Source organism: Poecilia formosa, unplaced genomic scaffold (assembly GCF_000485575.1).
Source record: "Poecilia formosa unplaced genomic scaffold, Poecilia_formosa-5.1.2 Scaffold125, whole genome shotgun sequence".
Classification (NCBI taxonomy): Eukaryota; Metazoa; Chordata; class Actinopteri; order Cyprinodontiformes; family Poeciliidae; genus Poecilia; species Poecilia formosa.
This window is the reverse complement of record NW_006800064.1, coordinates 624,878-695,788: the sequence shown is the minus strand read 5'-3', so window position 1 is coordinate 695,788 and position 70,911 is coordinate 624,878. Positions and strand designations below refer to the sequence as shown.

The 70,911-nt window shown below is 40.5% G+C and overlaps 4 protein-coding genes across 10 annotated transcripts in view; all 4 read left to right on the top strand.

Annotated features, from left to right (window-relative positions):
* The window catches only part of trabd (TraB domain containing), a 9,825-nt gene extending 4,454 nt beyond the window's left edge, over positions 1-5,371 (top strand). Inside the window, exons 6-10 of the mRNA XM_007561346.2 lie at positions 1,228-1,338; positions 1,583-1,722; positions 2,537-2,709; positions 3,152-3,248; positions 3,348-5,371. Coding sequence (XP_007561408.2) covers positions 1,228-1,338; positions 1,583-1,722; positions 2,537-2,709; positions 3,152-3,248; positions 3,348-3,537 — 711 coding nt within the window. The 3' untranslated portion in view covers positions 3,538-5,371. The remainder of the gene's footprint in view (positions 1-1,227; positions 1,339-1,582; positions 1,723-2,536; positions 2,710-3,151; positions 3,249-3,347) is intronic.
* A 782-nt stretch (positions 5,372-6,153) lies between these two features.
* selenoo1 (selenoprotein O1) lies at positions 6,154-12,436 on the top strand. Its single transcript, XM_007561344.2, has 9 exons — positions 6,154-6,860; positions 7,447-7,650; positions 7,737-7,914; positions 8,234-8,364; positions 9,215-9,492; positions 9,570-9,738; positions 10,650-10,835; positions 11,074-11,230; positions 11,320-12,436. The coding sequence occupies exons 1-9, from the start codon at positions 6,307-6,309 to the stop codon at positions 11,557-11,559; spliced, it is 2,097 nt and encodes a 698-aa protein (XP_007561406.2). The 5' UTR covers positions 6,154-6,306; the 3' UTR covers positions 11,560-12,436.
* Positions 12,437-14,224: 1,788 nt separating this feature from the next.
* Positions 14,225-21,376, top strand: mapk12a (mitogen-activated protein kinase 12a). Its single transcript, XM_007561343.2, has 12 exons — positions 14,225-14,505; positions 15,230-15,359; positions 16,091-16,149; positions 16,271-16,382; positions 16,459-16,488; positions 16,569-16,616; positions 18,013-18,127; positions 18,685-18,756; positions 18,884-18,963; positions 19,234-19,312; positions 19,422-19,595; positions 19,741-21,376. The coding sequence occupies exons 1-12, from the start codon at positions 14,387-14,389 to the stop codon at positions 19,806-19,808; spliced, it is 1,086 nt and encodes a 361-aa protein (XP_007561405.1). The 5' UTR covers positions 14,225-14,386; the 3' UTR covers positions 19,809-21,376.
* Positions 21,377-32,605: 11,229 nt separating this feature from the next.
* On the top strand, positions 32,606-67,705 carry mtss1la (MTSS I-BAR domain containing 2a). 7 transcript variants are annotated; one of them, XM_007561338.2, is made up of 16 exons: positions 32,606-33,169; positions 37,100-37,161; positions 37,275-37,348; positions 55,063-55,147; positions 55,276-55,367; positions 55,468-55,542; positions 55,957-55,965; positions 58,919-59,076; positions 59,186-59,293; positions 60,426-60,523; positions 62,607-62,739; positions 63,707-63,781; positions 63,994-64,149; positions 64,514-64,681; positions 64,822-64,987; positions 66,333-67,705. In XM_007561338.2, the coding sequence occupies exons 1-16, from the start codon at positions 33,101-33,103 to the stop codon at positions 67,157-67,159; spliced, it is 2,355 nt and encodes a 784-aa protein (XP_007561400.1). In that variant the 5' UTR covers positions 32,606-33,100; the 3' UTR covers positions 67,160-67,705. The 7 variants fall into 7 exon arrangements, with proteins under 7 accessions (XP_007561400.1, XP_007561399.1, XP_007561401.1 ...); XM_007561337.2 differs by having other exon boundaries at positions 64,511-64,681; XM_016676050.1 differs by lacking the exon at positions 32,606-33,169 and adding an exon at positions 41,694-41,700 and having other exon boundaries at positions 64,511-64,681.
* Positions 67,706-70,911: the final 3,206 nt, after the last annotated feature.

Sequence of the window (70,911 nt, the reverse complement as noted above, 5' to 3'; positions counted from 1 at the left end):
AAGTATTTTGCAGCCTCGATCTAGAGCTGCTTTCACACAAATCAGAATTTTTTTTTTTTTTCCCCCAATAAGCAACCCATATCTGACTTTTTCACGGCAGTCTGAATGGTCTACTTCTGATCTTTTATCTTCCAAAAAATAAATAAATAAATAAATAAATCCTATATGTGCCACTTCCATATGTGGAACTGAATCGGGTACATTTAGTTTTATAGTTTCCAAAGAGTCCACAGCCAGAACGGTCATGTCGCATTTTATCTGGTTTTTACGTTACTGATATGAGACGCGTGTCGAAATTCTGCACCAGAAGAAGCCAGATGAGGTAAATCTGGACGTAAACACTGGGGGAAAATTCTAAAAGAAGTTTATAATTATGCCTTCCATTCTTATGATATCCTGGCAATACTGTCGGCTCCCATCGCTCAATAACTTTAAAATCCATAGATGGCGGCATCTGGTGTTACTTCAGGTATAAAGTGGCATGCTGCTGTGGGACAACACAGAAGTCTCATTGGGGTCACATTGAATTAGTAGAATGAACTAACGACCACGCAAAAGAAAAGGCTAAATTGAGCTGAGCATCAAGACCTGCTGTGTGGATATAACTTGTATGTAGTGTTTTAAATTGATGAAGTATGATTTCTGATGTCAGGCTCCTGCGACAAAATAATAGTATCTGTCTGTTTATCCGTCCAATTAAATATTATATTATTTAAAACAAATTTCAAACTTTAACGTGAGCAATAAAATGTAAAAAATAAATTCTAAGACAAAAAGGAAGCTAATAAGGACATTTTAAGACTGAAGTTTTACCTTTTATGCTTCTTTGTGCTGGTTAAAAGATGAGCTGCAGTGTTTTGAACGTTTTGCACTCGCAAATAGTTCAAAACGGTTGTGTATATGAAGTAATAAAAACGTGGACAACCTTCTCAGGGTCCTTTTAAAAGACAGAGATGACTTCACTTCAGCAATGAGTCATAGTTTGGGGGAAAAAAAGGCTCGAGTTAATGACTGTACTTACCTGTTTACCCAATTTGAGATTGCTGTCTGGAATAACACCCGGATTCCCAGAAGTATTTATTCAAACAAGAACCTCAGCTGCGCAAGCGAGTCAGGATACGATTTGTCAAACCACAACTTCTGACTGCGCTTTAGCTCACCAGCCAGTTTTTGTCTTTATGAAAGGTATTGCAGTTGAAATATTTACTCCGTGTCTCTGTCTCTCAGAATGGGCTCATGTCTGGCCTGATGCAGATTCTCCTGCTCAAAGTTTCTGCTCACATCACGGAGCAGCTGGGAATGGCACCCGGAGGAGAATTTCGAGAGGCTTATATTGAGGCAAGTCACTCAGAAACTTGTGTTGCGCAAATGAGTGTTGTGCCAAATCTTTGCCAAACACAATTTAGTCATTTCTGACTTGGAGGTGTGTCGTCTAGAGCTGCATTTCCTCCTCCTTGTCTCACACAGAGCAGTTACCTTAAACAGGCTTTCATAATAGGCCTGTTGGAAATAGAGGACTAGTTGTTTTAATTATGTACTCTCGATGTATTTTGGTGATCTGAAAGTATTTCTTTCCTCACAGGCGGGACGAGTCCCATTCTGTAAATTTCACCTTGGGGACAGGCCAATCCCAGTGACCTTAAAGAGGACCATAGCTGCTCTCAGTTTATGGCAGAAGGCCCGTCTGGCCTGGGGACTTTGCTTTTTGTCAGATCCAATCAGGTACAAATTCCCCCAATTAACCTTTTTTTTTTTATATATATATATTTTTTTAATCTACAATGAAATTGGATGCTTGGTTGAAAACTGCATTAAACTGCAGCTTAAAAAGTGAACAAAAAATCCTATCTTTACTTAGACGATGGATCGACCAGATCCATTGCCATCGTCATGACGATGGCAATGGATCTAGTGGGCAAAAGCTAAACGTTGAGGGAACATTAAATTATGACACCTGCTGAATTTGGTGCAATTCACAGGATCGGTTATTAATTAGAAAGATTGCAGTGAACATTTAAGAACCTTTGATATCCGTTTGTGTTTAGATGAGAACTTCCAGTAAATCTGTTAGTGTTTTGAAAAAGCCCATGTATGGTGTATTTGATTGAAAGCTCATTACTCAAAGTGCCAATTTAAAGTGATTTTGTTTCTAATGTTAAGCTTCTGATAGTTAGGTTATCCTCTCCTAGAAGGATAAAATTAAGTAATATTTAAAAGCATGTCTTTCATAATTTGGCTGAGGCATGTTTTGGTCTCCCAATTAAAATGTTTTGAGACAAAACAAGTTTGTGCAAAACATACAAAAAATGAAATAAAAGTTTGTCTCAAAGAAGCAAACTGTAAAACCTTTTAATGAGCGTTTACGGTTTTTCTTTTTCTTCTTTTTTTTTTTTTTTTGCTTCAAGTCATTTTCACAAAGTTTATCCACTGTAGAATACCCTCTAAAACATTACATTTGTACTTAAAACACTTTTTTTTTTTTTTTTTTACTTCATTGTCTCCATCTAAGCGTTACATATTGTGTGTGATGTTTCAGTAAAGAGGACGTAGAGAAGTGTAAGCAGAAGGACCTGCTGGAGCAAACCATGTCTGAGATGATCGGCGAGTTTCCTGCTCTCCATCAAACCATTGTGGCTGAAAGAGATATCTACCTCACACACAAACTCCGCCAGGCAACACGCTGTGTGGAGTCGCCATCTGATGGCCAGAGTGTGTATTGCATGTTTTTCTTCAGTTGCCATTGCAGATATCTGTCATCATTAATGTATTAAGTGAACTAATCATGTCATGTAATTGCATAAACTGAATATATGGAGAGTTTAGGCTCACTCCTCTTTCCAAAAGAGCTCCTGCTCAGTCAGATTGGACAACACCACATTTGCGAATTTCCAGAGTTCTCAACTCGGTTAATATCTTTGTTGTACATGTTAAAAATTTGAGATTTTAAAGGGGCAGGATTATGTAAAATAGACAGGAGCTTTATAAAGAGACACACATTTTAAGTCAGTAAATTGCAACGTCAAACTTCTTTTAAGTCATGTTTTTAGAACATTTTATAACACAATCATAATTACTTGATTGTGTTATAAAATGGCGCTATGTTTCCTTAAGCTGTATAAATACCAAAATGTGACTTTTTTTTCCCCAATAGAAGTGCCTGCTGTGGTTGTTGGAGTTGTAGGAATGGGTCATGTCCCTGGCATTGAACGAAACTGGGATATGGAGCTCAACGTTCAAGAAATCATGACGTAGGTTTTCTGCCCGGTAACTGAATACTAAAAAAAAAAAAAAAAGTCGTCGCGGGACGAAACAAATATTTTTGTTTCTGCTTTATCTCTCTCCTTCAGTGTCGCACCGCCCTCAAAACTCAGCTGGATGCTACGCACTGTTGTGAAGGGCGTCTTGATGGGAATGCTGGGATATGCCTGTTATCGAGTCGGAGGAGGTTTAGGTCGAACCCTGCTGACGTTACCAGCAGTCCAGTCTTTGATTGAGACTCTTCGGCACCAGCCGCCTGACCCCGCTGGACCTCTCTAAGCCGTCTTTCACTCAAGATTTGATTTGTTTAAAAAAAAAAAAGATGCATTTATCACCGATGGCCTTAAAAGCAGGAGGTGAGGCTGGACGAATGGGTGCACCAGCTCACACCTGGGAACTGATGAGGACCTCTCTGGGGTCAAGAACCTTTCACCTCCTATCGATGTCCCTAACGGCACAGTGGGACTGTACTGCCAAAGAAACCACAACTGTACTCTAATCCTGCATTTCTGGCAATTATATTCTACATAAATTTGCTCCAATTAGAGTAACATTTCCCTGTTGTTTCTGAAATGTATTTACACACGGCTTTATTTTGCTAATGCTCCAAGGAATCAAATTGAATAATTTTCCTGGACATAATAGGACACTCTTTTTTTTTCTTTTTCTTTTTTGTTGTTGTTGAAAGAAGCCATTTTCTGACTACCGGGCAGATTCTTGGTAATTGGTCCAGCACTTTATAAGAGGACGTAACTTGTAGTGTTATTTAAATATAAGCGGATTAGATTAATTTCACTGTGTGTCTGAACTAGAAAGTCGATCATGATTTTTGACAAAGTAATGTCAAAGATATTTGCATGGTGCTCATTCCTCACATTCAGGATTAGCAGAAGAAACTCTGGTGATTGCTCTTTGCTACAAACTTTACAGCCAAGTGCCTCATGTTTCAGCTGGAAGGGCTACTGTGAAATCCACTTTTTGTTAGCTTCATCTGACGAATGATTAGTGCAATTATCAACAGTTTGAACATCTTACTATTTTGTAATGAGAGGACATGAAGTTTATGATGACTTTGAAATTTTACCCAATTTTACTGCAACATTTTTCGTGGGCTCTCACACTTACATCTTACAGGAACACTGATGCTCAGGAGGCCTCGCGGTGCCTCACAAAACAGTGGGGTGAGAACATTTTATGTTTTGTTTTACCCTTTAATGTGATGGACCTAACCTTTGTGTTAAGTGTACCGTATTTTTAATCAGCTGACAGTCGGTGCGTTAGCTGTCCAAATATATGCATTCTTATTTATTGTGACATTGTGGAACTAGATAGAAATGAAAGTTGCTTTGTTTCCCCTCAGAGTAAAGTGGGACCATAATGGTTTGTGCATTTATAAATCTGTTTTATTTGGACTGCTGAACAAAATCTGTAATCTGGAAAATTTAGCCTTACTTTTATCACTGCTGCCTTTGACCCTCTGATTGCCTCCTCTGCTAAAGCCTCCCACCAACACATGTGTATTCATATTATGTTCTGTTACTGCATGTATAACAAAAAAAAGACAACCCTAGATAAAAAAAGGAGGGTGTCAAAGTATAGTACAGTAAGTACTGTCAACATAAATGCATGATTTTAAATCTATTGTTGATATCCAGGTAATTTAAGTGACTTCTAAGTATTTTTATTATTAACTGTAAATCAAAATGAGGGATGTGAAATGAGTTACCGTACATCATTTATTATAACATGTCAATGGGTCCAATGAAATGATGAAGAGTGTAATGTTCATTTATTTTTAAAAAGTAGAATTAAAACCAGTGCCAGCTATTTACCGTCTGAGCTTATTCAGGTAACCAGTCTTCCGAATGATTAAAACATTTTGAAGAAATGCGTTAAAGATTGAAGTTGCCGCAGGTTGTTTTCATATTTGTATCCGAGTACCTTCAACCAAAATATGTAATTTACTGTATGCCTGAGAACTCAAGAAGAGACTATGAATGGCTGTGTTGGTCGTATTAACTGATTAGCCTGCACCCTTTACTTGTTTTGTCACTGTAAACGTATCAAACACTGACTCTTCTATAATAGTAAAAGTAAACTATATTTGCTTTCAGTGCCTGTCTTGTTCTGTGATTGGTATGTGTCTTTACTTTATAGGATAATGACAATCTTTAATATCAAATAATGAACTAAACTCGGCTTACAATTTGGTGATTTTAGACCTGTGTCTCAAACTTTTCCCATGTGTCTGTTTGTCTGTCATGTGTTTTCATCCACTGGTTCTCCTTAGAGCTGCGTTCTCTCTCCGTGGTCTTCAGACCCACCAGCCCTGCACGTTTTGGATACGTCTGTGTTTCAGCACATCTGATTTAAATGATTGCATGACCTCTTCTGCATCCTGCAGTGCTACTGAAGCCTGTTGATCAGTTATTTAGGTGTGTGGCAGCAAGGAGACACCTAAAACATGCAGGGCACCAGGTTTTGAGGACAAAAAAAACCAGACTATTTTTTCTACAGTTGCTATGGATGGTTTAAAAATAGTTTATACATGTACAAAAGGGGGTTTCTGTGTTTCTCAAGTATTTTTTTTCTTTTTGTTTTCAGTCTATCCTCATCTTATTTATCTATCTGGAACAATTAAAACATGTTTCGGTACACTGAATTAACACCGTATGTGATGGGGAAACGCGGATTGACGTAACACAGTAATCACACAACGAGTTTTCCGAAAATGCGGTACAGTAAAATCGGTCGTTTAAAAATGTCATTCTCACGAATGAAAATCGATCATTTACAGCTTTAAGACATGTATTATGTTAAATAATAAGCACCTTTAATAATAGCCCACCAGATTGACGCCCGTCCCCTGTTGTTATTCTCCCCACCTTAGAGTTCCGCCTTTGCTGTTTCAAGTCGGGCATTTGAAGGTGCAACAACACGAAGTCTCCCAAACATCCGCTGTCGCTCTCGCAGGATTATGAAAGCATGATTAGCCTAAACAGTTCAGACTGCGCCACAGGACACTAACAGACTGATGGCCTGATTTACATGGCTTATTTAGGACCCCGGCTGGGAGTGTCGCGCATCTTCCTGCCCCATGTGACAGTCTTCAGAGCCCTCTGTACAGTCAGGATGGACGAGATGGGTCTGGCAGTGGGTCGCTCCTCTTTGGAACGACTCGACTTCGATAACGTCGCCCTTAAGAAACTTCCCCTGGACCCGTCCGACGAGCCGGGGGTCCGATTGGTGAAAGGAGCGTGTTTCTCTCGAGTTATCCCCGAGCCGCTGAACAACCCTCGGTTCGTGGCCGTTTCGGGCGAAGCCCTGGCGCTGCTGGGGCTCGACGGAGAAGAAGTTATGAACGATCCTCTCGGACCGGAGTACCTGAGCGGGTCTAAAGTCATGCCTGGATCTGAGCCCGCGGCTCACTGCTACTGCGGTCACCAGTTCGGACAGTTTGCCGGGCAGCTGGGGGACGGGGCCGCCTGTTACCTTGGAGAGGTGAAGGTTCCACCGGGACAAAATCCAGAGTTGCTCCGGGAAAATCCGAGCGGGCGGTGGGAGATTCAGGTGAAAGGAGCGGGACTGACCCCATATTCCAGGTAACAGGTTTGACAAAGTTCGTCTTCGTCGTTTTTTATGTCATACTTGTTGAGTGAAAGAAAAGTAATTGAAGGATTTCAACATTTTCTTTTATTTACAAAAAAAAAGTGTGCTGTGAGCCCTTCAAGTTTGTTGAATCAACGTTTGATTTAAACATAGCTAACTGTATACATCCTGAGCATTTCTTTTTTTTTTCACATTCGTCATCTTTGCAAAGAAATAAAAACGAACTCACTGAGATTAGACAACATTTTTCACCTCATACCATAGACTGTGATTCTAGATCATAGTCCAGAATCACAATCTGGACTATGACATGGTGTGATATGGTTTATCACACCATAAGACTATGGTGTGATTAACAACCATTTCATTGCAGCAATTGCAGTATGGTAGAAATAAATGAAATGTACTGAGATTAAATACATGGTCTTTATTTCCTACTTGGGTGACTTCAGATTCAGAAGTTGCACTTTTACTGAGGGCTATCAGAGTAAATGTTACTGAATAAAAATAATGATTGTTTTCCAAACTACTTTGTGTTCGTCTGTCATCTTAAATTAACATGAAGTACATCCCCCACAGGAAAGCCGATGGCCGAAAAGTCCTGCGATCCAGTATAAGAGAATTCCTTTGCAGTGAGGCGATGTTCTTCCTCGGTATCCCCACCACCAGAGCAGGCTCCGTGGTCACCTCTGACAGCAAGGTCATCAGGGACATCTACTACAGCGGGAATCCCCGTTACGAGAAATGCTCAGTGGTCCTCCGCATCGCTCCCACCTTCCTCAGGTATGCACCGACTTTCCTGTGTCGTATTTCACAGATGTATGACATCATCCCAACTCTTTCACTGAGTCTTCCTTTTTCTTGCACAGGTTCGGTTCCTTTGAGATCTTCAAACCGGCTGACGAGTTTACGGGGCGTCAGGGTCCCAGTTACGGACGGGAGGAGATCCGAGGTCAGATGTTGGATTATGTCATTGAAATGTTTTACCCTGAAATCCAGCGGGATCATCCAGACCGGGTGGAGAGAAACGTGGCTTTCTTTAGAGAGGTCAGAGTTTACGGTAACTTGTTGTAAACATGCTGATTTCAGATGGTAAAGGATGGTTTATTGGCACATAAAAACTAAGTTGGCTGGAAGGTACTGCTGTAGTTGGGATGTACTGCAATAATGTTCCAGAATTACATTTGGCGTTTATTCTGTTGAGCTGGTTCACTGCCCTGTCTGCTTTACTTAACAAGTATTTAGCTTTATTCATGTGTCTGAGTTGTTCATACCTGTTTACCATGAGGTCACAGTATGTCTAAAACCTGTGTTTTAAGTTTTTCATTCATCTGGAGACTTCTTCCTCTTGTCTCTCTAATTTTAGGTGATGTCCCGCACGGCTCGACTCGTGGCTCAGTGGCAGTGTGTTGGATTCTGTCACGGAGTTCTGAACACCGACAATATGAGTGTTTTGGGACTCACTTTGGACTACGGTCCGTATGGCTTCATGGACAGGTAAGGTTGTGATGTTTATGTGGAACGATTGACTTTATGTTTTTTTTTAGGAAATGGCACAATTGGCTGTTGAGACATGTATGCACATACTAACAATTGGATGCACAGAGGTCTGAGTTTATTGTTGGTTTTCGCTCATCCGCAGTGGCTGGCAATTATATGCACAAGCCCCACTAATATTTGAATTAATATGGTTAAAAGGAACAAACCACTCGCTTTTTGTCCCCATAAACAAGCTTCTGACTTTACTGTCAGTATATGGAACTCTAGAGCTAATCTAAAAAAAATAAACTTTAATGTTTTAGTTCATAAACTTTCAGTTGTCTTGAAGTTAGGTCTAATCCAGAGCTGTTGTTAGCTTGTTTATCCTTCCCAAAACCGGTTTTATGTGGGATCTTTTGCTCTTTTTTAACCACTTCCTGACAATTTGTTCAGTGTTCCTAGATGTGAAAATGTCACCTTGATTCCTTTAGAAATTACACTTAATCTTAGTCCAATTTCACAATAAAACATTCCCCTAGAAGGCGCTGGCCTGTACATCTGGGCAGCTAGAAATTATTAGCTGTTTGGAGAGGTGTTGTATTTGAAGCAGGGACTTCTTTCTTGGTCTCTGTCCATGTTGTTAAACTCCCAGCATTTTGGACTGTGACAGGGGCTTTCCAGGCTCTTGCAGCTCAGTAAAATGTTGACTCTTAAACTTCTTGCCAATCTCCTTTCCTTTTACTTCTAAAGTCGGTGTACCGTCTGTGCTCTGTGATTCATTGCAAGGCTACCACTAAAAACGAATAAATAAGCAACCACAGTGAATCTGCATAGGTTGGTAAAAAAAAACCTTCCATATCCGTTTCAGGTTCGATCCAGATTTCGTTTGCAACGCGTCGGACAACTCTGGCCGATATTCGTACAAGGCCCAGCCGGCTATCTGCAGGTGGAACCTGGTGAAGCTGGCAGAGGCCCTGGCTCCAGAGTTGCCACCAGATCGAGCAAAGGCTGTGATAGACGAATACCTGGATCAGTTCAACCGCTTCTACCTGGAGAACATGAGGAAGAAACTGGGTTTGCTGAGAAAGGAGGAGCCCGAGGACGAGATCCTGATCACTGAGCTGCTGCGTACAATGCACGACACAGGTCGGCCTTCCAGCGTGGGATGTTTGCACTAAATCAAAAGAGTGTTAATTGACTCATTTTCCACTTCTGTCCTGCAGGTGCTGACTTCACGAACACCTTCCGTAACTTGGCTCAGATTTCCTGTCCGTCAGAGGGAGAAACGGAGCGAGACGAGGAGATTGTTAGGAAAGCCGCAGAACTCCTCCTGGAGCAGTGTGCGTCTTTAGAGGAGCTGAAGTCAGCCAACACACCCACAATGGATCCACGGTGAGGTACACAGATAATAAACAAAGGTAATGGATAGGAAAAAAATGGCATGTTCAGCAGAACTGTGTACATTTTGAGATGAATATGTGTAGCTGATTAAAACTAAGCATCTGAGGAAAACTGTTTTTGCTTGTCAGAAGATGGTTCTCTCGTGTTTACCTATGCGACAACGTAGGAAAACGCATTATCAACAAATTTTGATTTGAAATTCATTCATTACATTTAGCAAGGACGGTAAAACGCCCTGTTTAAAATGTGATGGAGAAAAATGCTACATTTTGTAAAAAAAAAAATTCCAAAATTATACAAAATGCTAATTATGCAAAAAATAAATTGCATATGATATCAGAGTCTTTTGACAGAATTAAATATAGTTAAACTGTGAGCTGTAACACGGAGGTGCCGTTGTCTCTTAGCTCTAAGAGTTGTCATCTCCAGTACTCCAAAGATTAAAATGCATAAGTACTGGTTTTATAATTATCTATGCATTTACTTCATTTAATGTAGTTCACATTTCTGACTCAAGAGGGCATTGGTGATGTATTATGTTTATGTGGTAACACTTTATTTGAAGGGGGTGAATAAGACTGTCATGACACTGTCATAAACATGACATAACACCTGTCATGAACATGAATAAGCCTTCATGAATATTTATGACTGTGTTCATAAAGCGTCATTCGGTAAATTATGACACTTTTAATACAAAGTTGACATTATTCAAAATGTCTTTGTTATGACAACTTGACATTAACGAGGAAATCATTACTGTTTAAACTTTACCTTTAATAACATAAAGTTACCTAATTTTTAAAGTGCAATCAATAATTATTTTATAACAAATTTATGTCAGTAATGATTTCTTGACTCTCTGCCCCTTACGACTAATTTTTTATCTGTTTGGTTGACAGTGAGCTGTCAATGCTGCTGTCCATGGCTCAGAGCAACCCCGCTCTGTTTGAGATGATCTCGGACAGGGCGACCATCGCGAGACAGCTGGACAGAATGAGCAAACTGAAGGTCCTGCTGGAGACGAGTCAGGACGAGCTGAGGGCCAGGCAGGCTCAGGAGTGGACCTCCTGGATCGCCCTCTACAGGTGAGACGCTTCACCTGAGAGAGACTCGACAGGAAAATGGCTTGCTGTGAGAAAAAGGCCGCGCAAGGACAGAGTGTGGGAGTTTTTTTTTTTGTTGTTGTTTTTTTTTCTCCTGGCTAGTGATGGGTGGAAGTCTGACTGATAAAGGGGGCGGACAGACAGGGAGGAAATGTTGTTTCCAGGCGGACAGCGTCCCATTACTGTAACTGAGTGTTTCCGCCTTATCGTCCCTGCACAGGAAACGTCTGGCCCGCGAGCTGGAGGGTCAGAGCGACGTGCAGGCCGTGCAGGAGGAGAGGGCGAGCGTGATGGACGGCGCCAACCCTCGCGTAGTGCTCAGAAACTACATTGCCCAGAATGCAATAGAGGCTGCTGAGAGTGGGGACTTCTCTGAGGTCAGAAGTCGTTTTCCACGATCTGGCGTGACTGTAGAATGCTGCGCATTTCTTCAACGTCTCTCTGTGATGAATTCGTTGTGCTGCAGGTCCGACGGGTCCTCAAGGTCCTGGGGAAACCGTTTTCTTCTCAGCCAGGGCTGGAGCTTCCTGCCTGGGTGGGTTCACACAGGAGGACTGAACAGGGGGAGAGGGATGAAGGAGAGGAGCCACAGCAGGGGACCTCCTCCTCCTCCTCCTCCTCATCATCAACAGCCATGAACCCTGTGCCGTACGACAGCAAGCCCCCAGCATGGGCACGCCAAATCTGCGTCACCTGATCTTCATAAGCGCTTCCTTAATTGCTGTCCTGCCTAAAAGAACAAGAAAGTTGGAAAGTGTTGATCACTGACTTTTACCTTTTTTTTTTCCATCCCCTCGCTTCTTTGGCTCACTTTCCAACTTTCTTTTCAGCTTTGGCAAGGCAGCAGTGAGGGAGTTAAGAGAAGTGGCTCTTCACAGATTAGCATGATGACACAAAGCAGACGGGAGGATGGGAGGTGACTCTGTTCTTCCATTGCCTAAGATTTCCAAATTTAAACAGTTTGGGATTTATTTTTAGACGTTCATCAATGCAGATGACAAAAGCTGCGTTGGCTCAAGTCTTGGCTCTGAATGTAACGTGCAGGCAGGTTGCAGGAGGAACAGGTTTACAGAAAGCCAGCTCGGCTCTCCTACAGCCCGTCTGCTCAGTGTCACTTCTGCTATTTATGATGATTCAGGCAACAAGTCCCGCATTGACCTGCCTGCGTCTGACAAACTGTGGGGTTGTCACTTCCAGAATGTACCAAATATTATGAGGACTGTGTAAGATTAAAAAGGAGTGATTGCAGTCGAGAGAAATGCTAAAACCTCCACACACTCACAAACACGCACAATGAGTTCAGTAAATGCTTTTTTTTTCTCCTCCTCACTGTGATCGCGCCTCTCTCTGTGGTTCAGGCCATCGTTTTCTTTTATTATTCTATTTTTACAGGTAGGTTTGAACGAGGAATGATTCATCTGGATGTGTCTGCTCGGGTTGAAAACGTATTTTTAGAAAAATAATGCAATTGGTGTAACTTTCAGGTAAATATATGGATATATGAAATGTCAAAAAAAAAAAGAAGTAATTTTATCAATTGTAACTATTCCTGTTTTTGCTATTAAACAGACCTTTTAGCAGACCGTGTTGATTTCAGATTTTTACTTTGAATTTTACTTTTTTTCTTCTCTTACATTTCATTGCACTTTATGAAAAGTGTGGCATGAATATGGATTCTCCCTCTAATCTGATGCCTCTATATAAAATCCAAGACAGCCAGTTGTCTTCGCCGGTCACCCGAGCGTTAAAGGTGCCACAGAGCCACGTTAAATCCCAGACCCCCAAAAAGAGCACATGGTGAAATACTATGAAATCTAATGCTAGTCAAAGTGTTATTTTGATATGTCAAACAATTGCAGGACATTTGCATAAATATTCCTGTATCTAAGCCGTTCAAAAATGATTAAATAACTTTGTCATTTTATTACAAAGCAAATTGAATGATGGTGATGTATTGAAACAACTGCCATGCGTGCATTTCTTTGTTTAAAGCATATTGCATATTCTGGTTACTTCCCATCTGCGGCCACCTTACTGACGATGTAGTAAGCAGAACTTGATTATTGCATACAGTGAAATCTCTCTCTTGAAAAAGCCCGGGGTGGGGATAACAGTTCAATCTTTCTGTGAGCATGAGGAAATTTCAAGCAGTTTTAAATGCACAGTAAAACAGCTGAATGTTCCTGTAAGCAGCGTTTTATAGCACTCTACTGAGTTGGATCGATACTCTTTCAGTTAAGCACACGGGGGGTGGGGGGTTGTTTATAAATGAATCAGTTTTTAAGAGTTCATTGAGTAATTTCTATTTCGTTTTCTCATCCTGTTTTAAATTATGTTTTGATATTTTGTGTTCGCCTGCATGTGCAAATGTGGATCAGGGTTTGTTTCAAGTTTGGAACTGGTACAACCTAAAACGCTGACATGCCAGCAAAGGACAAGCAGCCAAGAATCCCTTTGAAACTTTTGGGGAGCTGCAGAGTATCAGTAGATGGCTACTAGCTGGTCTTGATACAAACTGGCTTTTGCTGAAAACTGCCGAGAAGAAAGTCGTCGTGTTGAAATAAAGTAAACACGAAGAAGACGCTCTGGTCAGATATGTCCACGTTTAGCTTTATGGCCTGCATGCAAACTGTCATATGTGACAGAAAACCAGCGCTGCGCAAAACACAACATCCAAACATGGTGTTGGCAGCATCATGACGTGGGGTTGCTTTTCTTCTTTGGGGACCGGGAGGGGATGAATACACCGAAAATTCAGTTGGAAGAAACTCCAAAAGCTTTAGTCTGGACTGGATATTTGCCTTCCAGGACCAGAAGGAATCATTTCTGTCATGTCACATAAATATGTGTTAGAAATGCCAATGTCCAGAACTAAAAGCTGATACTCTATGCCACTTAAATGTGAACGCACGCAGCGTGTTTCAGATCTGATATGAAACAAACTCCAGGAATGTGATTTGTGATGTAATATTTTGTGTTAGAAGCATCCAGCTAGATACTTTGAAGTTTGTGGCTGTGGCCAAATGTAAAAGAGGAGAGTGAAAGATTTTTTTTTTTTTTTTTTTGCAAGGCAGTGTAAATAGTTACTCTCTTTTGTTGGCAGACTAAGCTGACAATACACAACATCATGAAAAGGATTCCAGTTCCTTCTATTTCTGGTTGCGTGTCAGTGATGGATCTCTTTACAGCCTCGCTGTAACGTGCTGTGACGTTCATGTCCCAGCACGTCTTCAAATATTTACTGACTGACTGTACTCATGCACCCAGGAATCCTATTTAAAGCCGCCTTTTTTTTTTCTTTCTAGTTTCCAACTAACACTGTTCTTCACCTTTAATTATCGACCTCCCGCAGAAGTCGGGAGTGGCTTTTTTTTTTTTTTTTTTTGGCGACCTCAGGGTGCGCCCTGAACTGTGCTGCGCAGTGAGCGCATAGGTGGAATCTGGGACAATGACTGCGTAGCTCCGGAAGAGACAAAAGGATCAGAGGGGAAGGTGTTTGAGATACACGTCTCAACTGATACTTATCGCGCATCATGGCAAGGCGGGTCAGACCTGGCTTTTACCGACAAGAAATAAACAAAAGCGTATGGGAAGTACCGGACCGGTACCGCGACCTGATTCAGGTGGGGACCGGAGCGTACGGAACTGTGTGGTAAGTGAACTCCGGCGAAGTGGAAGAAGATGTTTTATTATAAGGCGTCGGACGCACTAAGGCAGGAGGCGAGGAGGGGGGAGGGAGAGATGCGTGGCTGTCAAACAAAGAGCGAACAGACGGTGCCGTCCAAGCAGACAGACAGTGTTACAGCCAAACAAAAGAAAAAGTGTCCACGCTTGGCTAAACACACGCAGTTTCACTTCCTCATACGACGATGAAGACGCGCTCGCCGACACCTCCGCAGGAGCCGTTCTGACAGCACTTAGAAACCAGCGGGGGGGACAATCTGCTAGAATGTGAGCAGAGCATCGGCGGGTGAAATGTTTTTCTTGTGATCAGTGAAGTTTACAGCAGGGGATGGAAAGAGCCGCCGCCTTTCGTGCGTCTCACAGCGTGGGGGCCCCTTTATCAGTGATTACAACTTGCGAGGGCGGCACCGAACAGCTCCGCCCGAATCACCGAATACGACTTGATAACACCTGAACGAGTCTGGAAAAGCTGCGGAGGAATATAAGTAAAAAAAAAAAACACACAACAACGACAACAAAAACAGGTAGAAGACGGGGTTAAAAAATAAAAAATAAAAATAAATAAATCATTTTTTGCTGCACGCCGTTTTGTTCCCGTATCACAGCAAAGTTCCTGCTCGGCTGCTATTTCCTCATACTGGCAGCGCTGCAGGCGGTCAGGTGATGTTGTTGTGCTGCGCTTCTTCCTGCAGCTCAGCGCTGGACTCCAGGACGGGAACCAGAGTGGCCATCAAGAAGCTCTACAGACCCTTCCAGTCCGAGGTGTTCGCCAAGCGGGCCTTCAGGGAGCTGAAGCTTCTCAAACACATGAAACACGAAAATGTGAGACACGACATCACTCTTTACTCTTCATTGCTTTTTTTTTTTTTTAACCTTTTATTTCAGCTGAATTTGGAAGTGTGGGTTTCAGCTGATGAAAGTACCAGAAAATTAGAATATCACACATGAAATGCGTAAGTATTTTTGAAACTGAAATGTTAAGTTATTGAGTTAACATTTGAACCGACACCCTCCACATGAAGGGCAAGCCACAAAAAGTCACAAGTAAAGAAGCTGACTGTTCAAAGAGGGTTGTATCCAAGCATACTGAAGGAAAGTTTACAGGAAGGAAAAAAGTGTGGTAGTTGAGAATCATTTAATAGTTTTATGGAGATTCACATGGTGTGGACTGGGGTGGTCACCGAAAGCCTGTCAGTGACTATCTGCTGGATAACGTTAGCAGTCTCCCTCATTATGTGCACACCATAATACAAGAGCCTCTGTTCTTATGAAGGATATTAATGGTCTTATTTAGTTAATCTTCCGTAAAACTGGCTTTTCACTAAAGCATCACATAAGCATCACTTTTGACAGAAATAAATGGTTAAAACACTTTTTCTAAAATATCGGTTGCATATTCCAATTTTTGGAGTTGCGCCTGTAGTCAGTTTCATTTATGCAGAATTAAAAACTGAGATCAGTGGCTGGTTGGCTCTCGTCATTGCAGACACTTACTGATATCTAATTAGCACAATGAATTAATCCAGTGTGTAATATCTTCTGCTCTCATGCAGGTGATTGGCCTTCTAGATGTGTTTACCGCAGACCTTTCTTTGGACCGATTCAAAGATTTGTAAGCATTCGTTTGTGGCCTCTCATCCTGGCACCGTCACAGAAATGCAGACGTCTTTGGCCACGTACTAAAGTGTGCTGTAAAAATCTGACACGGTCACAACCTGCTCTTCCCTTTCAAGCTGTCTGGTGATGCCGTTCATGGGAACTGATCTGGGGAAGCTGATGAAGAAGACCAAACTATCAGAAGAAAAAATCCAGTGTTTGGTTTATCAGACACTGAAAGGACTCAAGGTCTGAAACGGTTCACACAGGCTGTTTTTAATGTTTCGGCTGACTAAATGAATGCTCTTATTTCTCTTTCTTTCAGTACATCCATTCTGCTGGTATAATTCACAGGGTGGGTTTGTTACCTACGACGACAGAGACTTTCTTTCCTCCGAGCTGCTAATTTATGGCTTTTTGTGTCAACACTTTCAGGATCTCAAACCAGGAAATCTTGTCGTCAACCAAGACTGCGAGCTCAAGGTACGGCTCCCTGCATCACACTGTGGTTTAAACAAATCCTCCCCATCGCTTGCGTTTGACAGATTTGTCGGCACCCTCGTGATGATTTGAACAAAATGCAAAACCAACTGTTGTTGCAGGAAAAAAAAAAAAAGTGATCTTGCGATGAAATAATTGCGAAGAAAATCCGACCTTTTCCTTGAGAACAGTCATTTACTGGAGAAAACACAATTTAATTGTTTAAAAATAATCATAAGTGACACAATGGCTGTTTCCATAGAGATCTCCTCTGGACTCTTCATTTCTTTACCGTGCTCTTTAGTTTAGCTTAACTCATGTTCTTTTTTCAAATGTAGGTGTGTGAACTGAAACAGCTGGTTTGTAGCATTTCTCTGATATATTTTAGATCGTTATTGTTCTGAAAAGCTCAGGTTTAGTTTCTTGGTGGTTTTTATTTCAAATGTTCTGGTCTTGTTGTGTAGAGTTCATGCTGCCATGCACTCTAACAATGTTCTCAGGACCTTTGGAAGAGAAACAGACCCCATCGATTCTCCACTGTGCTTAACGCTGAGCAGAAGGTGCTTTCCCACATATCTATATTTCATACCAGATGTCCTTGAAAACTCAGCCTTGGGTCTGTCGGACGAAGCCGTGCTTCTCCAGTTAAAGTCCCAGAAAGGTTTAGCAAACTCTAAGCTGGATGAGGACAAAGGTAAACGCTTGTAGTTACAGTTAAGTTTTTTGTTGCACAAATGTATCCGTCAATTGTTGCTTTTGGCAGTAGAAAAGGGCAAGCAGCTGTGTATGAAAATCATCACAAATCTCCTCCACTTGAAGAGCATGTTCTCACCTCGGGGCCCAACATCCTGCGTGCTTTATACGTTTCTCTGTTGCCACGGATCTGATCTAAAGATATTTGTTCGGTAGCAAGTTTCATCAACACTTTACTGCCTTGCTATTGAGGTGACGGAAACGGGATTCTGTTGCGTCATGTCGTATTTCTACACTTAAAAACTAGAAAGTCTGACTCCTACTAACTAGAACTTCAAAGAAAATCTCAATAAGTCATAAGGTAAAATCGTCAATAAACACCAACTTTTAGAGAGTTGTGATGGTGGTGGTTTTGCTAATCTTTACATGAGTTGTTGTCCAGAACAAATTAGAGGTAGCAATTGTAACATTTTTCATAAAGAGTTTCCCCCCCCACTCCTAACACAAAGATCAATTGAGATCATAAATCTAATTTACAATAGGACTAGTCAGGACACCGTCTGTTACCGTTTGTACTGCTGTAAAAGATTAATTTACCCTAAGGCTTTTAACACATTTCTACCTGACGGTGCCCAAATCTGCAGCTGTGTTTTATGATACCCAGTTCACGTAATTCTTCAATTATCTGCATTTATTGTCCTGATAGATCTTGGACTTTGGCTTAGCTCGGCAGGCGGACACTGAGATGACGGGCTACGTGGTGACCCGATGGTACAGAGCCCCGGAGGTCATCCTCAACTGGATGCACTACACACAGACGGGTAAATCTGTGGAGAAAGGTCCCGATACTGGCATTTCTTATCAGTGTGTTGTTCTCAGTAACTCTCATAAGCAAAAAACAACAACAACAAAAAAACAATGCTTCTTTTGTTTCAAAGTTTGGCATGAAATCTGTTTTTTGGTGTGTGAATCCTCCACTTTCTCAGGGTTTCTGCTGTCACAAGACGTTAGCATTTTTTTTTTTTTTTCTGTGAAAAAAGTTTTGAAAAGTCTGAACTTGGAGAAAATATTTAATGTATGAAAGAAAAGACTCATGGTTGTTATTTTATACATATTCAGTGTGTTATTGGTGATGGTGAGTTTAGAAGTCGGCCATCATTCTGCTGTTACTGTGATTTAGAAATCAGAACATACTTGAAGTTCAGAGTAGACTCAGAAAACCAAATCACAAGACACAGTTTATCCACTAGGTGGAGCTGCCTTAACAGCCAGCACTGCAAATCTTGTTTCAGACACATTTCATGTCAAGTTGCAGATCAATGACCTTCGATTTTTATCATGCTATGTCTTTATCGGTGCTGCTTTGTCTGTTCCACAGTGGATATTTGGTCTGTGGGCTGCATCATGGCAGAGATGCTGCAAGGAAAACCCCTTTTTAAAGGCAGTGACCGTATCCTTTTTATTTTTATTTTGTTTTACCAATCTCATCCTCAGGGTTTGTTTTCTTTTATTTTCAGGATCAACTTGTACTCGTCTGCTTTTTTTTTCTGGTTTTGAACCTTAACATTTCTCCTTAGACCTAGACCAGCTGAATCAGATCATGAAGGTCACAGGAACGCCGAGTCAAGAATTCATATCAAAACTAGACTCCGAGGATGTGAGTTCAGATTTTTAAAAAATGAGACTTTATAAATATGTGACGTACCAGATGTGTTTGGAATACATATAAGTTTATCCTGAGATTATCAAATACTTTCTCTCTAATCCCCGCCATGCTGATTAAATGCTGTCACCAGGAGCATGAACGTTAAATGATTTTGCAACAAACATCATCAGTGAATTAAAAACACCAACGCCAACTTTTCTCTGCCTATGTGTAGGGCACAGTATCATGTCTATGTGTGGATTAACGTCATTTTGCTTTCAGGCTAAAAGTTACCTCAAAAATCTCCAAAAAATAGAGAAGAAAGATCTTAAGACATTGTTTCCAACAGCTAGTTCCCAAGGTACAGTTTTCTGATTTGTATATTAAACATATTTTGTTAAGTTTCCTTTTTTTGTTCTTATTTTCAGCAGTTTCTGCATTCTTCCTTTCTTTTTCTTTTTTTTTTCTAGCCCTGGCGGTGCTGGAGCGCATGCTTCTGCTAGATCCTGAGGAAAGAGTGACAGCTGTGGAGGCTCTGTCGTTGCCGTACTTTGCTGTATTTCGAGAACCGGCAGAGGAGACTGAGGCTCAGCCGTACGACAACTCGCATGAAGACAAGGAGTTGACTTTGGACCAGTGGAAACGTAAGGATGAAGCCCCATCACTTTAGGAGGCCGATTAAAATCAGCATCGAGGATGTAATTTCAGACCGATGGAGGGGATTCGGGGTGTTCTACGTGACCTACGATGCTTTGCTGGAATACATTTCTGCTGTTCTTCTTTCTGCAGGTTGTGCCTTCACAGAGATCTTGAGCTTCCAGCGTACGCTGCTGGATGCAAAGGAAACGCCACTTTAAAGACGAGTGAACTACAGCGGAGGACCAAAACAAACTAATTCTGAACAAAGAGGACGTTTTGATTAATACCGGCCTGCTGCAGATGCAGATTTTAGGATTTTCTAAAGTAATTTGTTAAAGCGACGTCTCCAAGCTTGTCACTCCTACACAGCCAAGTGTTGTCGTTGCCCTCACCAACAGCTCTGAAGTGTTTTTGAGATGTCAGAAGGCGTCTTCAGTTCAGACTAGTGGAAATTTAAGGAACATCTCCTCTTCAACGACAAGGAAACACCTGCACCTGAATCTGGAGGAAATCTTTGAGTTTCTGTGCAAACGGTTGCCATTTTCAAGCATTCCTTTCCGTTTAAGTTGTTCTTGATAGCTAAGTGTATCAAACGTTTTCAGACATATCTGGTACTGTTAATTTCCTTCTTTCTGCTCCATCTCAAAAGGTCACTTGTGATTTTTTTTTTTTTTGTAATTTGACACGAGCAAAAACCTGTCTGGTTACTAAACCAGAGCAATTTTTGCTTTGCTGTTTGAAAAGGCCACATCACCAGCAGCATGTCCAACACTGAAGTAAAGGCACTTACAAAAACTTTTACAGATTAAAGGTTATTAAAAAATAATAATAAAGGTATTATTATTATTTTTATTATTATTATTGCTATTTGTTTTTGCATTGAGTTGTAATAGATTTAACAATCTTAAAACAGAAATCATAAATTTTTAGCTTGCAGTCTTTTTTTTATTATGGGCAATGTGAGTCATTCATTCAGAGATGAATGGAGGCTCTTTAAAATGTAATTTAAAGTTTTATTTTGCCTTTCTTTTGGTTTTAAAAAAAAAAACACACACAAAAAGAACATTTTTAATTTGTTTTGGTATTAAATGGTCACAAAACTAGGTTTATCTGGTTAAACCTGGACTGAAGTTGATCTCTGACGTTGGATGTATTAAGAGTTTGGAATTTGTGAAATTCCTTCATGAGCAAAAAAGGGGATTCTTGGTTTTCATGAAAATGTTGAAATCATTCTTGTAAATATGATTGCATTTTATTTCTTTAAATGTCTGATAAGATATGCAATAAGAGCGTGTTTTGTTTTTTTTTTGCAGAAAGGGATTTGTTAGGTTGTTTATGGGGGTCAGTAAGGGGGCTCTCACCATTCCTACAGAAATCTTCTCTGCATTGAACTATTTGACTACTTTTTGATAAACACTGATCAGTCATGCATTACCACTAAAGTGGGCAGCATTATTTTCATAACTTTATTTGTTTTGCTTTTAAAATTCATTAAATTATCCAGAACATAGCAAATGTAAGAATTAATTTGAGTAACCACATTTTAATATTTAATATTTTTAACATTTAGTTTTATATAACTTCTCCATGAGCAATGGGTTTTTCCAATATCTTTTGACAGAAACGTTTGATTAGATGCTTTTTTTTTAACCTGTGCATTTGTATGAGTGGCCTTCTTGTTTCTACCAGGTGCCTTACAGATGGTAACCGAACACAAGTAGTGCTGAGCAGAACAAGGATTTTCTCACCAGGTTATGCGCAATAATCCACCTATTGATTAAAGAAAGAAAGAAAAAAAAAACATTCCTGATTCTGTTGTTTTTGTGAAACAATTACACAGGGTAGATTACCTGTAGAAATTGGTTAATCAATACTAAACTCTGTTCAGCACGTTCAGTGACGACATGCTGAACTTTGAGTCAGCTGGACATTGTAGCTCTTGACGTTTATTACTAGCAACACACGACGGATTTACAGTTTTCCTGCTTGCACTTTTGTAGTTGCATGTCTTTAAACTGTGTAGACAAGATGAATTAGAGAACAGAGCAAAACAAGAAAATGACATGTCATTTTAGTATAATTTTTGTATGATTTTCTTCAATTTTCATATGGATTTGTATTTCTCACTGAAAACCACCGATGTTTATTAAACATTACTGGACTAAACAATATATTCTGACGCGTATCTGAGCTTAATTGAAGTTAACACTAGGTGGCAGCATCAAGACGAGCAAGATCCTGTTCACTCCAGGAATTCTCAAAGTTCTTAGTCCGTCTCGTTTCAGATTGAAATATCTTGACAGAGAGGGAATTTTCTTCCATGCAAGTTTACCCTTGTACTGAAAAATGCCAAAGAATAAATCTCAAGAGTTTCCACTGCGTCTTTGACTTTTCTTTCTGGTCCCACTATCGTCTCAAGCCCCTGATTTATTTTATTTTTTTTAATCTAAATGTCAGCAAGATATAATTGTGTGACTAAAATATTGAAAACAATAGCCACTACATTTACGAAGCATTTGCATGCCAGTCCTGGCCCTGTGAACGTCAGAGCGTATACTTGTGTTCATCTCTTTGTGTCCGCTTTTATTTTTCTACTTTGTGTGATTAAATTGGTCAGAGATGAACTGCCATGGCAGCTGTTGCAGTGATTTATCATACTCCAGCCACCCCTGACAACCTCGTGTCCCCACCCACCCCCACCCACCCCTCTGCTGAATATGATTGATGATCTAAATAAAACCCCAAAAAACAAACAAAACAAAAAAAAAAAAACACGAATGTTTAAACATTCTTGCCGAATGCCTGTTTGCTTTGAGATTCTGCTCATTCTTCTGCGCGATTCTCCGCTGCTGGGTGTTGAATTTAGCAGTCTTGTCTCAAGTGACCTCCGGGGCCTTGACTCTCAGAGATGGCTCCCCAGCGGACGAGCTTCCTTCCTGGGGGTGAGGATTTCCAAATCAGACCCGTGCACACACACACACACACACACACACACACACACACACACACAGGCACATGCATTCGTGGGGTCAGGGTGCTGCTGGTTCACTAAAGAGTCACAGAGTTCTTTTTTTTTTTTCTGCAGGAGACAGATAAACAAGGGGGAAAGTACATTTTCTTTACCCCATAACCTTCCAAATGCAACAGCAAATGGAGTGACTGCCTCTTGTTTTCTGACCCTGTAGTCTATTTGTACAGTTCAGTGGATTTAAGCTCTAAGACAAACACGCCAAGAAGCGAGGAAAATACTTTTTTGTTGTTGTTGTTTTTGCGTCCAATAAACTTTAAAGCTGATGGACAGCTCGCAAGGTTTTGCTGTGAACTATGAGACTTTTTACACATATTTGGTTTAGTTCCTGGAAATAAGATGAATGTTTTTGTTTGTTTGCTTGTAAGGCTGTTTAAGTTTGACCTAAGACTTATTAACGCATGAAAGGCTTCTGCAATCAAAAGGGTGTCCAAGAGTTGAAATATTTGGCATTTTCTTACTGCCAATAAGTCACAAGCAATGTGAGCCCATATTTTCCCCATATTTTTAAGAGAATCTATGAAAAACGCCAAAGACAACACAGTTTAGCAGGAGCAGTAAAGTGAGCCAAACGATCAGATGGCTGAAAACTTGGCAGACATTATGTGATTAATCGTTCAAGTCCTGCTTTAGTTCTTTGCTGGACTTTTTTTTTTCTTTTTTTTTCAGCTTCTGCCAAATTTAAATAGTTAAAACTTTGATTGTTATTGATGAAAACGTCATTAAACAATCACACAGGCTCCTTAAAATCATTACATGCACTATAGCTTTCCAAAATGAATTGCCCTATAGTGCGTTGCAGAAATATTAAGTGATTTTCCTCTAACATTTATACATTTAGTCACATCACAACAACTAACAGTCTTGTATTTCTGTTTTACGTGATGGACCGACACAAAATGGCATATCGCTGTGAAGTGGAAAGAAAAAAGAAAAAAGAAAAAGTTTCTCACAAATAAGACTCTAAAAAGTGCAGAATTCATTACTGCCCAACCCTCTTTACTCTGAGACCCGTAAAACCCAGAGCAATTAGTTTGCTTCTGAAATCCCTTAATTAGCGAACAGTTAACCTCAATCGGAAAATCTTCATGCATCTCAATTAGCACTGTTCAGCCGATTATTTGAAAGTGGACACAGCATGGCACAAGTGCAACCCTACCAATACATGGCTGTCCGTCTAAACTAATTAGTGGAGCAAGGGGCTCATTAATCAGAGAAAACAAAAACAGGGGTAAGAAGAAAGCCATTATTGAACAAAAAGAACATACTCATTCTGAGTTAGCCACAAGCCATGTGGGCGTGGTAGAAAATATGCGGAAGTTGTTGCTTTTGTCAGATGGAAACAAATTAAATTTTTAATTTTGTTTATCTGGATACCTGACCCTGGGAATGCACCCACAGTAAGAGACGATGGTGGCATAATAATGGTGTGGCGATGCTTTTCAACTCTTCAACGCCTGATAGAAATATGGATCAAGCTAAATACAGCTGTTTGAGATTTCAGAACATTTCAGACAGTGGTGGAGGTTGACCATCCAGAAGGACAGCAAATCCATACGTACAGCCAGAGCTTCAACAGAATGATATGTTATGTCTGAATGACCCAGGCTTAAATCCAAATAAAAATCTGTGCTAAGAGTTAAAGCTGGTACTCACACAAGCTCCTTTTAGAATATGAATATGATCTGCTTTTCATATTAGGCCTGGACAGAACGTCCAGTCTTGTGAAGAGAGCAAAGTTAGGACACAGGCAGGGCAACTCGGCATGGCTGAATACAAACGTGAACACACACAAAAAAATAAAAAAAATATAAGCTATTCGTGTTTGTTGTTGGAACAAGGCAAATTGTAAAAAAAAAAGAAAAGAAAAATGTGAACACAAATGGAAACCCTTGACAGAGCAGAATCCAAAACAGAAATCCACACATTGACAGTGACTACAGAGGGAGCCCATGAGGAATGGCAGCAATGCTCAAACAGTGATCTGACCCGGGTCACTCTCCTTTCTTAGACTGGAATGTCAGCTATAACTGTGTTTATTTTATGTGTCTGGGGGATGGAGGGGCGTGGGGAGGGGGAGGCACGTCTCTGCAAATCTCACTACGGTACGATCCACGCAGTCGTCCAGGAATCTTGGATGTGCTCGTAGTCAATTTTCATTCCTCTGCATACCAAATTGAGAAGGATTAATATAACCGGGGTGAGCTTGGAAATGTCTTTTCTCTCTACAAAAGACAGGAATGCTGATAGCTGAAGAGGAGATAAATACACTTGAACCTGTAGCCCCTGTCGTTATTCTCATCAGGGAGCATCAGGCTGTATTGAAATGAATCACAGCGGAATGTCAGGAGTGAGAGGGTTTTTATCACCCAGATAATTTGCTCTGTCACGTCCTTGCTGGAGATAAAATATACTGATTCAAGGACTCACCAGAGATAAACTGACTGATTTTTTTTTTTTTGCCTGGAGGTAAAGTAAAAAGCCGTCAGCTTGCTGTCCATGCTAATATATTTGTCGAAGCTCTGAAATGCGACTTTAGATATTTAAAGATAGGATATGTGTGTTGAGAAAGATGAGAATGGGAATGTTTATTTGCTTCAAAAGTGTCAGTGTGGTTCTGCTTTATCAATCTGAAGTTTATGTGCAGGAATAACATGTTAACATAGGGTTTATATTAATCTAGGGGATCCATTTGAACAGATTGAATGAATATTGAGATTGAATAATAATATCAATAAACGTAACATTAGCATTGTATGATATTTTGGTGCTATTTTTCTCTAAACGACACATTTGAAATTAGACTTACAGGCTCAAATGAACAAATGTGTTCCCACAAATAGTTGCACGGATATTTATTAGCAATTTGTTAAGAAACCACACACCTTTTTGTCCTTCTAGAAGCTTAGCAACAGCACGTTCTAGCTATTTTTAAAGGAGTTCTGATGTGTGTTTGGGACAGCTCTCTTGTTGTAGCACCCAGCTGATCCTCAGATGCTCACCATGATGCTGCCATCACCGTGCTTAACACCTGGCGTTAACACCTACGATTGGCTCATCTATGCATACCTCTCGTTTTATGAGCGCACAGCAAACGCTTTGCTTCATCACATCATGAAAGTTTCGTTTGTGATCAGTGACCTCTCTGTGGATGCTGATGCAAACTGCTTTGCTGTGCAGACTGACTCTGTTACTCCAGTAGTTTGCAGGTTACGACAGGCCAAAGCCCGGCTGTTTTAATACTTCTTTAATCAATATTTTCACGTGGGTGTTCATGGTTGCGAACAGAAAGTCATTTTTGTAACGTGTTTAAGGATAGGGAGGAATGTATATTGTATATGTTCTCAATAAAGCTTCAGATTTTTTTTTTTTTTTTACATTTGTTGCAGTTATATGCAGGGTTTTCATTCCACCCTGAGAAATAATGGTTCGTTTACATTATGTTTTAAAAGGCCTTAAATTCATATAGTATTCATGCCCATGATGAGCGATTATAAACTTCTTAATACTCTGACATAGACATGTAATTTTACTACTAGAATACTTTCAGTTTTCTGCTTGCTTATTTTACAAGGAGCAGGGTACAATTGTTCCCCATGTATAAAAGGAAGGAAATCATTTTCAATAAAGCTTGGCCTGTACTAATGTTTTTTTTTTTTTTTAGTTGCGTGCTTATTTTGCTCGTGATTTTTTTTTTTTTTTTCCGTGCCGAGTTCAAGCAGAATTCCCAACAAACCGAGACACATGGTTCACCTTGAAGATGAAAGTTTGCTATCATCATTTTTCCTAACTACGTAAATCCCCCTCCATCCCTCTGCAGTCGTTACGTGAGCCTCTGCGCTGTCACAGGCCTGATCTTTGTAACATGTACCACAGGGGAGAACGTGTTTTTCAGTCTCTCACTAAGAGAGCAGGAACCGCTGAGGGAAAACATGGCGAAACTTTCAGACAGACAAGAAAGTGGGGAAATCTCCTCACACTTCAACAGAGTTCCCAGTCACTGGATCCTGAAACATGGCTGTGAAAAAAAGACAAAAATAGATGGTGAGATTTTTTTAAGCACAAAAAAAAAAAGGAGGGGAGTGTTGAAATGAAGGGAAGAGCAGTGGAGATCAGAAAATAAGAACAGCCAAGCAAAGTGGCGAATGAAAGTCAAAGGAAAGGAGATGTAACAAAGGAGTGAATGGGATCCTAAAGTCCTCTTGGGAGAGCCTGTCTGTGGCCAGTTCAGTTTACATTAGTCTTTTCATAGTTTTCCAACAGTTGCTGGAAAACTCTTGTGGAAAAGACTATATAAAGAGTACATGCCAAAGGTTGCGATTGTTCTCCAAGGACAACTCTAATTGCCTCTGGGATGTGTTGACGTGTGTATCACATTCAGAAGCTTTTTTTTTTCCCTGTTAAAGAGGTTCTCAGTCCCTCCTGAAACACAAGAATAATAGGAGTCCGCTGATTGAGTTGATTGAGTTGGTTTTGTTAATTTCTGTGTTCCTTGTCTTTGATTAGATCAGCCATGTTTCTGTTTCACTTTGGTTCAGTCTTTTCTAGTTTCTAGTTGTTTATTTTTCATGTCTATTCCTTTCTTAGTTACTCTAGTTTCAGTATGTTTCATATGTTTAGTTATTCTTTAATGTTAAATTCACTTTCTAGTCCCATTATGCCCTGTGTCACTTCCTCTCTCTCTCTTTCTCTCTTTCTGTCTTTCTGTCTCTTAATATTACAGTGATCTGTGGAAGATTTACAATAATAGTAAAAGTCTGTGGATGAACAGGAGTTTTATTAATATCTGGCTGAAGGAATGTTTATCAGATTTTGTCAGCGTTCTAGAAACTAAGGACCCATTCTCTTTCACTCCCACATAAAAAAAGGATTGATGGGGTTGTGCTTGAAAGTCAGTTGTTAAAAGTTTGCTGTTCCCTCACAGATGGAGAACAACAGCTTGGATTTATTCAATATGAACAAATTCCTTTAGTGACAAGCTATCTGTGGTGGAGAAACAGGACTAAAGTTAAGCCACACAAATTTCTCCAGTGTCGAATAATCCACTTCTCTTCCGTCAGTCTGCATGCTCAGCAGGTTTATTCCTCTTCTTGAAGGAAACCAGAACATTCTGCATGGTATGTACGAACCCCCACAGGTGAGCTCACCGCAAGGTTCAAACAAAGTTTCTTCACTTCCATCCATCCATCTGGGGGACATCCAGCCAAGAAGGACTGAATACAAGCTTGTATGGATATTGATTGAACATAGATACTGCGTTTACTTTCCTATCTCTGTCACCACCATTGAAGCCCGGTAAAAAAAAACAGTCCCCTGTTACATCCTTTGCTTCGTACAGAAGAATCAACGTCATTCAAAACTTCTCCTTCTGTTCGCTGATTGGCCCGGAGGAAAATCTACCTGAGGAATCCAAGTTGGTGGGAGAAAGTCCAGACTGTGTTGCAAGGCAATGGTCAGGCTAGAACCATCGGCCTTAGAATGAAGAACTCAAGATTGCTGGTTTGCTGCATCTGTGCTAATGGTTCAGAAAGAACCTAACGTTAAAGGAAAACTGATTATTTGCTGTCATTGGTCACCATGTTTACTAACCTGTGCATGCTCACACCAGGTAGAGAGTATGAGCAGCTCATACACAGGCATGATTGACAGTGCTAATGCTAAAACCGGCTCTGATTTGTTGTGTTTCTGCAGATGGCAATAGAACCACAGGGAGGAATCAAAGGAACTTGACTTTTTTTTACTTTGCTTTTTTTCCTTTTTTTTTTACACATTATCTGTCAGTTTGAACAAATATGTAAAAAGAATTATAAATTAGAAAAGTTACCTACTGCAGCTTTAAACATCCCACAGTCCTATCACATGACCAAACAAAGACCACTTGACCAACCCCTCCCCTTCCAGAAACATAATTGGCAACAAGATGGACCAAAAAAAAGAGAAACATTGGTTTTATTTTTTGGACTGAGACGATATGCTAAAAAATAACTAACATCTGGAGATACTAATGTTAATGCTGATATGTAGAGCATTTTATTTTTCCAGCTTGCAATCAGTCCCCACTTTGTGTTGGTCTATCAAATAAAATCCCAATAAATAAAGTAAATTACTTTGAGGTCTATGGTGGTAAGATGACAAAATCTATAAAATAGAATGAGTGCATTCCAAAATCATTTTACTGCGATATTGAGTATTTCTTGACCCAATGTCTGACTGATGACCACAGAAAAACAAAATGTGGAAAAAGGCTTAAAAACATTCACTCAGAATTTTAGATGAAAACTTACCCCAAAGCTAAAACCCTCACACACAGAGTTATATAACCCTCCAAAGTCTTGTGGGTCTGCTCAGCTTGATGTGTTTAGGACTGATGATTGCTTTCAGTTGTTCAGCCTTACTGGAGAAAAAGAGAGGCGAAACAGAAACCTTTGCATATTTTCCTAACTAAAACCCATCCTGAATAATAAAAAAAAAAAAATCTCTCTTGCAAACACATCGGTGGTATGGAAGAGAACAGAACAGACCCCCTTTTTCCAAGAGAGGGGGTTGATGGCGGTGGCGAGGAATGTCATCATCTGTGAGGGGATATTTTCTGTTTTATAGCTGCTTTCTCAGGGATGCCAGTTAGCCCTGTGGTGAGAGCACAGAGAGAGACTAGGCTCCGGTCCCAGTCTCTCTCTGCATGTCTGTCCACGTGGGCAGGAGTTACCAAACCAGACACTGTTGCAAAATCTAGTTTCCACAACTTAATAAAACGATAGCATGACTCTGTTTTTGTTTGGGTTATTCTTAGATTCCTTTTTGCTTCTGCAGTATTCAGTGTTTATTGCTTTACAATTGTTTAAGTTCTCTCTTACGACAGGAAGTGGCGTATCTGGTTACTCCAAAAATACCCGGAGCAGAGGCAGTTTTTCCCTACTGTTTAGGAAGAACAAAGGGTATCATATGCTGATCGTGTAATTGCTTCGTAAATAAACTTTGGCGACCAACATGACCCTTTGGGGAGGGAAAGCCGAAAGGATGATGCGATAAAAGAGAGCCGTGACACGACAACAATAGATTTAACAACGTGTTTGAATTGAAATTGTAGACTGAAGAGTAAATTCTTTGGGTAGAACGCCTGTGGATATTTTTGAGTTGTGCTCTGCGTTGACGTTTGTCTTGTGGTTTAAAAATAAAACTGATGAATGACGGAGGAAAGTGTGTGTGGCAGATGTACAGGGCAGACAGGATGTTCATTGGGAATGCTGTGTGGTGACCTTATGGACGTGTCGTAAAAGAGCGGTGATGTTTGTCTCTGAAATATAGAACGGACTGAGCCTGGTTGCCTCTAACTCCCTCTGAAGGTGGAGCTTATCATGAAATACTAAACGTCGCGTGAATGTGACCCAGATTGGTGGGTTGAATGGCTTTATAATCTTTTTTGGTGGGATTCTATCAGCATGCCACATCTTGACTTCATAACATGTTCCCTACTTTACAAGAGTTCTCATGAAGTCAATCTCCTCTTGATTTGGATGAATGCTTGGACTCAATTTGATGTTGGTAAAAAAGTAAAAAAAAAAAAAAATCACACTTCATCGTTAAGGGTGTTAGACATCTTTCTATCAGGTTTGGGGTCAAAACGAATTCACCTCGACAAAGACCCAGGTTCAAAGAAAAGTAACCACCAAGTGATGCTGCCACCACCATGTTTCACGGTAGGACGTATGCACGTTTTGTGACGCCCAGTGCTGATTTGTGCTAACCGTACAGTTTGGAGTTGATGCCTAAAAGTTCTAGTTTTTATCCTTCAGACCAACACATTCTCTCAGGAGGATCTGATAGTTTATCCAGACTTTGATGTTTCGTTTGAAAGGAAAGACATCTATTCTGCAACTCTAAGTTGAGACAATTTTAGAATACAGCAGATTTTTTTTTTTTTTTTTATGTAGAATTCAGAAAAATTCACCTATACACTATCACTCCCAGAGGGAAGTACAGCACAATTTTAGAATACAGCAGATTTTTTTTTTTTTTTTTATGTAGAATTCAGTTAAATTCAAAAATACATTATCACTCCCAGAGGGAAGTTCAATGTCATTCTAACTCAAAATTTAAAAATATGTTGTAGATATTTCTGTCCTACAACTGTTCCCTTCTGTGCGAATGGATAATATCTATTATAATATCTAAGCAGTCTGTATTACTGCAAATCTTTAGAAGTCTCTGGCTGAAAATACTCTGTTGTCGTATCATAGTTTGAGGAAGAAGATGCTCTGTAATGTTCTTCATTTCATGAAGAATCCTTTGCACTTTAATCTCCAGAGGTACCAGAACATCCAGCTTCATGATCAATGGAAGAAATGGCCTGAACTTCCTCTATCTCCTGTCCTTCCCCGCTCTGGATCCATGATTAGCTCCTGTGATGCAGCTGGGAGCAGCTGCAAACTGTCTTGTTGCTATGGTTATGCATCATAACATAGGCCCCCAAAATAACAATAAAAAGTATTGGAAAAAATCCTTCTAGCTGTAGAGCATCCAAAACCAGAGAGAATGGTTGTCCAAAATAGTTATCTTTGTTCCAGAAACGGAAGAAAACAACCAGATCTATTTGGAAATGACTACAGCTCCTTCAATGTTGCTATCATCTCCTAACCACTTTCCTTCTTGTGTTGTCATTGGGTTTATAAAAAAAGTGATTTTTTTGTGACCTTGGCCCATGTTCACTCAGTGTATAATTAGATAAAAAAATATCTGGTTTTGATACTATTGCTGGTATCACAACCAGCAATACTGGTGTCAATTATTCCACATTTTCCTGACACTTATTTTTCCTTACCATGTCATTTCCAGTTGAATATGTGGTGCTAAACTAAATACATATACCCTTATGCCATTATTATTAATCATCATAACATTATTTCAGTCCTTTATTTGATTGTTTATTCAATGTTGTATGACTCTGTGTTTTATGCCTTGCTGCTGAAATGTGCTATACAAATAAAATTTGATTGATTGATTGATTATTTCTGGTTCTTCAAATCCAGAACAAACTGACAGCACATCCGAACTTGAGAAGGATAAAAGGAGTTTTAGCAAAGTATTATTTCTAGAGTCTGCACATCAGATTTAAAACTTTAAAGTGTAATTGTACAGGATCTGTTTCCAAATTACAACTCAGAAACGTGTGGGAAGTATTTATCATGTTCTCAGTGTAATAAGTGTCACAAACCTGCTATTTTGACAGGGATGTGTGCCCTTTCAGGAACCACCGTCTACCAAACGCTTTCAAATTATTCCCCATGATGTGCTTGGTAAGAGAGGTGAAATGGACAGAATAGTGGATGGAAGTTTAACCAATTGTGATATAAACAGTATCGCATACAATCAACATTTTATTCACTATCAAGGCTAGAGAAGTAATTATGCGTTTTCAACAGAAGAACAACCCAGCCAAACATTTAAATCATAAGAAAATGAGCCGCGTGCTGAGCTGAGAGATGCTCAGGGTGTGTCCCTTCAGGAAGTTACCGTCACCTAACTTCCTTGATGTGAAATAAATGCACAATATAAATTACGTTTAATCAGCATTTTTTTATATGGTTTTTAGTTATGTAAGCGGTAAAATATGGACAATATGGGCATTAATGCATTTAATAATTTTTTTTACAATATTTGAAAGTCATCAACACCTCTCTCGTGTTGTGCATAATCCGGTGCATACGCTGAGGCGATAATGAGCCGCGTGCTACTGTTTCTTTTAACGGGTTCAAGAATAAAGAAAAGCGAGGCAAAGCCGGGCATTATCAGACGCGTGCTCGGATACAAATAAAACCGAGGAAATCCTGCTTTGCATATGTCAGGAAAATGTTCTCTAGGAGAACAGGGTTTTACTTTTTTGCTTTTTTTGCGTCGGGTGAAAGGAGGGCTGGAGGTGGGTGTTCCTCCCTGTCCCCTCCTCCTCACCCAGATAAAAAAAAAAAAAAAAAAAAAAAAAAAAAAAAATGACCTGCCCCTTTTCCATTCCCATGGATCGAATTACGGGAGACTCCATCTCCGAGACATCTGCTCCGCTATTAACAACAGAGCGCGTCTCCGCGTCCCCCTTGCGATTGATCCCGTCTCCCGTTGTGTCGTGGCCCCTGGTCCTGCCCTCTACCCCCCGAAACTGTGCGCTCTGCGTTATTTGCGCTCATTATGAGGAGCCACCGTGCATGTGCCCTCCACGCTTTCCGGCGGCTTTAGTCCCAACCAGACGGCTCCAACCCTCCCGGAGAGACGCGAAGAAGCGACGGAACGAGTTGGAGGAAGCAGCCGGTGGCCCCGAGCCGCACATTTGTTTTTGTTCGTGCGCTCCGCAGGCTGCTGGCTGTGTGGCTTCGCATCCTCGGACGATCGAAACGAGCATCGACGTATTTAATGAGTGAACAAAGCTGAGCCTCGGCATCCCCGGACTGTTTCTGGTTTCTTCGTTAGCTTTCTTTTTTATTTGTTTTGGACACCATGGAGTCTGTGGAGAAGGAGTGCGGAGCGCTGGGTGGATTATTCCAGGCCATCGTGAACGACATGAAGGTAACACACAGACATTCAGCTAGTCTGGGGGGTTTTGATCTGACCTTTGTGGCTGCTCGGTGGCTAAGCAGACGCATATATTTTTTACTGCCTTTGTCTGTTTCACCGGGTCCTCCCCCACATCCCACACGGAACACCGCGGCAGGACAGGCTGAGGGATGAAACATGTTTCCCTTTGTGTTATTTGCATAGTGTTCAGCAGGTCCGTCAGGCAAGTGGTTGCCACAACAGTCAAGCCGGCGTACCAACCTGTTTACCAAACACAAACTGCTCGGATGAAAGCATAATTCTGCCGTATGTCAAAGAAAAGCCTACTGGAGTTGCTCCAGTGGACCTGACACACATCCAAAGAGTTCTTATATTCTTCTGGGTCATATAAGTAAGGCAGAAGATGCACACATCATTTTCAGTTATCACAACTCGAGGATGGTAGTGTGACATTTGACCCCAGACAATTGCTCCCTCTTTATCCTAATCTGGGAAGGACGCTCTGAAAGGAAATAACAGTTTCATCACCTCATCCTCTTGAGCAGAAACAGGCTTGAGAGGTTATTGATTGTGCTTCCTGATGTTTGGCCTTGTGCCAGTAAATCACTACCTTCAAAAGATGTTGCTTAGCGGCCAAGGCAAAAACCTTTGACCTCAAAATGTTGAACTGACTCATCTGGCAGATAACGTGTAATAAACAAGTTCTCATCTTTTTAGTGATATTAGCAGGACTTACTGAGATGCAAGTGTGTGTGTGTGTGTGTGTGTGCGTGTGTGTGTGTGTGTGTGTGTGTGCTGGGGGATGGGGGAAGGAATCAAGGAAGTTGTACCAGGGTGGTCTGTTGTTGTTCATGACAACAGATGGAAAGTGTGAACATATCCATCAGGCCTGCAGGCAGCTCCCTGCCTTCTCATTGTCTAGGACCCACATGGTGCTTGCAAACCACTCAGCACTGCAAACGAACGAAGCATCAAGTTGTGCGATCTGCCTCAGTGGTGCGTTTCTTATTGATCCAAAGCTCAAGGGACCTTTATACCATTGGGCCAGGCTATTTTCCAGAGACGATCGTTCATCAGGCTCAGATTAAATCAGCCTTCAGCTATTGGCTGCTCAGATTTAGTTTCCTACATTTCTCTTTTGTGCGGTGTGGTGCTTCTGTTAGGACCAGAGAGATGCTAGCTCTCAGATAGAGGCAGTCTGTGTATTGATAAGCAGCACAGATGAATGAGGTTAAAGCCCTTAGTCAGCACAGTATCGCTGACCGGTGTCTGAGAAAAAGGTCTGACCTCACTGCACCGCTGTGAGCTGGGCAATAGAGGCACGCTCTACCAATCATTGTTCTCTCCTTCATAGTGAACAATGACGAGGCACTGAGTAATCTTATTTACATGAATCTCATGCAGTTCACTTGGACAAACTCAAGACAACCTGTGCCCCACGTGTACTGAACTTTACAGACTTGGAGGGATAGCAGTTAATGTCTTACCTTTACTAAGCAACTCTCTTGGCGTCTTTGTCAAACATAAATTCAGATTAGTTTGTCCTGGAGCCTGAAGCTAATGGCGGTTCAAAGGGAGCCAAGACCAACGTAGACTTATATTGTCTCAAAAAAAAAAAACCCTCCAGACTAAAACATCATAATGGTTTATAAGAAAATGATCCCATAAGCCTTTAAACAGGTGGATGCATTGGACGGTTATTTATAAAGATGCCAATGATTATTTACATAGTAGGTGGAGGTAGATGTTTGTATGACATGGATTTCCATGTGTTGAAAGATGTTAAACATTTATGGTTAGTCTAGCTGCCTCATAGTAAAGTAAAACAATATCAAATTCAATAGAGAAGGGTTCACTTAAACTGCTGTGTTACTTTAGTAACTACATGACATGTAAAACTGTCATGGAGTTAGTTCAACAGAAAGCAGTTTTAAAGAAAACAATGTTCTCTTCACATAGAAAGATCAACTCTAACCTGCTCCAACCTAAGTAATGATGGATTCTGGGTAAATTACCAGGGCTCTAACAATACATGCAGTTAATGAAAAGAGCATATTAACGAGTTCTCAAGCAAGACACTAGACTATACATCTTTTTTGGGTTTTTGCAAATCAAGGTTATAAATGGTGCTTTGAGGAATCTGTAATCAGTGTTTAAAAATATATATATATATCTATATAGATCTATATATTTTAGATCTGTCCACACTTTTCAAATGTGGCACTAATGCCCAAAGACATAAACTACATTTAACAACTATCCCTTTAAGTCTCTTAAGTTCAGCATACAAATGAAGGTTATCTGAAACCAGGTGAACTGCATGAACATCATGCAAATAAAGACACTTGCTGCTCGATCGTTGTTCACACTGAAGAGTGTTGGGCTGCTAAAAGTTCAGCTAAAGCTGGTTGAAAAGGCATTAACAGTGTTTTACTCAGTTCAACGGAACAAATTCCACATAGGTATTGAAAAAATGTTTTCCTTAAAAATGTTAAATAGCTTTTTAGTCGACTACATTTACATGAGATTGAGTAAAATGTTGTAGGACTTAATCATCTAAAACCAAAGTAAATCTAAAATGACAACAGGTGTGCTGTCAGAATCGGTATCGACTTAAAAATCCTTAACCTTCCCTCTAATATTTGTGGTACGACCGGCCCCTGTTGGTTATATAACAGTCTGACGAAGCTAAAAGGGAAAGAAATAAAAGAGGAGTGGGAGGTGAGGGAACAGTTGGTGAAAGGTTGAAGTGATGACAGCGGTGACTCATCTGAATTAGAACACCAATTCGATCAGATCCGAGTGGCACATTTTGATTACAGGCCTCTGCATGTTCCGGAGTGAAAGCTTTTGATTTTGTCCTTGAGGATCAAGGATAACGCTTTTACCCTCACCCTTCAGTGAAAGATGAGGGGAGGTGCAGCCTCTTTCTCTTCATCTAATGTATACCTTTCCATCCACTTCCCTGAAGTCATTGGGATGTGAATGAACATAATAATAATAATAATAATAATAATAATAAAAAAACATCAATGCCCTCCGGATGTCTTCGCCCAAGTCTTTAACTCTGGTTTCTCGGCTGTTTTGGCAGCGCGTACCTCCTGCCCCTGGGAGCCACAAACCTTACAAACTAATTAGGCACCTGTTGAAGCTAAGCATGAACAGAAAGCTTAGAAGGCGTCCAGGGAAGTTTTATTTTATTATTTTATGTTTTTCGAAGAGGATAACTCCTAAATCACTGTCGTAGGGAAATCCAAGGAAAGCTGGGAGTTAACCTCTGTCACTGCCAGAACAGAGGTTACACCAGAAACGATGAGGAGCGAGACACTTCCCAGATTGCCTCTTGGCTATATATAGTCAGAACGTGTAACCCCGGTTTTTTGGCCCATCTCCATTAAAGAGGCACACAGGGGTTATGCCTTTCCTCTCTTTACTCCAGGGCTCAAGCTATTGCTTTAATGGGATCTAGCCTTGAATGTGTTTTATGTTTGGCTTCTGCACTTCTAGCTCAAGGCAGAGTGTGATTATCCAGAGGTAAATCTAATCCAGATTTTTCAAAGACAAGTCCATCCTGCCAGGACGTAGAAAGCGATATGAAGAGTTTCAACGTGAACTCATCGTGTAAGAAGACGAGACGTATTGCCGAAGCTTTTGAAGACAAACCAGAAAGTTCGGGTTGTATTTCAGCTTGTTTCGAGCTCTGTGGGAAGGAGCCACGCTCTCTGACTTCTCACAGCCTTTCGCAGATTTAAATCTACCCTGTTGTCCGTTTAAATGAACATTTTGTCACGTTGCTCCAGACTTTCCCCCTTTGATGGAACATTATGTCTTCATAAAATCCCAACACGTGCTTACTGTGTGTGTGTTTAACAGAGTGTGCTTTTGCACTGTAACGTCCTTGCTCAGGTACTGGCAAACTTTTCCATTTTGCTTTCTCACCAGAGCTCCTACCCCGTGTGGGAAGATTTCAGTGCCAAGGCTACAAAGCTGCACTCTCAACTCAGGTGAGACGTTGGTCTGGATGAACAGTAACCCTCAGTGGTGAAAACTCTTATGCAATGTTTACAGACTCTCTGTGCAATCAGAGTACGGTGAACATGTGTCGTTGTGTTTACAGGACCACTATTCTGGCAGCTGTGGCCTTTTTAGATGCCTTTCAGAAGGTGGCAGACGTGGCTACCAACTCTAGAGGTAAGGGCTCAGTTCATACCTATGTCTTATTGCACCAGAGAGAGTTTTGGGTGGGGATCTGAGAAGAAAAAGAAAACAATTACAATATTGATGAACATTGCAAAAACAAATTTGCTTGTAAATATATTGCAATTTCCTCCATCTACTATTTTTTGATATCCTTACCACTGTCTGTGAAATTTCACATATCAGTGACTGAATTCTGTATTTTACATGTTTTGACAGAATTTGTAAAACTCTGTTTGACTGAACAAACTCTAATATGTAGATGCAAAGTCAGTGCATAGTGGTCTACCTCATAGTTCATCCAAGCAGTCCTTTGCAATTGCATTACTACACATATTGATATTGAGATAACACCTGCAATTTTATATATTGTGCAGCTCTGATTAAATGATGGGTTGAGATCATAAGGTGTTACACATCAGTTTTTGTGTTTTCTTACTTACTGAAGAAAGATTTCATGTCACCATGAGCTCATTTTATTGGGATTTCTGGAAAGCAAACAAGCTAATTAGACGTAGCCTGTCGTATCTGATTCATCATCTGATTAGGTGGATCAGCTGATCATGATATTTTTAAATACAAGACCGTGAAAGGACAGGAACTTCTTACCATTCCACCATCTTTAGTGCAGCTCAGTAAACTGGTATGAACTTTTAGAGTTTGAGATGTTTTAAACCGCTAAATTCGCTAAATTACGCAGACTCTTGTTCCACTACGCCAACAGATTTACCCTCTCAACAAACTCAAAGTAATGTGACGTTCTCCTGCTACATGCAAGGAAACTGTTATTGATAATGTCTGTACTTTAACTATCTTACCTAATTAGAAAAAAAACAAAAAACAAGTTCAAGTCCTTTGTTCACTCACCAATAATGTTGTGGTGGACATGGAGTATTCCTTTTGTTAACAGTGACAAACTCTCAGTAGTATGTGCAGGACGACTTTTAATTCACTGCTGCCACATGGTTAAGATTAAAGAAGCTGCTCTCATGTTCTCATCATGCCTCACTTAAAAAGTGCAGGGGCTTTCTCATGGTTCTGAAGATAAACTCATGTCTTGAGCAGCTAGCTGAAGTACAAGGCTGACCATAGCTTGTTAACTCTCTGTGTAAATGCCATGTATTGATTATTCACCTACTAGTACATTTTAATGTGGTTCCTGTTAATTATAGCCTGACCACTGCCTTCCTGTGCAACTCTGCTTGATTAAAATCTTGCTCAGACAGTCTGGGGTTTCTCCCACTGACTTGGATTTCTCTTGTAGAATTTCTTTCGGGCCAATCAGCAAACAGAAGGAGAAGTTGTGAAAGATGACGTTGATTTTCTGCGCTGGTTTAGATTTGCAGCCTGCCTGTAGTTTTAGCAGTGGCAGCAGCTGGAGGAAATGAAAGAAGCTGTTAGGTCCATGTTGGTTACTCTTCCAAATATTGAATTAATATTGAGAGTCGCCTTGTTCGGTTAGCTTCATAGCTATGAACTGGTGCGCTACACACGTCTCGTGTAAATCTTGGTGATTCGGCCACATTTGCTTCGTCCAGATCCTCCGGATCGTCTGGACAAAGCAAATGGCATATGTTTTACCTGATGCATTCAAAAAATATCTTTGATTTTTTTTTTTCTGCTTCTACATTTTTAAATTAACTGGCATATAATACGAGACCTTTTATCTAAAAAAATATTCATATTTGTTGCAGTACGGCGTTATGTTTTCACCATTAAAACCACCAATAGAGAATATTGTGGAAAAAATTTACTATGTTTTCTTTTGTTTTGAATTTTTAACTTGAATTTACTAATTTAAATTATGAGATTAAGATAAAAACAGTTTCTATGTTTAATGAAATCTGGACCTAGAGGACCAGGCTTATTAAGCATGTGATGATCTATCAAATCTTTTTTTTTTATGATATGTGCTAGAAAACATTAACTAGCAGACTATTCGGTTGATTTAAAAAATTCTACACGTCTTCAGATAAATCAGACAATGTTTTTTCACAACAAAATGTGGCTGTTAGGAATGGAAGAAGAAAAAAAAAACACATCATAAAAAGATAATAAATCTGGGCGCATTTCCTTTATTTTGTTAAAATAAAGGAAAAGGAAAAAGAAAATCCCTTTTCAACCCAGAATAGCATATAAAAATCTCTCTCCGAGGTAATTCTGCAGTCAGTAACATAATCACCAATTAAGTTTGTGGAGCAAAAGAAACGACTTCAAATTCCTGGAAGGAACAGAACCACTAATGCCTATCAGTGCAGCTGATATAAAATGACTGAGGCTACACCACCAACAGGGATGTGAGGTGGAGGATAGTCATGGACTCATCCAGCGGTTATTAAAAAAAATCCTCCGTCTTTACCCTGAGCCAATACCTAGGATTGGATCAACACTGAGACAATTTCTTCACTCCTTAAAGCAAAGCGAAGGCTTAAAGCTGACAAGCCATTACATTTCTTTGAGCTGCACAGTTTCTATATGCAATGTTAAACATAGGTCTGTGTGAACTATAGTTCAATATTAAAAAGTATAGTTACTTAGTTTTTTTTTTTTTCCACATTTATACACATGGTAGCCTTTTAGTGCGACATGCTCAAAAGCCTCTAATCACTGTCTTATTATGCTAAGAAGAAAGAAGTGGAAAGCAGCTAAAAGTGGGGAGAAGCAGCTCACAGAAATAAAAAAAAAAGAACTTATTGTTTTTCAGTCGTCTGCTTTGTCACCCTGCTCGTAACGGCAGAGAGGCTGGCTAGAAGGACGCTGATTGACACAGATTTCTTTGGACCTGATCGTCGAGAGCAGTATGTAGGTCAAAAAAAAAAAAATCCCACTAACCCGCATGAGCGTGCAAAGGCTTTTGACGTTCTCCCAAGCACAATCACACACACACACACACACACACACACACACACACGTATGTTCAGAGTGTGACAGCTGGTAGCCGGCCACCTGACCCCACAGGTCACATACCAGTGCGCTTTTAAATGCTTTGTGGCAGCACCAGCCTGTCTTTACCAGTCGCTACCATAAAGGGATCTCAGCAACACTATTTCCATTTCCACACTGTCACAGCCATTGATCCCATATACCCTCTAGTAGCTCTTACCTTTATTAACTTGGTTGTCTTACTAAATAATTACTGGAGAGGAAGCGGAAGTGTTCTGCAGGGCGGAGCGAGGCAGACTTGGCTTAACCAGTCCGTAGTGTGCTCCAGTAAAAATGGGGGTTCGGGCCACTGCATAGGCCGAGACTTCAAAGGAGAAATGAAGGCCAGACAGCCGAATGATAGATGGCCCAAAGAGAGATGAGAGAGATGAGCAAACTGAGTTTCGCAGCTGGAGATGCATAACATCCCTGTAAGTGTGTCACTCATACACCCACTCACTCCTCTGCTCCTCCACGAGGAACATTAACTGAAGGATTAATGTCATCCTTCTTAGGCCACGGACTATATGAGCGACGAGAGACTTTCAGAGCAATTAAAAGAGAAACTAATGAAACATGGCTGACGCTCAAACAGAGCAAACGGTTTTTCTAAAAGGAAGACGCTGATTTTTTTTTTTTTGTTATAACAACAGTGAGTTTTAGATTTGTTTGCCGGTGCGCAATAATAGAAAGTAACATGACAATGCGATAATATTGTTGAATATTATATCGGTTACAACCCATTCACATTTCACTCACACCACTACTCTCTCTTTTCAATCTTCACAGTGGTGTTATCTGTCGATGTAAGATCTTGGTGGCTGCAATCTATATCAGATACGGGCATAAAGAACCATGAATGTCGATGCCAGACATATTATTTACATGTAGAGTTTAAATGTTATGGTACCAGGAATATTTTAGGATACTACATATTGCTTCCTTTGCTGTTAGGATTCTGCACACATTGATAGTTAGATGAGGACTGTAATTCAGTATGTTTTGTAGCTGTAAATTGCATATTCTGTATATTAATCAATGAGACACTCCATATGAATCTGTCTTTTATGAGTTTTCAGAATCAGCATTAGTCGCTTCTCATAAGATCCAAGTCATTAAAGAAAATACATTTATCAACATCAAGTCTTAGTCATATTAGCATATTTATGCATGTTTTAACTGTGGCTTAAGGCTTCTTGAAAGTCCAGTGCAGGTAGTTGTGTGGAAGCGTGCAACAAATTAGCATGATATTTTTCAAGACACTAAACGGTAACAAAAAAAAAAAAGAGTTAATCTTAAATTAACTTTGAAATGCTCAGCTGTTTTCCTGCAGTTGCATGCTGTTCTAAGATGTTGCAACTTTTCAACTAGGCCATTTTTTTTTTTTTTTTTTTTTTTGGCATCTGAATTTGCCAAGTGGACATGTGAGTAAACCAGAAGCAGCATGGTCTATGGCTTATGTCCGTTGCATGAAATGTGTTGGCTTGTGGAAAAAGTTGCATTTTTGTGCTACATTGAAAATAATTCTTTTGACCCACTTTGTTACCTTGGAAATAAAGCTGAATTTAGTTGACTTAAACATCTAAAACCTCAGACGTTGATGGAATCTGAACTTTGACATAGAAAATAGTGTGCATAGCGTGAAGACGACACGCCCAGGTGAAACATGGCAGTGGAAGCATCATGCTTCCAGGACAGGAAAAACAAAAAAAAAATGCTAGAATTGTCATTTTAACATGCTAAAAAAAAAGTAGAACTCAAAATCATCTGCACTATGTTGCAATCCATTTGCAACACCTTGCAAATATTTTATTGTTTTTACATGGAAGAAGGTGTTCTGGCCAGATAAGAAAAAAGCAAATAAACAAACAAACAAACAAACAAACAAACAAACAAACAAAAAAACATTTCATGCTACCTAAACAAAAAAACGTGTGGAAGAAAAATAAATGTCAATGTTATTGCTTCTTCTTGCAACAACAAAAGAAAAACAAGCAATTTGGCACTGCTACTTATTTGCAAAGTTTCTGCTAATTATTTAGAATTTGGAAACACCAGATATGGATGACTTGCAAAATGTCTCATGTGGTTTTATAATTTATCTCAGCCATTCAAATTTTATTGTGAACACTACAAAATCTTTTACAGTGCTACAGAAGTTTTACATGGGCGCCAGTACATGCATTTTTAATGCTAATTATTATTTCATTATTATTTGTTTTTAATATACGGAATGTGCAATTTAAAGATTAATAGTTTACTCGCATCGCTTCTTTTAAAAACCCCCCAGTAGGTTAAGTGATTACAATGTGCTTACTGACAATTTTTCTCCCAATTTTAAAAATGGTTGATCTTTCAGTACACACTGTGCACTTTTATGCTCTCTGAACCAGTCTGCCATTTTAGCTGCATTGCTCCTGTGGGAGCCGTTTTCTTCTTTGCATGATCCAAACTCTGTAATTAATTTGGCAGCAGGAATGTCGATATTCACTAAAACTAGCCTGCGCTGCTCAAGAGTAATCCTTAAGTATCTGCCTGCTTGTTTCATGACCGCAGTTTGACGGCTTTGACCTTTTGACTGCTGTTACATTGTTGTAAAATGTTCTTAAGAAAACACCCTTGCCACAATGTTCTCGTCTTCACAGTTTAGCCCTGACAGCTGTTCAACAACTTAAAGTTGCTTGCACACCATTTTCTGTTTTCTGTCTGTGTGGCTCTTTTTCTTTGGCCTCTGCATGTGTGTGTGTGTGTGTGTGTGTGTGTGTGTGTGTGTGCTCTTCTTTTTTTGTCCATGGGTCTGTCTGCCTGCCTGCGGTGATCTTATTTGTCCCGGTGTCTCCCATAAAGCCATATAGGGCTGAACGCACCAGGGGGGAGTCTTGCCCTCGGCTATGAACTGCTAGCCGCCATCGCTGTCACCCTGATCCCCGTACTTGTGTTGGGGGACGAGTTGCAGCTGCTGACACAGCTGGAGGTTTCATCGCATTCTTCTGCCGCCTGCTTTAATCCACCTTTAACATGCTCGCCCCTTCACCCCTTTAACTCTCGCGTTCTCAAAACTGTGCACATTTCCCTGCTCGTCCGTGCCAAGGCAGGCAACACTTCCCCTCATTCAGTACTTCCCGATTGATCCAGGGGGGAGAGGTCAGGGAATGAGAACGGATTTTATGATTTCCTGTCCTAACTTTTGGTACTGTCTTTCACTGTGAGGGCAGATTTGCTTTAATATAAAACCTGTGAAAACTATATTAGGTTTCAGATCCTCCAGATGGTGACTCTTTCCACATATAGAAACTCCCGTTGTCTGTACTTCTGTTTGGGTTTCCTCTCGCTTGTGTTGTGAGTTTTAAGAGTTTATAACTACGGTCAGGGCTCTGGCGTCAGCGTCTGTGTTTTATGGAGCAGCTGTATGAGTTGGCTGCCTGTGCATTTTGGCTCTGGGTTTGACAGTTTCTCCACGCCATGTTGATGGATCTTTGTCTGAAGGCACGTCTGAATCTGCAAGACTAGAAGCCCTCATCTGTGTTCAATAAGGGTTCGTAATGGCTAAAACTATATTAGCAGGGTGTATTTAGAGAATTTAAAGCTTATGGAGACACATGTTTCATGTTTCGACACCTTTCTTTTTTTTTTTTTTTTTGGAAGTTTGAGGCCCAGTTTGCTTCTTAAAGGGCAAATAACATATTCAAGAGGCGCAAAACCAGTGGCTTCGTTTGAGACACATGTTGAAAGATAAATCATAGTCATTCTTCACACTGTTTTTCAAAGCAGATAAATAATAAAAAAAAAAAAAAAACTTCTTGACATATTGACCAAATTTGTCAAAACGTCAACAATTCCACCAGGGAATGTAATCATATGAGCACAACTGGGTTTCTATTTACTAAATGTCAGAAAATCTAGCAAGAAAATGATTTATTGCTTATTTTTTATAACTTTCTTTGAATTAAAATGTTTAGACACAGAATGATTACTATCTCTTTAAATAATGAAGGAAAGTCCAGATGATGATGTCATGAATTTGGGAACTTTTGATAGGTTAATTTGAGTTAATTAGATGCACACCTGTGTTTAGGCCACACCTGGAACACACTCCATTTTTCTTTGAAGTTAATGGTCAAATCAGCCAATTTATTTATTTCAAACAGACAAAAAGAAAAACAGAAAAAGAAAGTGAAACAAATCATCATGCCCACTGACATACAATTTTACACACTGAATGACACTTAAACCTCACTTTCTCATCCTTCATTTTTAGTATCAACAATAGCATTTTCGGTCTTTGAGACAGTCATCCTATTCAACATATTTCCCAATAAGCTTCTTTTTGAACAGTTTCTTAAGCTGGTTTATGTTTGTACTTTATCTGATCTCATCATTTAATCCATTCCATAAAACTACCCCACAGACTGATGTACAAAAACTCCTTTTGGAAGAAAACCATGGAGTTGCACAAGTCTGGTTGATCTTTGGAAGCAATTTTCAGATGGTTGAAGGTGCTACATTCATCTGTTGAAACAATTATAGACGTGATGGGAATATCCAATCAACTTACCACTGAAGAAGGAGACAGGTTCTGAGTCTGAGATGAATGTGTTTTGGTTCAGAATGTGCAGAACAAAAGCCAAATAACTTTTGGAAATGCTGAATGAAGTGGTAAGTCATTATCCGCAGTGAAACATGTCCTGCGTCCACATGTGCTGAAAGGCCTTTCAGAAAGGAAGGAGCGTTTACTTCAAAGGAAACATAAAAGAGCCAGATTGCAGTTTGCACAATCAGAGGGACAAAGATTTATTTATTTATTTATTTTTAATCTTAGGGACGTATCCTGTGGTCTGATGAAACTAAAGTGGAACTGTTAGACTATATGGGTCTCTGTTACATGTAGAGGAAAAACTGGGTGCTTGTACCATCCTAACTGTTGAGCATGGGAGTGGCAGTATCATTCTGCTGGGTTGTTTTGCTGCAGGAGAAACTGGCACCCTTTGTTCATTCAGGAGGAATGGGCCAGAACTCCAACAAAACACTAATGTGAATGTGTCTTCCTGAGAGGAAAAAGTTACAAAACGACGTACTCCAGTTAATGTTGTGTATTATTATGTATTGCTTTTGCTGCTGTAACTGTTGTACTTCTGTTTCACTTTTCAGCTTTTCAGCATTTTCCATTTTCATTTGTGGTTGAATAAAATAAACTGAACTAAACCTGGGAGACTAAGGTTAATGGCCTGTGACTGCATACCATACACACTTCATTTTTTTTTTTTTTTTAGGTGGGTGATGCTTGGTTGGTTGGGGTGGTAGTTGACCTGGATGGGGGTTGTGGTTGGTTGCCCTGGGATTTCCACAGCTCTGGGTATCCAGGGTAGGCAGAGGCGTCGAGCTAATCCTCTTAGCCCCACTCAGTAATACACAGACAGAGACTGCCTTCACTTGCTTTCCACATCAGCCAGCTCCAGCTTTAAAAATTCACACTCTTGGATCATTGACCAGGCTGCTGTGCTCTGCAAGTTTGTCCTTCCTAATAAAACGCTCTGTTCTGAGCACCTGCACAGCAAAGCCCACAGAGTACACTCACATAGACCTACAGCATGTATTTTTATCTTCAAAAGCACTTTACTTTTACTTCCATTCATTTTTTTTGTTTGTTTAACCTAACCCTAAACTCGGGTCACGCAATACTCCTGAACCTAACCCCTAACCTAACAACAGCAGGTCTTTTATGGGGCCTGGGCTTTGGGCCCCATAAGATGCAGTGGATCCTCACAACATAGTGTTTGTTGGAAAAATGTCCCTCACACGGTGGGAAATGATAACGCACACACACACACCATAACAGAAACATACATCCACATAAGCACAGACAGGATGTTCCTGGGCCATTGAAAACCTTCGCCAGCTTCCTCTGCCTCCTCTCTCTCTCTGGTACAGTGGAGGTATGCTTGTAGATCAGTGTGTCAGCGAAGCCATAATCTGCTTGGCTGCTGCACTTCTCTGGGTTGGCAGATGGAGCGGATATCCCTACCCGCCATCTGGACACCCTGGCATGGAAGAGATGTGGTCGTGGCCTCGCGCTGAGCAAGATCAGGGGATTACTGCTTCCCCCTCTATCCAAGCTATTTGTACAGGCTTGTCAAATAATGAGCACACCCTTGTGATCAGCAGCAGAACAATCATCAAGCCAGCTTTTTGTTGTCCAAGCTTGATACGAGCTTATTCTGTAATCTCAGAACCAGAACCAGGGGTTAAAGTCTGGAGTTATTGGTTGAAATTGTCTGATAAGATTATATATCTTGAGAGTTTTGGATTATTTTCATTATGTGAGATAGAGAAGTTGAAATGTTATGGCCAATGTCAGGGCTGCTCTGGTCATATGCTGCTTTAACAGGTAATCCCCATCCATCTTCCTTCCTCCGTTTTCCGAAGGTATACCCACAGCATGATGCAGCCACCACTCTACTTTACTACAGGGAGGATGCTCATTTTTGTTTTTGTCTTATTAAAAGACTTTCTTCCAATTGGAGATACTTTTTTTTGGAGTGGACAATAATAGTGCTACAATAATAATGTGTGTTTTCAGGCTAAAGACAGTGCAGTGTGGCACTTCAGCAAATGTCCAGAGATCAAAAACAAACTCAGGACAACCGTGACTATAGTTTCTGCACACAGTGCGCCTGCGTTATAAACTAATCCTGCTATGGTATCATAGCAATATTGATCAATATTTAGGGTGCGATGATTGCGAGTTTCATCTCAGAGTAACTCCATGCTGAAGAGGGAGGTGGACGTAATTACATTACTTTACTGTATGTTTAGCCAAACCGTTTCAGTGCCACTGACAGACTGCGGGCAGATTGTTTTTAGCTGAGAACAGTATGATTACGAGGGCTATAAAGCAGTGCAGCTTGAGTCATCACGTTGAACTGACTCACAAGTTTACCTTTGTAAGGGGGTTTCTCTCTCTCCCTCAAAGATTTAACTGATCCATTACCGTTAGATTTAAACATCCCCCACAAGGCAAGAGATGTCGTCAACCCACTGCGGATTGCTTCCATTAACTGAGCGTTCGCTTGTTCTCTTGTTCTCTTGCTCTGTTTCCTGTTTCCTTTTCTTTCTTTCTTTTTTTTTTTGTTGTCATGTCCAATAAAATGCACATCTGGACAAGGGTTAACAAGTATTTTTAGCAGCATTTACGTTGCAGAACAGGAAGCTCCTCCAGCAGGGAAAAAACATCTCTGTTCTTCTCCTGCGCCTATTGAATCACGTCCTAATGCACACCAGACCATCAGCACTCACCAGGGGCTGTCTTTGGGTGTTTCTGGTTGAGAGGTGAAGCTTGTTGTGCTTCTTGTCTGGCCAGGCAACAATGGGATGACTGTGTGTGTGTGTGTGTGTGTGTGTGTGTGTGTGTGTTTGACGGTGTTTGCGTGAGGGACACTAAAACAATCGATCCTGAGACCACTTCCTCTGCGTCCTCGTTGTATTGTTGTTGATTAGAAGAAACATTCCACAGTTTGAATAAGGATGCGACACAAAAAGCTTAGAATGAGTGTCTGAGTTTGGCTACAGACACTAATGACAAGCGCGTCTATTTAAACACTCGATTGAAAATATTTTGAGCCTCTGAAGTGTTGGGACGGATTTTCTTTCCACTGCGATGGAAGCTAAGATTTCGTGAATCAGCAGATGCACGAAGTACAGAAAAGTTTCTGCTTAATAGTAATCTGTCATTACTCTCCATTTGAAGTCTAAAGTTGAAATTTGAGTTGAAATTATAAAAATAATAGCTGGTCACAACCTGCATCCTGCATCCTAAATGTAGGAGGACAAACCAACTACGGTACGCTAACAGTTTGAATCTTCCAGATGATGAAGCTGTTCAACAACAACCCAGAACAGCAAGGGAAGCAGTTCAATGTGCCACGGCACATCAGTCCATGTTTCAGTCGTTACCATGACAACCCTGGATACGGGCTGGTATAGAAAGATGTTTGACCAGGGGCCTGACATAGAAATCATGCATATTATGCTTAAAACCTGTTGTGGCACAAGATAGTATTATTTAACTCGAGGAGCCTGATGTTTGTTCATAATTTTAATATTTTCTTGTCTAAGCTTAAATTATGAAACTGAAATACAAAAATGTTTTTCAAAATTGTTTCATGTTTGAAAGTTAAAACAATATATGTATGCATAAAATGCTGCTAAATGTAAGAACGTGTTGATATTCTCTTGCAATGCTGAATGCCGTTTTAAGACTATACTAGTGTTAACAACGTATAGGTCTCTGTAACATCAGTTCTTCTTGCTCTCCTGGTCAGTAAACCTCAAACAAAGAGCCCTAACAGGACACTTGGTAATCATCTTCCAATTGCTGGACAGTTGGTGGTTTGACCTTTCACCCTGTCACATGCTGTCCTGGGATAAGACAGTGAATGTCCCACTGCCTCCAATGTACTTAGTGGAGACTACTCCGTGCTACATATGCTGTAAACATCCTCTTCTGGACGTGATGCATTCAAAACAATAAAAAAACAAAAAACAAAAAAACAATGAAGCCAGCAACATTTATTGAAGTCCAGCTCAAATGTAGTAGGAAATGTCAACATGATGATCGCGGATTGAAGGCTCGCTTTCTTTAAAAAAACTCACAAAGTTCCTCTTGAAGAACTTTTATTTGATTTTCTGAAGCCCAGTTAGGTCAAAGAAAAAAGAAAAAAAAACGACGTGTGATTATTTCAGCCAGTCAAACCAGTACAGTCGAGGATTAAAGCGAATCCTGGGTTGAATTCTTTCATTCTTTATGTCAATACTGAGTGGTTTATCAAAAGACACATGCTGTCCGTTTCTGACATCTGCAATCTATGTCCGCATGAGGCTGCCTTACCCACCGCTCATTCCAGTTGAGATCAGAGGGTATTGGTCTCTGACCAGGAGGCGCAGTGGAGGCTCTTTTATTTATGACCTGAACTCCCCCTACTGTGCAGACGCACTGGAAACCCAGCTGCGCTTTGAAGCAAATTATTGATGATGTGGATTTATGATGATTTGTAAAGGTTTTAAAGTCAGAAGTTTCAGCCGCATGTTTGTTAAGCTCACAAAATCAAAGCAAGTGGCTCTTCCCTGTTGTGGAGTAATTTCGCCGACTTGAAGTAAAGTTTGGGTAGCACAGAAAAATCTTCGATTATCTAATTTAATTCACTTGATCTGGGACTCGGTGCGGGCACCTGCAGCAGCCGCTCCCTGACTGGTCAGATGCACCTCCGACTGGGAGCATGTACCCTCTTTCATCTTCGTCTCTCCTCCGGTTTCATCCCACAGCCCTTTTCATCCATCAGTGGCCTCCAGTGTGTCCCTGCCAGTTCACTCTCTGCTTCCCTTAAAAAGGAGGAGGTGGGGTGGGGGTGTGGGGGGTTAAAGGCAGCAAGCTTAACTGTCTGTGCCAGCCGCTGTCAGCTCCCACATCCAAGGTGCTAACGTTGGAAAGAATTTTCGTAGCTCAACGGAGTCTGTTTGAAAGGCTGGCCGAAGTGAAAAGACTTCGTATTCCTAGAAATGTTTAACACCTGGGGTTTTTTTCTATGCCTCTTCTTGTGGATCAGTCTTTATTGACAGTCTGCAGAGAAAGGGGCAGCCCAGACTAATGCAGTAAAGTTGTATTAAGACTTAAAATTTGGAGAAAACAGAAGTCTGTCTGCAGAAGAATCTGTCAGCTGAAGCATCAATGAAACCTGAGTTTAACACCAGGCTTTAGATGTTGGGCGAGAGAGAGGGAGATAGTTAAGCTCCCATGTTGAAGACATCAAGGAGTGAGGCCTGTGGCAGTTTAGCTCCTGGTAGTATAACCCCCTATAAAGCAGGGCTATTAAAATGCTCCTCCTTTCACACGGTGTCTGGAGAGTTAATCAGAACCAGAGCACTGGACAGAACAGCTAAGAAAAATGCTCAGGCCACGTTTTGGAGTTTGTGGAAACTGGAGCTTGAAAGGTTCAGGTAAAAATCTCACCTGTTAGGCAGAGAACCATGCAAAGATGTTCACTTTTTTGTGATAAACTAACGCAAAGTAGTGGATATTTGTGAAGTTAAAAGAAAATTTATAAATAAACACCTGAAAAGAGTGACACATTTGTGTTCCCTTTTACTCTGATGCCCCAGATAAAAATCCAAAAGCTGAAATTGCCTTCAAAAGTCATCTGGTTGTGAAAAAAAAAAAAACTTTCTATTTGGGATAAAATCCCAGTAGGAATGCTTCATTTCTGTGTAGACCAGGATTGAGGTTTAAAGATTTGTTTTGTGTAGCTGTAAAGATTTGCTTATTTTTTAGCAACAGGTATTATTGGTTTTTCCAAAGTACCACCATATGGGGGACACATTTAAATGGATGCCACTTTTTAAATTGGCATTTGTGAATAAAAAACTGATAACTATGTTTCTTTTTTCCTACCACTTCACAATTATTTACTTTAAAATACATCAAATTTGTGGTTGTAATGTAACAAAATGTGAAAACGTTCAAGCAGCAATAATAATCCCTCATAATGGAATATGTTTTAAAATAAACACGTCATCTTTAACTTGTTCTGTAACTAAGATGACCAAAACATTCCTGATCTGAATGTGTTTATATGAAGACAAAAATAACATAAAAGAAACTTCTGAGCAAGAAAAATAAGCTTGTTTCAAGTAGATAATTAATGAATATTCGTACAAAAAGTACACTTTAGAAAAAAATGTCTTATTATAAGTGAAACAATCTGCAAGTGGAACTTGCATTTTTGTATCTATATTCCAGAAATGCTGACTTTAAAAGACTGATATCTTGCTGAAAAGTTACTTGTAAGTTATTTTTGTCTTATTTCAAGTGTACTAAGATATTTGCACAAGACAAATAGACAAAAATGCTTTGTAAGATTTTGTGTTGCATAGCAGCTCTCCTCAGTGCTTGTCTGTGTTTCGCTACATTCATGGACCGGTGGATGCATTGACCAACTCCCTAAACTCACATTTGGCTTATTAATGTCATTTTCTATCCTCACACACGTTTAACCAACTCCCAAGGGGGCCTAAAATCACCAGAGTAATAGGAAAATAAAACAAGTATCTCAAGAGGAAGTATTTGTCTTCAAAAAATAAAAAGGCAAAATAAGTTTTTTTTTTTTTGCCCTCCTTGTTATGAGCTTTTAGTGAAGCTAAGCCTCCCTCCTTGATCATATGTGTTTGCCAGGATTTCATGTAGCTACGCAGGTTGCTGTGGGAGTGAATCACTCCATCCCTGCTCATCCGGCTGAGGCCAGGGGCCAGAAAGTCTCTCGGAGACGGCCAGGAAGCCTCTGAAGCTCTCCAGGATGTAGCTGTCAGCTGATCCTCCGTTCAGGAGGGGGAGAAGGACAGGAAGAAGGCGGGAGGAAAATTGGCAGGTGTGGATAGGACGAGCGAGTGTGGGCTCTCTCTTTCCCCAGCTGACAGTAACATTGGCAAGGCTTGCTAAAGACGTATAAAAGCCCAGATTCTCTCTGTGTTTTTCTCCTGCTTTCCCTCGGCCTCCTTTGCTCCTGTAAGTACCGATCAGCTGCTCCGTCTGCTTTTGCTGAGGCAGATTTTTGGGGGAAAGCTGGGGCTGGCGGCACTTTAAACTCTTTAAGAAATCACAGTGACGGGGACGTACTGTCACGCTTCTGTTAGCTAAAGATATTTAGAATATTTTACATTTTTTATTAAGTCGCAAGTAATGAAATCAGTTGAAAGTGGGCTGCAAAAGAAGGTTTAAAATATGTCCATTTTAAACAGATGTACACAGTTCTCGTCCAAGTACGGGAGGTGAGCACAGAGCGACTGCTCCATGAAGAAACCGGTCTGACTCCGGGAGAGAAATGCATGACTCGATGCGTAGTTTTTAAAAAAGAGTTTGAGTTTTGTACATTGACTTCTTCTAAAGTGTGGCTTTCTTTACAGCCAAAGCTCGGTGCTTTGGCTCCATATGTTACTTCAGTCACTTCCTGGTACAAGAAACTTTCACCTCTAGCTCAGCCCTGTTGCTAAGTCACCTGGAAAAGCCCAACCCAGTCCCCGCTCCTCTCCCCAAAGCACCACACAGGCTCTGTTGAGTCTTTCTACAGGTGTTTGTTCAAATGTCTCTGTAAGACAGACTCGAAGTCTAGTCGCTGTCGTCTTCAGTGATACGGTTTGAAGCTTTGCAAGGCACATAGTCGAATGGAGCAGCATTTGTTTGGTAGAGTCGTGTTGCTTCTATGTCAGGTGATTTTTGAAAGCGTTGTGATATCTGGAAAGGATCAAAGCATGTCTGTGGACACCGTCTGCCAAGCACAGCTCCTTTCCCTTTCATGTTTTATCGTGGACGTTAGTGTTGGCCTCTGTTTCTCATTCTTAGCCAGTTTGAATGATGTTTTGCAAGCAGAGAGAACAGGAAAGGCAGAGCAGACATGGAAGAATAGAGGGATATCCCCTTACAGAGTTGCCTCCTTTTCCCTCCAGGATAGAAGGGTTGAGAACTTCGGAAAGGGTGGGGGGTTGGTAAATCACATCACCTGTCTGCATTCAAACTTCTGCACTCCCAAAGTAATTCATGAAGATTCATGCGGTAGTGTGTGTGCCTTTATGCATCCCCTCCCCTCTGACGCCTAAGTCATGTCCCGTTGCTCTGTTTTTGTGTGTGTGTGTGTTTGTGTGTGTGTGCTCATAGACATTCAGATTAGCCCTATGTGGCCCAGATTACAACAGGATCAGTGCTACCATATATTACACCAACCTCTGAGCTATCATCGGGACAGTGCGCCAGCGACAGCTTTAAGATCTTAAGACCCCATTTAATTACAGTTATACATACAAAGAGCAAAAGTACAGTAGCCATTTTACACAACCTGTTATTGAGAAATCTGCGTGCAGCATTGGAGCTTCGGATGGAAAATGGTTGTTTTGACAAGAATGAAAGGGGGAACATGGCTGTAGTCCTCAGGTACTGCGCCTCATTTGCTTCACACAAACACATGTGACATTTACGGGCTCCACTCTCCCGCTCAGATTGCGCCCATCTTGTGGCAGTAGCTGGTAATGCATCACTGCATGAGAAGCTTAACCTTTACCAGCTCGTTGTGTTTTTGTGCAGATCTGCTGTCAGGCTGTTAGGAGCCGTAAGCAGGATTTGACTTGGGGTCCTTCCAGCGAATATCAGTCACTACAGCTCAACTAACTTGCCATTCCCAACTTCCTTTTTCACATTTTGTCGTGTTACAACCACAAACTTCACTTTTTGGTATTCTGTGTGTCCAACATAAAGTGGAAGGAAAATGATTCATGCTTTGTATTTTTTATTTTTTTTTTTGTTTCCTAATAAAACCCAGGGAACTGTGGCATGTATTTATATTGAATTCTTCTGAGTCAACAATATTTTGCATAGCCATTTTTTTTTTTTTGCTATAATTATTTCTCCAAATCTTCAGGGCTATGTCTATACCAGCTCTGCATAGCAAGAGATTAATTTCCCATTCTTGTTTGCTCCTATGCAAAATGTCTCATGCTCAGTCGGATTTCATTAAGGGCATCTGTGAACATCATTTCACGTCTTGCCCACAGGTTCTAAATTGGATTTGGGTCTGGACTTGACTGGGCCTGTCTAACACCTGAATGTGCTTTGATCTGAACCATTCCACTGCAGCTCTGTTTGTATGTCAGGATCATTTTTCTGCTCGATAGATGAATCTCCACTTCATTCTCTGGTCTTTAGCAGCTCAAAGCTGGTTTCCTTTCAGCGTTGCCACATAATCAGCTCCGTCCATCTTCCCATCAAGTGTGACCAACTTTCCCACCATGCTGTGGCATCCCCACAGCATGGTGCTGCCCCCACAATACGTTAGCCTCAGGGTTTCCCCCAGTGTGTTAAAAGCCTGACGGGCCACCAGGCTTTACTTGTGTCCCCACCAGGCTTAGTATTGCATATTTATGTAGGTTTATTTTTTTTTTAATGTTTGCATTTTTTTAAGACTTTATAGTTGGTGTTCAGAGATTCACCTTCAAATCTTCCAGTAACACATAATTATCAAGTGATATTTTCAAATTTCCTGTCAGTTTTGAACATTTTTTAACTCAAAAACACGGCGAGCCGCTGGATGGATGACTGCCGAGCGTCCCAACCACCGGGCTTAGAAAGTTTTCTGGGGGAAACCTTGAGCCTGTTTTCATTGTTAGTTTTTTATTTTTTTTATTTTATACATCTAACATTAAAATATCACAGAATTTGTCCTTACCTCTACAATTTGTGGTTGTACAACCATTTAGAAAGTTGGGAAGTAAAACAGCTGAACCGTAACCTATGGAAGAACGCAACGTTTAATTCTGAAAATAAATCTTAATAAAAATTGCATTAAAAGTCCATTAAAAGTGCCAACGTTGCATGATTTTGTAAATAATGACAATTTAATGCAACGTTGGCATTTTTAATGGACTTTCACTGCAACTTTCAGAGCAACTTTGCATTAAAAGTGTCATTATTTACCGAATGACATAAACATTCATGAAGACTTCTTCATGTTCATGACAGGTGTTATGTCATGTTTATCACAGTGTCATGTCAGTCTTATTCACACCCCATCAAATAAAGTGTTAACCAAAAAAAAAAAAAAAAACTACATATGCCACTTATACTTTTTTTTCCAGCTCTGTGTTGGAGCTGTAATGTGTTTCGTCTCGGCGTTCTCCTGGGATTATATTTGTGATTTCAACATGCAAACTTCTGAACAGCCAGCAATAGTTCGTCTTTATGTTGTGTCTCCAAGGTGGCACCAGGGAAATCGGCTCTGCTCTGACAAGAATGTGCATGCGACACCGCAGCATTGAGGCAAAATTAAGACATTTCACGAAGTAAGAGCCACATGTACATTTTTCTATAGCTGTTTCGTTTCTTTTCTTGCACTGGAACCTGTTTTGGGGTTTTCTGTGTTTGAATTCACTTCCATGTTTTCAGCTTCATCCCTGTCTTGTTCCCGTAGTGTTCTCATGGAAGGTCTGGTAACGCCACTCCAAGACAGGATAGAGGAGTGGAAGAAGACAGCTAATCAGCTTGACAAAGACCATGCCAAAGGTACAGCAACAAGAGAGTGTAGTAAAATCGGCTCCTGCTCTGCGTCTCAGTGCGAGTTTGAACACTTATGCACCTTTTCTCCCCCACTTTCTCTTCACAGAATACAAGAGGGCTCGTCAGGAAATCAAAAGAAAGTCGTTAGATACCATTAAGCTCCAGAAGAAAGCAAGGAAAGGTGAGGAAACCGTGCAAGGCGTGCTTAGTAATCAAAACTTTGAAATTTAAGGAGAGAGAAATCGGCTGTCGGGCTGTGCGGTGGTATTATAGTGAAGTAGCGCCATCTAGAGTGCAGACTGAGACATTCACGTTCTGTCGGATCAAAATCTACAGCAGCCTCAGAGGCTCCTCTGCAGCTAAGGATGGTTTGCTTTGTGAATCATAGTAATTTCCCTTCCTCTTGCTGCGCTTGTATTAGCCCTTACCGCTGGTTCTGATTAACCTTCGATTTTAACATGCCAGCGGTACGAGCTAATCATGAACATGCAATGCAGTTTGATGCACCTAACGCTGCCTGTTCTTCTGTCTCTCCATCCCTGCCTGATACTGCAACCCTCCTCTGTTTCTTTCTGGCTTTCCCCCCTGGCTGTAGAGCTTCTAGGTATGTCTGCTGCACTTCGCCTTGTATGAGAAACTCACATGCAAGCATCAAAACCATCATTAGATCAATCTGCTGTCAGGAAAAAAACCGAAAAAAAAACTGTGCTGTCTTAGCATTTTTAGCTGGAGGATGAAAGAGTTTAATACGCTTAAAGAATGTGCTTGCATGAGACGTTGGATGAAATTTGCAAGAGAAGATTGACTCTCCTGTCAGCTCTGCAGTGAAGTAACTGGTTGCCAGATGTCATTTGACTGAGCTAAGCAAAAAATAAAAAATAAAAAAGATTACTCTGCTCAAAAATAGCAGAATCCACCTACAAGCACTTTAGACTTAGAAATTAGCACACGGTTTTATGTTCATTTTATATATGAAAGAACGGAAGTCTAAAAATTGCACAGCGTGGTGGGTAAAAAAAAAAAAATGTAGCTGGTGCTCTCTTCCAGGTACCGGTAGTTTAATCTATACCTGCTGCCTCATGGCAATTGCTTTATCTAAAATATTCAATATATGTCAAAGGACTAAGTTGTACAGGCTGTTAAATTTAAACTCTAAGTACAGCCACTATTATTATCATTATAAACGCAGAAAATGAAAATCTTAAGAATGATAGATACATGTAGCTAATATTTGTTAGATAAATTGATGGACAGAGTTCCACATTTTGGCACATCTATAGAGATGTGTCAGACGCTGCAGATGTTATTTTTGTTCTCACACAGCAAAATATAGAAACATAAAGTGTTACGTTTGAGTGAATTTCTCCAGTGAAATAAAGGCGCGCTCAGAAATATTTTTTTAATAAAGAGGAATTCTTGGCATCGTACCTCTACATTGCCCAGAGAGCATCTCCTTTGTTCTGTATCTGTTTTTCTAGACTTTCTGTTCAGCTCATAAGTTTTCTAAAGAATTTAAGTCTGGGGAAGAGTTGATTCTTGTCTATAAAGACTTGGTTGTGAGTTTTGGTTCGTTGTCCTAAGACTCATTGACGCAGTAGCGGAACAAGTTAGCGTCGGGCCGGGGGGCGGGGCCAATTACCGGGCCCCTTACACATGGAGTGAAACTGAAACTGTTGAGGGGGGGGGTTATTTATCATTAAATACACCCTTCTCAACAGGCGACGGCGCACTTTCTCTGTCTATAATCACATATTTCAATGACTTGAAAGCATTCCTCCCTCCCTGGCACCTCCAGGCCCGGTTTGGGGGGCAACAGCCCTCCCGGCCCCCCCTATAGCTCCGCGCCTGCATTGACGACCCTTTTACTGACAGCGTCAGTAAGATTAGCATTTAAACTGTCCAGGTGTTTCGAAGAGATTGTAGATTGTAAAATTACAAGACCCTCACAAGATACTTGTGGGTGGGCATGAAGTGCTTTTCCACATATTGAATATTAGTCTGATTGGATTTGTATCGTCTGGCCAAAGCATGCATTTCCATGCTAGTAGAGTTTAGAAGGCTCCACATATTTGCATTTGCAATGAAAGGAAAGACGATGCCTTTGCCTGACTTGATGGCCCCAAGATGCCACTTTTTGCTAAAGTTTATATAGTAAGATTTTTAGATTTTTTTTTTTTTTAGCTCTCTTATGGTCGTACTTGGAGGATCCAAGTTTGGTAAGACAAACTTGGATCCTCATTCAGTTTCAGTTTTTTGTTGTTGTTTTTTTTTAAAAAGGATCTCTGGGTTTGCTAATTAAAAATTCATAGACACTGAATAACCTAAAAAAAGTAAATAATTCATTTTAGTTAATTTTATAAAAAATAAATATTTCCTGGCCTGTTGCAGTGTGGGATTTTGCCACTACATTAAGACTTTTGGGGTCCAATAAATGCGTGTTATGGTGCTATATTGCCAGTTTCTAAAAGCCCTCCTACAGTAAAGCAGAACTGGAAAACAGTTGGTAAATACTAGATGTAATCATGAGGAAAAGACCTTCAGTACTTAAATTGCCATGACCTTCTGTGACAAATCCAAAAGGTGGGAAAAAATGATGAATCACTTTCCTGTTTCCCGTTTGTTAGCCTCTTGAAACTTTAATGTGATTTAGAAATTCGAGGAAAGTGTGATTTTAATGACAGTTCTTTATGAAAACGGTTTCAAACCGTTTTCATAAAGTAAGAAACTGTTGATAAAAAATGGCCAATGAATCAATCCCTCTGAAGCGTGCCTCTCCTTCACACCTTGACATTTAACTCTACGGTAATGACCGCAGCCTGAAAATTGTTCTTTAAGAAACTCTGAAAGGACAACCAGTCACATTTTTATGGGGCTCTACGTTTAATTAGTGTTCTTAAACAAGTGTGCTCTGAAAGATTGACTTTGTTCCTGTTGATTTATGGTCAACATAAAAAAAAAGAAAAAAAAGAGAAATAGTTTAATTTGAACTATTTATCGTTAAACACACATACGTGTGCTGTCAGTGATTATAATTCATATCACCGCAAAGTTATCAAAGTACCAACGTGGAATTAATAGTGTAGCTGCTTATTTTTAAGAGTCAACTAAAAATGCTAAGATACACATGCCCTGTGGTGAACATGTTAAGTTCAGATCATGCAATTAAAGCAGAAATGCGGCATCTCATTAATCATTTTCATCCCTCATGTAACTGTGGTATGCAGCTCCGATCATTCTACCGAGTCTCGTCCTCTCCGGCGTCTCTGCACATCGTCCTTGTTTGATGACTTCTTTCAGATTCCTCCAGCTCCCATGTGCATGAACCATTTAAGTGTGAAGTCTGTCAGTGCATTAACCTCTAGTCCACGGCAGCTCATCACTATTTGTTCTAATCAATGTTTAATTTTTTTTTCTTCTTTCCCCTCTCCTTGACACTTTACGCCGCTGCTACGATCATCGCCCGCCCCCCTTTCAATCCTCAATGTCTTTTCCCGACTGTTTATCCGACTCCCGTTTTCCTCCCACGGTTTTGCAAACTGTGCCGCCGCCTCGCTCAGGCCGGGGAAACCTGCGCCCCCAGCTGGACAGCGCCATGCAAGATGTCAGCGACCTGTATCTGCTGATGGAGGAGACGGAGAAGCAGGCGGTGCGAAGGGCACTCCTGGAGGAGAGGGGACGTTATTGTACATTTATCAACTTCCTTCAGCCGGTGGTGGTGAGCAGCGTTTGTGCTTTATGTCCACAAGAGCTCCAAGGCTAAAATCTTCCTGAGCTCTCCTCGTCCTTCGCCGGACGACTTTTGATTTATTGTGTTTTTCGCGCAGAATGTGGAGATTGCCATGCTGGGAGAAATAACCCACTTACAAGCCATTGTTGATGACCTTACCACGTTGACTGAAGACCCGCACAAGCTGCCACCCGCCAGCGAGCAGGTAACAAGGCTGAACTGTTCCTGGTGCTCATAATGCAGTGGACGTAAATGATGTACATTTCACTTCTGCACACAGAAGTGAACGGGAGGGTGAAGGAGGTAAAACAAATCTCCATAGCTCCACAGCTGGAGAACTGCAGAAATGAATGTCATCTCGGGGTCCTCGACTTTCCGTGTTAATCAACAGTCGCATGCAGTGTTTTTGTTTGGGAGGCCAGAAAAAGGTTTTTCCATCCTCCCATCACAAACGTAAACATGGAGCGTTGGCGGAACGCTGCCTGGACTTGAACTGGAACCTCGTGCTTTGTCAGGACGAGATTAAAACCCGTGGCTACATCACAGTCCCACGGAAACTTAGCCGCTCTCTGAGCTGTCTGTGATAGTTGATACATGACGCTAATCAAAGGAAGTGCAGATTGGAGCTCGGTACATAAAGTAAACGTCTGAAAATTCACAAAACACATCGGTGGTGTCTGAAGACTTTTCTGTTTTTTCCCCGTCTTAAAGCATAACAGCTGCTGAAGAACTGGTTTGTACCTGAAGTCATGTGATCTGTTCTCTTTCGGTGACCTTAAGCTCCACTCACACAATTTGTGTTAATGGCAAAATATCAAATGCCAAATACAGCGCAGGAGAGGTCTCTGTTTGTTTTCATCTTTAATCCCAAGCCACGGTCTATGAACGAAATAATGCCGACTCCAGCTGCCTGATCGAAACCTTTGAGGTGAAGTAAAGAGAAGAGTCCATAAGATGGAGAGAGAACTGATCAGTTGTTTTTCTATCGGGTTGGATAAAGTAGTAGCAGCATGAATCCCTTCTGTAATTAAACGTTTAATTTGACAGAAGTTTTTCATGTACGATTTTGCTACTTTGATACAAAGATCTTTAGGCTTTATAGACATCTGTAACTGAGTTGACAATAAACAAGGAAGACGTTCTATTTAGGTAAGACACAGCATATATAGTCAATTCAGACGCTCGAAAACTTTCCAAATTAACATCTGTGTATCGGTCCACGTTTTATAATTTTCCTAAAAATAATAAATTCTTGCTCTGCATCAGTTGGCGTCAAGAAAACTTTCATATATGACACTTAAACTTGTCATCGTCATTTCTTTGATGGATTTCTGCAGGTAATCCGGGACCTGAAAGGCTCTGATTACAGCTGGTCCTACCAGACTCCTCCTTCCTCCCCGAGCAGCACCAGCTCCAGGAAGAGCAGCATGTGCAGGTACAGCCTATAAACACACACAGGATCCTTTTGGTTCGCTGCAATAAAAATCCTCTGCAGGCATTTCTGAAAATAGATTTAAAAAAAACAAACAAACAAACAAACAAAAAAAAAAAACTTCTTCTTTGACTAAGAACTTCCAGGATCTTTCTTAAAGTTATTTACGGCTAGGTCGGTAATGATGGATATTATTAACAGTGGAGCTGTTCTGAACAAACGCATGCGCAATCTTAACATCACTCCACCTCCCAATATCAAAACTTTGAAAGACGTACGTATTAATATAAATTCGATGTGTCATCCTGACTACCTGTGACAGTCGACATGCAGTACCTGTGGTACCTTGCGAGCTCCTCGGCTCCTTGCTCCAGGCAGGTTTGTCATTTTCAAGCTTCTTACAGCCAGATTACGTCGAAAGCTGTCAAACATCACAGGCAGAAAGGCGCCAGCTTACACAGTAACCAAAATCAGCATTTTTTTTTTTTTAAGGCTTTGACAGTTTATTTATAGATGTGCAGTTGTGAGAGGGTCGAGAGAAAAAGCCTGCCTTCAAACAGGACCCCTTGTAATGGGGGAGTTGAAGGGAAATTACCTTGCTTTGCTGTTAAAGTTTCTGTCAGAACCTCAGCGAGGTTTGAGGCAATTAACGCGACACCCTATTTTTAGTTTGTCTGTGTTTACTCACTCACACATGTGTAAATACGCAGCTCGCGTGTTTTAGAGACGATAAAGAAAGGTGTTTTTTTTTCAAAATTTCACCGTAGCATTAACAAAGCTGCGTTAAACTTTTGTTGGTTTGATTGAACTATTACTCAGCTTTGACATGCAGACCTGTTGACTCATACTGATTAGGTTTTACTGGGTTTTACCATATTGCAGCTCACCAAGGGAATCAGATTGAGCCATAAGTCTTCGTGTATTCCTTATGTTTGTATTAATGTTGGTTTAATTTTAAACTTTTAATCAACACATTGGAACAGATTTGTTTAATCAGGGTGGGAAGATCCTGACCAGAAAAAGAACTATTGAAATAAATCGCCGAAAGCATGAATGCAAACTTCTCGATGAAGCCATGTTGGCCCACTGCAGCCTCCCTACGTGGGTGAATCAAAGCAGAAACACATCTTGCTTTTTGACAGTACAAGTACTTACAGGTGAACAGAGCATGTTATTCAGGGCCAAAGCCCAACAGTGTCCACAGGAGCTCCAGCTGTGGTGAAACTATGACCCAACCATCTCCGCGTTCCAAGCTTGCCCTTGTTAAAGTCACTCAAATCCTTATTCCCGTCCATTCTTTCTGCTTCCAACACATTACCGTCAAGGGCAGAATGTTCTGTTGCTGCACAGTGCTTCTCTCCCACTGCCACGTTGTCAGTCTGATGAGTTAATCTGTGTTTTCAATTTTAGCCCATCTCATGGTTATACTCTGATAGCTGCAGAATCATTAGTGTATCTGTGCAAAAAAAAACAAAAAAAAAAACAAAACAGGATTATTTATCAAAGGAGAGGGAAAATAGAAGACGGTCCCTGGTTTTAAATAAATAATGATTATTCAATTTGCCATGTTTAATTTGGCATTCCTCCTTAAGCCTCATTCTAGAGAATGAAGATTAATGAGAAGTGATAACTGCGGATGCGTTCCGTGGGGATGCGAGGAGGGGGAGCGCGGGTGGGGGAGGACGAGCGCCGCGGGAAGGTGCGGAGCGCCTTTCTAAAATGTGTGGGTGACAGAGGAAAGCAACTCTGAACGGAGATAACAAAGCAGGAGACAAAATGCACAAAGCCAGCTCTTAATCTTCAGAGGAGAAGGAACAAAACATCAAATAAAGGGATAATGTTTTAATGCTCTTTGATGCTCCAAAATTAAAAGAATGGCATCGTTTAGCAAGCATTCACGCTTGCAGCTTTTATGATCAGGTTTTTTTTTAATTTAGCCTGTCCTGTTTTTTTGCACAAATCCTCTCCTTAAAAAAGAACATATTTCACAAAAAAAAAATAAAAAATGAAAAGAATAAAAAACATGACAATATTGATTATGGGATTGTTTATTAGTCACACTCTGTTTGTATGGTTGCGCCAACAGCTTGCTTCAGATGCCCTCAGCGGGAGCGCATCGGCTCAGCAGTGTCTCCTCCCACGACTCTGGCTTCGTCTCGCAGGATGCCAACACCCATTCTAAGCCTCCGTCACCCATGCCCTCCGATATCACCAGCCAGGTAGCTGTCTTTGTTATGATTCTGAAAAATCTCTCTCTCTCTCTCTCTCTCTCTCTGTCTCTCTCTCTCTCTCTCTCTCTCTCTCTCTCTCTCTCTTTTACATCTAAATAATACAAATAAACAGGATTTTGTACTCCAGCAAAACTAGGACCAAAGCAGCCTTGTGCTCCCCAGAGATTCCTCTGGCAGAAATGCTGCAGGGCAGGAAGCAACAGCAACAGCTTCGCTTTCTTGTCAAAGTAACACAGTGCTTTGAAATAAGTATTTACCCTTACGTTTGGATTTTTTTAGATTGATTTTAATATGAGCCAAAAAGTAACATTTTGGTTCTTCCTCTAGTAAATTAAAGCTTTATTTTAATTTATTAGGGGAAGAAAAACATCGCTTGTTTAGATGCAAGTTTGGCCCAAAAAATGCAGAAAGCGAAAAACTACATGTTTTTTTTTTTTTTTTTTTTCCCCCACCACTTTAAATTGCTGCTGTTTCTTAACCAACAATTACGCCCAATCTAGTGTAGCAAGTCTACTTTCTCGTGTTTAAATGTCGGATACAAATCCCTCGTCTCAGCAAGAGCTTGATAGTCAAACAGAGATTTTCGCTTTCAATGTAATCATTTGCAAATATGGAGTTCTTATCCCACCGGACTGATAAAGTTATTCAGGCTCTCATGGTCTGAACAGATTGCAGTGTATTGAAGACACTCAGTAGTGCTCCAGCACACCAGCTGATGCAATGTTCTTTTCTGAATAAATGATCTTACAGGCTACTTTATTTTCGATCTCGGCTGCAGTCTATAGATCCCATAAGAGAAAGGGAAGAGAAAAAAAAAAATCCTTCTAGCTAAAGCTTATCAGCGCTCTTTTTTTTCCCCCCCAACTCCCAACTCTCTTCCTGTTCATCTCTCCCACCTACCTCCTTCTCCTGATTTCCTCTGCAACTGTTCTTTACTTCATCTTCCCTTCCCCAGAAATCCACAAGCTCAGCCTCCTCTGAGGCCTCAGAAACCTGCCAGTCTGTCAGCGAGTGCAACTCTCCTACAGCGGTTAGTACTGCATGCATCCTACCGACGCTCACAGACACGCACTCACACACGCTGATTCGCAGCCCTGTTTCCTCTCATTGTTAACTATGGGTTTAAAATAAAAAAAAAAAAAAAGCCCATTGGCTGCTCACGGCAGCCGCACTGCAGTTTGACTTGGACTACTCCTGGATGTTGAGCGCTCTGACTCAGACTTTGTCTGTCCATCTCCGCAGTATGGCTCATGCTCATCCTTCGGTACCTTCCGCCCTGCTTTCTCTCACACTGGCACCATCAGGCCTCTCTCTGTCATACTCCCTGCGTCCCCTACATTTAACCACTCACCTGGATCCAACAATCCTTCACCCACATCAAAGGTTCCTAGCTGGAAGGTTTGTTTTTGTTTGCAATTTTTAGTTCCGAGTTTGTAGTTATGTTTTTTTTTTTTCTTGCTTCTTTGCATTTTTTATTTTTTTGTGGTTTATTTTTTGCTGCTCACTTCACAATCACCCTCATGCTGTTGCCCACCGAGCTCAGCTTTTCAGCCTTTCCTTCAGATTGTGTGTTAACTGAGAATTAACACTGTCACAGCCTAGCCTGGTCTGCACATATCTGCACACGCCTCTAACCAGTCCCCGAGCCAAATGTATTTAACTGAGAGTACAACTGTTGGATGGTACAAAGAAAAAAAAAACAAAAAAAAACTGGAGATGCAAAGTTGGACAAGCTGTCTAATTTTTCCATCTGCTCCAGCAGGACTGGGCCAAGTCGAGCTCCTGCGAGCCGACGTTGGCCAGCACTCCGCAGCGCAGGAGGGACTTTGTGGAAAAGATGAGAGAACCGCCCAGTCCGCAGGGATACTCCGGGATGCAGCCAGGTGACCTGCACCGAGCAAGAAGCGGCCCAGGAATTATTACAGCCAAGGTACGAGAGACGCATGGAGTTTAAATGTAAATGTCTGTAAATTCATTCCTATGCCTCTGGGATTGAAGTGCGGTTTCAATGCAAATGTGTCGCGGTCTGTGTGCATTTCCTCCACATATCTGATTCTGTGTGTGCTTCAGCACGGAGAGCCCCCGTCTCCAGCAGCCAGTACGCTGGCTATGGTTCTCACCAGAGGCCTGAGCATGGAGCAGCAGAAGAGCAGCAGGGACTCTCTGCAGTACTCCAGCGGGTACAGCACTCAGACAAACACCCCGTCCTGTTCCGAGGACACGATTCCATCGCAAGGTAAACGTCCTCCCGAAAAGCCAAACACTCTGTGAGCTTGACGGTTTTATGTATCTCGTTCAGCCAGCAGTGCCCCACGTATTCAAGGGAGTCCCGGTCAGTCCTGCAGCATAAAGCGCATTTAGTACATTGTACCATTTTAAAGCAGAAAAAAAAAACATACATGCATTTTTGGGGAGGAATTTTACATGACTGTTAGATGAAGTGAAAGGAAAAAGGGGGCTTTTATTATTATTATTATTATTATTATTATTATTATTATTATTATTATTATTATTTATTATATAAAAATGTGAAAATCGTGGCGCTCATAGCAAAATGAAATGAGCTTCTTTCAGAAATCAGTAGTTCACTTTTGTGTAATTTATTCTCAATATAAGTACATCTGTCCTGTGAAGGTCTCACAGGTTTGTTAAAGAGTCATTTGTAAAAGGAAAGGAGAACAATAGACAAGTCAGGGGTAAGGTTATGTGAACATTTATTGCAGGGATAGGTAATTGGATAATTCACAAGCTCTGAAAAGCTCTTTGATCATTGTTTAATTCAGTTTCTGAAAGCGAAAACACTACGGTACGACCGTAAACCAACTTGCCCATTTATTAAGATGCCCAATGAAGACTGTGTATGTTAGCCTCTGTGGTTGTGTGTATTAATGCGTGTTAAGGTATATTTGTTGTTTGACCTATTAAAATAGACAGTTTTAAGAGTTTCTCAAGTATTCCTGGATTTCAGCTACTCGCAGGCGGTTGTTTTTATCCACCTATGAATACCGGCGTTCCACTGCAGAGCCTTCAAACAGGATAACCATAAAGATACAATAATATGGATTAGATGAAAGCATATCTCTGTTCAATTGCTTAGTCTGAGTTTATTGTCCAAAAACGAATGAGCAACATTTCTGTCTCAATATAGAAACCTGCAGGAGTAATTGCTGCAAAGTATTGACTCTTGGGTGTTGACTAAAAAATTAAGCTGAACTTTTCAGATTTTTATTTAAAAAAAAGAAAAAAAGGAAAAATTAAAAACACATGTACATTTTACTTTCACTTCATCATATGCTCTACTTTGTGTTTATTGTGAAAAAACTGCAAGGAAATGCAGGTTTGGCAACTACATGTAAAGAAGTTCAAGGGGTTTAAATACTTCCCAGCATAGTAATTTCCTAATTACCCTGTAGCCTGTGAAACAAATTTCCCTGAGTCTCAGTGTAGTTACTGTGAACTATAATACAATAAATGAGCTGCAGATGAATCCATCAAAATAACACTTGCCAGAAATTTTATCATTCAGCGTATGAAAAAAAAAAACAAAATAAAAATCCACATGACTCATTCTCTCTTTCTAGGTTCTGATTATGAGTGCTATTCACTCAATGGGGACGCTGACAACGAGGGGCAGCCAGACTTTGACAAGTCCTCCACCATCCCACGCCACAGCAACATTGCTCAGAGCTACCGCCGCATGATTCAAACCAAGCGGCCTGCGAGCACAGCAGGTCTGCCTGCAGGTAAGAGCCTGCAGGGGACTCCTAACGGCGCTGGAGGAAGCAGCCCGGGAGTCATTTCCTCTGGGACGGCCACCATCCGCAGGACGCCGTCCTCCAAAACTGGAGTGAGACGCACACCATCCACGTCTGGTCCCATCCCCATCCGACCCCCCATCGTTCCAGTCAGAACTCCCACAGTGCCAGACTCTCCGGGGTCTGCTAGCCCATCCCCACACCACCTGGGTGGTGAGGAGTTTCTGTACAGTGATGACCCGTCCGCTGGAGACTACATGAGGGCCTCTCCCAAGCGGATGAGTCTTCCTGATACAAGTTGGGGCTATGGAGGAGGAGGAGGAGGAGGAGGAGGAGGAGTGGTGGAGAAGGCTGCTTACGCCCAGCAGGCCCCCGGCATGGCCGCCCACGCAGTCGAGGAAGACCCTCAGCTTGCTGCCAATCGTCACAGCCTGGTTGAGAAGATAGGAGAGCTGGCAGCCAGCGCTCACGCCCTGGGTGAAGGTCAGTACCCGTTCCCCAGCTTGCTGTCGGGGGACACGGCTCAGCATGCACCCCAGGTGACATCGTCTGTTACCCAGGAGGACGTGGATATGCTAAAAACCATTCGCCGCGGGGTGAAGCTGCGCAAGACGGTGACCGACGATCGGTCGGCTCCCAGGATCCTTCGGTAATTCAAGCAGAGGGAAGCCCTCGAACACAAACTGAAGCACCCGTAGACTGAGGCACGACGGACAAGAAGGACAAAAGGTGGCCAATGAAGGCCAGTTGACAAATAAAGAGACTTTGAAGTATGTTAAGTAATTTCATGTCATGTATGTATTGCGTTCGTACAAAGTAATCCATTTATTTTCTTTTTGTTGTCATTTTTATTTTTTGGTTTGGTGAGCTGTGTTGCTGTGCATCTCCGCTTCAGCCCAGTTTTTCCCAGTGGTCCCAGTGTGCAACACATTACACAGCTGAATGCTCCTACTATTAATACTACTTTGTGTGCATTTCTCAGTGACCACGGCCACCTGTCAGTGGAAAGTGGGTGACACAGTGCTCTGTGAGCCTGTCTCGTTCCTCGTCGTTGCTGTCCGGGTATTACTGATTTGTTTCGTAAGCTGGACAGCAATTGTGTAATTTCATGTAAAAATAGAAGCGTTATGGCAGTGTTTATATTGCTGTACTGTACTGTCAATATATTCTGCTATTAAACTGGCTTTTTACTGAACAACGGCTGCATTGTTTTTGCTGCAAAATTATTAAAATTATTCTTCATTAGAGTGTGACGGTTTTTAAATTATGCACATTTGTTTGTTTGTGGTTGCTGAAATGTGGAGCAGCAGTTATTAAGAACATGGATTAATTAGGATGTATATTTAAATGTGCAATGTGCTCCAACTATTTCCCTTGCCTTTTGAAGTTCTTCGTTTCCTACTCAGGTTTTTTCAGATGTGTAGATTAATTAGAGTTTTATTTCCTCAAGAGCCCTCTTTACTGTAAATATTTATGCAGAAGTTAATCAGCAATTTTTTTAGTTGTTATTTACTCACTACATTAATGATACTTTTCCAGCTTTTTAACTTCAAAATATATGACCGTATTTTTCCTTGTCAAGGCTGCAACGACGTTTATGAGTATGTAATAATTTAAACAGACGAGTGGGGGCGCCGGAGGCCCTCCGGCGAGGTTAAACTGGTCGAACGCTGATTTTGGTCATTAATGTGAACCTTACTGGTGTTTGACGTCAAAGATTACAAGGTAGGTTCAAATGATACAGATGTAATAGGGGAAATTTTCTGCATTTGTGGAAAAAAAAACAGAAGTGTAAACTGAATATATTTCAGTGATTCTTGAGAATAGGGACAAAATGGGTTTTAATTTTCCCATAATTTTTTTTTGTTATTTCTCAACCTTATGTATGCAAATATGACAAATAATGTTTAGGAAATATAAAGATGCTAAGGCGCAGGCTCCCAGTTGCAACATTTTTTTTTAAATTACATTTTTAATCGACCTGACCTAGAACGTTGTCATCACCATCTGACAAAATAAATAAAAAATAATTTTTAATGACCCTATTAGTGATATTTTACTTATTTTACAGACAAATGCTTCTCAAGAAACAAAATAAATATTTAAAACCAAAAACAACAAAAAGTCCATCTGACGGAGTTGACAGTGCATGACGGAGTTGACACAGAACTGAAGGTGGTGACAAAACTAGTGAGTAAAATGAAAAACTTGATACATGTGAAGTAATGCAATTCATGTAAAATGCATTAAAATGAATTAATTGCACATTTAAGTGAGATTTGACAACAATTTCACTGAAAGAGTCAGAAAAACTCTGATGGAGTTGACATCTGACGGAGTTGACGAAATGCCAAACTACCTCAATTTATATGATGTTATTCTGAAGGAGGTCATATTGTAGCTTCTCAGGTCCATGAAATCTTTACATCATACCAAAATTAAGCTTTTATTTCGCAAAATTTCATCAAAGTTTTGTAAATTGTCAGTTATGGTGTTGACACATCATGGTTGTGACAAGCAACTTAGGAATAAAACAGAAGAAAAAACTAAAGAATAACTTAAGCTAACCAGAGCTAACTAGCCCTCTTAGCTAAGGAAGAGAAAGGAAGAGGTCATGGGGTCCTCAGAAGTTCTGGTGCCCCCCAATAATGCCTGATTTTATTTACATTCTTTTAATGTCTGACGGTGTTGACAAAAACTAGGGACAAATTTCAATGGAGTTGGAAAATATCTAAAAAATATTTTTAATTAAATTTATCGATACTTTTATAATTATTTATATGACTATGACTATTGTCATAATATATAATTTTAGTATTTCTTTAATTATTTTAAACTATTATAATGTATTGAGTTCTGCTCCTGGACAAGGGCTTTTACAGGCATCATCCACCAACTACAATGTTTAAAATAAAATAAAAAAATATTCAGCAAATACCTGGAAAATATAAATTGTTGTGCTCACATGACCCAGGTTAGTTGAGTCAGATATTTGAAAAGAATATATTTTGTGTATATTTTATTCAAATTTTGTGCTTTATACATAGGACCTTTTTTGTCCCTATTCTCAAGAATCACTGATTTACCAAAATGTCACCAAAGTGCTGTTTTTTTTTTGTTTTTTTTGTACTTCCTAAGAGCAAAACGTCACTTCTTAAAACTGCAAGCGGTTCATTTGCTGCCAAAACTAGGCCACCACGCAGCTGGGGCTAAAATTGTACTGTTTATTAGCAGAAATGCTAAAATCTGAAGCGAAATTCTCATAAATGTTCCATTTATTTTTCAGAAACTACTGAAATTCCTGTCTTTGATAACCGCTCACATAACTAAAGTGTTTCTCCCTTCGTGGCAGTAACAATGAACTGTGACTTGTGTTTTCTGGAAAAAGAAACCAGATTTAATAGGTGATGTTTGCGCATGAATCCCTTTTAAAAAACTTGCATCAAAAGGCCACTCAGTAGTGTTACCTTGAAAAAAATATAATAAAAACATAGTTTCGATTTTTAAAAAGTGGGGAACTAAGATCGAAAGAATGATGGTAAAAAGTAGATTTATCCCTTCTGGCAAATCACAATAGGCATGTCTTAAAAGCAGCAGAGAAATGTTTTAATAACGAGAAACAATGTGTCACGAGGGTTTCTTTGGATTTTAAGTTAGTTAAAATAGTGGTTCTTACACTTTCCATGACAAGTACCATTTTAGTACAACATTTTACTAAGTGTCCAATTACCACCCGATGAACTGGGAAATAATGCAGTAAAATGTTTTCTCAGTATAAATGGACAAGTTAGAAGTTTTAAACCAAATGTTTACATACTCTATAATAAGACACACTACCTTTTTTTTCCCCCCAGTGTCTGACATGAAACCAGATTAAAGCTTTCCTGATAGAGTAAATGAGTCAGGTTTGCAAGGTGCCTTTCTTCCACACACATTTTCAGCCCATAACTTTTTTATTGGTCTTAGATCAGGGATTTCTGTTAGCCTCTTCAAAGGAAATATTATTTGTCCTCAAATAACTAATTTGGCTGTACATGTAGAGTCACTGTCCATCTGGAAGACCCGTTTTGTGCCGAAGGTTTAACTTAGTGCGCGATGTCTTGAGATGCCACTTCAGTATTTCCACGTAATATTAGATTTTTTTTTATCCATAATGCCATCTACTGTGTGAAGTACACATCTGACCACTGCATCATGATGCTGGGACCACTTCACAGTTTGAATGGTGTTCTTACCCTGGGAAGTTGATATTTTTCTTCTAAGTGTAGAAATAGTTTTATGGCCAAATTTCCATTATTTTCATCAAACTGCAACATTTCTGCCTCTGTCCTTGTGTGTATTAGCAAACAGCAGCCTAGCTTTTAATGTTGCTTTTGGAGCAACAGCTTATTTCCCTTGGTGGCTT

Excerpts from the sequence above, each read along its gene's own strand:
- mapk12a (XM_007561343.2), top strand. The coding sequence starts at position 14,387 with ATGGCAAGGCGGGTCAGACCTGGCTTTTACCGACAAGAAATAAACAAA. Across the intron at positions 15,360-16,090 it reads AACACATGAAACACGAAAAT|GTGATTGGCCTTCTAGATGT; the intron begins GTGAGACACGAC and ends GCTCTCATGCAG. Across the intron at positions 16,617-18,012 it reads ACCAAGACTGCGAGCTCAAG|ATCTTGGACTTTGGCTTAGC; the intron begins GTACGGCTCCCT and ends TTGTCCTGATAG.
- mtss1la (XM_007561337.2), top strand. The coding sequence starts at position 33,101 with ATGGAGTCTGTGGAGAAGGAGTGCGGAGCGCTGGGTGGATTATTCCAG. Across the intron at positions 59,077-59,185 it reads ACTTCCTTCAGCCGGTGGTG|AATGTGGAGATTGCCATGCT; the intron begins GTGAGCAGCGTT and ends TTTTTCGCGCAG. Across the intron at positions 64,682-64,821 it reads CAGGAATTATTACAGCCAAG|CACGGAGAGCCCCCGTCTCC; the intron begins GTACGAGAGACG and ends TGTGTGCTTCAG.